We start from the raw sequence: 72,089 nt of genomic DNA on the forward strand, positions 1-72,089 counted from the left end.
AGTTGTTTTAGCTTGTTTCTCAAAACCACAAAATATGGTTTTGTGATTATGGTTTTTAGTTTCAATAACATGTAACTTCATCACCATCATCACCCACCGCCATCACCGTCAACCCCACCCCCGCCACCACAACCACCTTCACTGCCACCGTGGCCACCACTATCTCCAATCTCCACCGCCACCACCTTCACATGCATCTTCCACTTGTGACGCCGCCGTCTCAACTACCCTTCACCGCCATTACCACTGTCACCACCGCCTCTCACCATTGTCACCTGCGCCGCCACCACCTCCACCACCACAACCGCCACTATCACCGTTGTTAGGTAACATTGAAACTCTACCGCCGCTGCTATCGGGCCCCTCTATCATGTCGTCGCTATCAGCCATTGTCGTGAATTCACAAAGTTGACAATTGTTGTAACTATAGTGAATTTACAAAGTTCACAACAAGTTTTTTAAACTCAAAACCACAAAAAACACTGGATTTATAAAACAGAAAACTAGTTTTAATTTTCAAAAAATTTAAAACATAAACCAAAAACCACCTCAAACGGGGCCCTGTGGTATTCTTTTAACTTTCTGTTTTTCTTTTCAAATGTTATATTAGCACGTTCGGATACAGGTTTATTAGAGCTTATTTACTAAAAAAATACATTAAATAATCTTTAATAAGTGGTCTTTAATTTATAACCAAACAGGTATACCTGCTTGTGCTAATATGTTGTAAAACTTCACCATGTATTATCCATATATTCAAGTTTTTCTCGTTACCAATACCATGAGAGGCATATACACGGTTTGCATACAATTCTCCTGTTATGAGAGCTAGATGAAGGCAACATGTCTATAATGCGCCTTTAGTTAAAAATATTACATGTTGCCATGGATATAGGGTCTCTTTTTATTTCAGTTCCGTTGAGTTAAGGCTAATACAAGTCTCTTTTCTCTTTCACTTGAAGCCATTGGGATGTAAAGTGTCAACTCTCACATTTCAAAGCACATGAATGTGCTTTTGCCACAAAATCCAAACTCATACAGTCATACTTAATCATAGGAAGGCTCGAAGTATTTTAAGAGGTTGCTTATTATTAGATAAAGAATATAATTACTAAATAATGACATGATTTTGTCATAGAATATTCTACTAAGTGTTGTATGGGTTGTTTTGTTTACTGGCCATACATAGCCTGATTTGGATTCTTCTTTTATTTTTAATGGGCTTCTAATTAGATACATAAAACATCAATAACTTTATCTTCTGAATTACCAAAAGAAACATCAATAACTTTGAAAAAAAAAAATCTATTTTACTCTAATCCTCAATAATGGATCCAAAACATTATGCAACTTAGTATATGCTGATTTAGAAAGTAAAAAGGAACAGAAATTTTGGGAGAGAAGAGGGTTTTACACTTTAACTCTTGCACCAAATAATTGTGCAACTCGGTAAAATCCAATAGTTGAAATAGCTCATAAATATGCTTTGCTGTGAATTGGCTGCTGCGTGAGAGATCCATTTCTTTTTCACTAGCTCCAACCGAATGCATCAAAGAGGATATATTGGATGCACCCACTAGGTTGAGTAAATGTAGCCATAAACTGTATAGTAAGTTTGTACTCTTTCTGGAAGATTATTCATAGACACCACAAAGTATGTGTAGACACTCATTTCAGAAAATATATATATATATCCTTCTTGGGAGACAATCTTGTTCTAATCGGAAACATTTACATTATGGTAGGGCTAACTCTCCTAGAAGAGTTTTGCAATGCTCGAATTCGAGATTTTACTTATAATGAGAATTAGACATGTACCAACAAGCAAAACACTCACTGGGCTCGTGGCTTGCTTATCTTTCATTGTAAGCAACCATCCCCAAAACACCCTTTCAACCTGCTAGATTTATCCACGCAAATCAGAACCTACACAACATGTAAGATTACAAAATTATGCTTTAACACATTGTTTTTGGAAAAGCCTCAACAAACCTTAAGACCCATAGGCTGATAGGCTTGTAGCTTGACTTGCATTAAGCTGGATTCTATAAATTGAACAGAACATAATGTTACTGTGTCAGTCCGGAATGTCACAGAAATTTCAATATAAACTTGATGACTGTTAATTAAGGAGTTTTGCAATTGAAAAATTAAAGTTCCATCAAGAACACAAAAAATTGAAGAACCTTGACATTAACCTAAGAACAAAATTGAAATCCATGAAAAAGAATGATCACGTGTTTAAAGGGGAAAATAAATAAATATAGAAAAGTAACATGATTGTAGAAACCCTTAGCTATACCTCAGTTGAATGATAAAGAGTGTTAATGCATATATGAAGTGTTACTATTACCTCGTCATTGTTACAAGTATTTCTTGGTATGTCCTCTTCTTCCGATGGATTGTAATTTGAACTTGAATATTCTTCCACATTTGCTCCTGGGGATGATGAAATAACTCAAAAAGAAAAGACAAAAACAGATCACAGTATATTGTGTAGTAAAAAACACATCATATTAAAGTTTTCTTCTTTAAAAAGTTCAAGTTCCGGAAGAAAAAAATTCAATTTTGAAACTTGAGTTAATTATACCAAGTTAAATGCAATTCAGAATATCGAGTTCCAAAATTGAAATTTCTTAGCTTCTGAAACTTGAAAGAGTAAGTTTTTTCCATTAGGAGCTCCAGCTTCCATAAGAGAAAATTACAAGTTCCAGTTCTGGAAGCTGAATTTTCAATCTTAAAAACTTGAAGTTCCATAGTAGAAAAGTCTTTTAGCTTCAAGAGATAAATTCACTTCCAGAAGTGAAAGTGGATTTACTTATGGAATTCAAGATTTCGGAAATGAAAATTACACTTCCAAAATCTTAAAAAATTTCTATTCTGAACTTATATTGACATAAATACACTTCTGGAACTTCAAGTGCTGGAAATTTAAAATTTTGCTCCCAAAACTTCAACTTCCTAAAGTGTAACAAAAATTGTAAAATTTTACTCCCAAAGCTTCAATTTCACATATGTTAAATTCTCAATAGAAATCTCACCTATGGTGGATAGAGTGCCAAGATCACCGAAAAGATAGAAGACATGGAGTGAGAACCAGAAAAAGAATGGTTTAGGGTTTGCTAAAGGGTGTGTGTGTGTGTGTATTTTTAACTAAAAGAGATTTTTGTAATTAATTTTTTTTTTAAATGGGGTGTGTAAATAGGAGCTTAGGGAGGTGCAAAAATCTAACTCCCTATATTACATCATGATTTCCAAAACCCAAAATAGGCCACATTAGAAAAATAGGCTCAAAGAGAAAAATATATCATGTCGTACATTCAACTCATATTTTAATAACATGAAAATGCGTACACAACTTATGTCTAAATAAAGGAAAATTCGTAAAATTCTAACATTCACATCTTCAGATGCTCTTACAAACAACTTACCCTTAAGAAGTCTGTCAAAGTGAAAGATAAGCCTCCCCGCGCGGTATACATGAATGCAGTAAAGGAATGCAGCTAATGTGACTGCCAGAAACGATAACAGAATCAACTTCCAAAAGTCCTGAACAGACCACAAAACAGGATCAACACAATTATATACTGATTTTGTTAAGCATTAGATGCATAGCAATAACCAGTTTTTTAAAGTAGTTCATAATCTTTTAATCAGTAATACAGAAACTATAAAGAAATAAATCTTAGGCCAGAGTTAGTGGTGTAGAGAAACTAATGGAAATGGGCTACTAAATGCAACATGGTATGAATTTTTAACCTCAAGCACTAAGGCCAATGAAGAGGGAGATATAGGTCGTTTTATCCTTTTGCCGTACCTAAGCATACATGTATTTATGGAACACCTATCAATGAATAAGCAATAATTCACTGAGGTTAGAACTTTTTAATAGGGTCACTAAGGAAATGTAAAAACTCTGTTTCTCTGTGGTTAGAGACGCCTTTGTTAGATCAAACTTAGTGGTGGTGAAATTAGAGAATTCTCTTTCAAAAGTTGAAAAGGAAGTCTTATCAGTAGTGAAGTCCATTAAAGCATCAGATAAAAGTATAGTTTTAAAACTCACCCGTGGATCAGATATTATGATTCCCATAACATAGGCCAATAAATCCATCAAGGACTGCAGAGAATTCTGAACACCTCCAACAATCAAACGATCAGATTCTGGCACAAGGTTCTGTTTCAAAAAATTGAAAAAGATCAGACCAAGATGATTATGAAGAAAGAGAACTTTTATGATTGATCAGACATTTAAATCTAAATTTCACATTAGTTAAAAAAAATCTTTAGGAAACAACTGAAATGATTTCAGACAACAAGGGCTATTTCTTGCCTGCATTTGTTGAAGTACAGACAAGTCAAACATCCACAGTCCAAGCCGAGATATAGATACACTTCCCATCAAAATATAAGATGATAGAAGGCCATTTTTTATCCCTATTGCAGCTACACAGGGGAGAAGGCAAGCCCACTGCATGCAAAACATACATGAACAAGACAAAGATTCATAGGAGAACAACCGACATGATTAAGTATTATCTGTAACAGGTCACAAAGAAAGGAGATTAAAATTTGACTAGCAGTCATTAAGCCATTTTTTGGTTTATACCTGAGACCCGATCGACCAAAGTCCAGTTCTAATTGTCGGTATGCGAGACTGCAGCAAAGGATATAGAACTGTTGCAGCGATTCCAACTACAGCACTTATTCCTCGTGCCATTCCAATAACATATGCAGATATGCCTTTCCATTCTAATGTGGCTGTCATTAGAGTTCCAAAGCTGAAGCAAGCAATTGGAATTTCAATGGTGAGGCTTCATCCCCGACTGAAAGCAAATACATTTTTCTAAAGGAGTAAAGGGGTGTTTGAAACCAAATTTTCTGAATGACCTTGTCCAATACAGTATAATCAATAGACCTTGCTAACTTGGATTTCCAATTTGTTTATAAACTAAGAGCGAATTTCACAAAAAAATGGATGCACAATTGTAACAAATGACCAGCTTGCTAAGAATAGTTATTCTTAAAGAAAAGGATATGCTGGTCCTAGTGTGCCCGTGTAACTAGTGCAATTCCTTGACATATCACATAGAATAATACTGATACAGCTTCTAAAGAGGTAAAACTGAAAATATCAAAGAAACTCCTTTATAAATATGACATGTCTGACATCATTTTTGGCCCCTTTTGTTCACACTAGTGCCTGTGTAACTAGTGAAATTCTATGGATGTTTGTAATATTTCACCTGAGTACAGTGAAATATAGCAAAGCCAGAGCTAGTCCAGGTAGCACAACTTGTTGCTGTAAATAAACTCTCCATGCATCAATATAAGGGATCCTTGAAATCCACTCAGAAATTTTGTTCCAGCTTTCTCTATCTGCCAATTCAGTGTTACTATCAGTAACAGAAAGCAAGCTATCTCCCTCTGAAGTTGAATTCTTCATTTCTAGATCCCTTCGTGGAAATCTTGTCATCCTCCTCAGGCTACTTTGGCCCAAAGCTGGAATCCCCTTATACACCGAGATAAAAAGCCAATACTCTACCCAAACAGAGACAGTATTCCAGAGTGCTAGAGTTATAGCAGATGCTTCTAGGGATACAAAGCTTATTATAAACCCAGTTATAACAGGAGCAAGAAGTTTGCAGCTCAGATCAATGCGTCTGGTAACTGAATTCATCTTTGTCAGCAATTCCGGGGGTTGACCTTCGGATATAACTAACAACCTGTACAAATAAACTATATAAATACATTTTTTTCATGCTATCATTCATCTAGACATTTCACTTAATTCAGCTTTCTTCAACAAGTGATGCTATAAAACATCACCAGGGTCATTACATTTTGAAGAGAGGCAGTAAAAGCATTAAGCTTACTGTGAAATGCTATTTTCCCCTCATCGTCCATAATTGAACTACTAGAAACAAAGCAAAACTTATAGATAGACACAGCTAGTATTTACCTGACTTATAAACCTTGAGAGATTGTAGAGACGACATGATGGTGAAAAGTGAAAACTAAATCTTTGGTATCTATTTCATACAAGCAATAGAATATTCACTATACTTGCTTAATCAAATATAAATCTTTTTTCACTAAAGCCTCAAGAATATTACCATTCTCTTTCAATCAAGATGGTACCGGCAAGATTTGAAAGCACCCCAATGCCACCACAGACATTGGTTATAGAAACCAGCAATATGAAAGCTGAGAAACAAGTAAACTTCAAAGATGAGTAGACAAGTAAGGTAAACACAGTGGCCCCGGCAATAATGAAAGAGAGATTCTGTATCACCAACCACAGTTTCAAAACCTGCCAGTTAAACATGAAGATAGGATTGCTTCATAATTGGCAACTTTGTAATCAAATAATTATGAAGGAAATTGAAACAACTAAAGACACTTCTGTCAGACTACATTTTGTTATCTTTAAATTTTGTAGATGTCTAATTCTTTAAATAGTAAATGGAAAGATTTTGGCACTTCTAGCAGCACATTATGATAGAATCCTAGCAAATAAATTCTAGTAACAAGAATCAATTAGGATTTTAGCTAACAGTGAGATTTGCAACTAATGGGTTAGGCATGAAGCAAGACCATGTTCTGACCTAATATCTAGGTCCGTTAAGTCTTTCCACTTATATGTTTCTCCATTTTCTCATCACTGTCAATCAAATTGCCAATAGCCTGTCTATTCCAGACCTAACTTCAGGCCTGTAGAATAGAAAATGTCTCTTATCTTTTAATTTTGTTGTTGTATCAGACACAATGGAAATTTCTGGTTTCATTATCTACCTTTAACTTTTTATTTCAGTTAGTTAACCATCACTGTGCACAAGAAAAAGATAATCAGTCCAAAGATAACTCTGTATATTGTTCCTAAGTAACTGTTAATATGACAATAACAAATAGCAAATGTGTTACATAGTTTTACAGCTGATAAAATGGAAGTGCTAGCAATAAGACTAGGAATCACCTTCACATACGTTAACTTATCAACCCATGTTCCAATTATAGGACCAAACACTGCGGTGGAGGCAGATTCAACAGCACCATATATTGCTGCATAGAGCAATGAGTCTGGCCAGATATGGATCATATATAAACCAACAGAGAATTCCCACATTCTGCAAACAGAGAGTCCTCATTTAATTTCACAAGAAAAAAACAAATTAAAGCAGTAAATACTAAATAGTGTTACCCTTCACTGGTTCAACAATGATTTTGAAAATCTCAACCCAAAACACTGATCCTAACCACCTTACCTGCTGTGCAAGTAAATCATATCTACTGTGGTCAATATATCAACTTGGTAATAGATGTGTTAAATTATTATGTCAGGGTGGGTCATATTTTATATTCCAGTGATGACAAAGTTCTGAGCTCACAGGAAGACAATCATGCATTTCAATTCATTCCTTTTTGTGAAGAAATTAAACTGAAAAGAAAAAATTTATTGGCAGAAGGAGGGTTTTAGAAATGTTCTGACGGTGATCCCCGGTCACTATAGTTCTGATGGTGATCCCAGGTCCTTTGAGCGTGATTGCCCTGAACACATATACCTCTCAGTGCGCAGCTCACTGCGCACCAGAGCTAGATGGCTACTGTTCCGATAGCCAGATTCAATCACTTTCATACCTCTCGGCATCCATAACTAAATGTCAGACGATGTCCAATCCATAACTTGATCGCCTCATACCAATCAAACCCGTCACCGATCATGACCATCACCACCCTCGTATAGGCGACGATGTCCTCACTGTCGCACGGTCAATCACCAAACCGAGGATGTTTATGTCACTTCACCACATCACATCAAGTAACTATGGACCGGCAACCAAGACAAGGGCACGAAGCTAAAAAAATGTACTAAGCACTCATGACTACCTCAAACCACGCGAGTCAACCTCTATAAAGACAAAGTTTAAAGAGAACACAAGGTACACACTATCTACTCCATCATCTCACTTCCCCTTTTATCCCCATGTTCTCACTTGAGCGTCAGAGTGTTTCCGTAGGGTCCCCTCCCGAGCGTAGCAAACAACGGAGCACCATGGAAGTCACCTTTTCACCGTTCTTCCTCACTGGAGTTTCATTGTTCCTCTTCAATCAACACTCCCATGAGTGATTGACTGGATTTGTCCGATCAAGAAACAAAAGACACAAAAAGGGGGAGGGGGGGATCTCAAAAAATTTTGACAGTGAAATCAAACGAACCAAGGAGCAGATAGTGATATATCCACATTTTGATTTATTAGTTTAAAGCAATGGTGAGAAAGGAAAGAACAACCTGTTGCCCCATCTAGTTAAGAAGTGACCAATGTAAAGATAAGTGATGATTAGAGAAGATGGGATTTGTGGCAGTGGATCCCTCATTGTGACACTTTCTTCCATTACAAACTAAAGTAGCAAATTAGTGTAAAGGTGTAACCATTCACTGATTCCAACAAAGATTTTGTAAGCCATGTCTAATGTTGTCCATATCCCAACTTGGTAATAGCTAGGCATGTTAAATTAATATGTTAGGGTGAGTCATAATAACACCTAATGAGACATTTTATATCCCAATCAAGACAAATTTCTGGTTTTTTAGGAAGACAAACAAGCATTTCAATTCATCCAATTTTGTCAGGTAATTAAACTGAAAAGAGAGAACTTTACTGACAGAAGGATATTTTATAAATAAAAAACAAGAATCAAAATGTTAAAATGTCAAAATTTTGCATCAAATAAATCAGTGGGAGAAATGAAAGAAGAACCTGGCACCCCATCTAGTTAAGAAGTGGCCAATGTATAAATAAGTGATTAGAGAAGAAGGGGTTTCTAGCGGTGGCTCCTCCTTCATTGTGACCACGCTTTCTTCCATTACAGACTACTCTTCTTCTTCTTCTTCCCCTCACTCCTTTTGACTGTGACTCTGTGAGGGTCACAATGGTTACCTCAACCAAACAACATGCAATGCAAATTCTCTCATTAACGTGTCCACGATTATTATACTAATAGTCTGATTTTTTTTTTGTGACAAACACTTTATAGCGTTGTTGCCGGATAGAGACTAACGGAAAATTTTGCTGAAGTAAAATTGTTTGACAAAATTGGCGTGGTACTAATTAAAAGTTATAAAATAATATAATTAAGAGGACATATTTAAATGATTAATTTATATTTATATTATATTATGGATTTAATTTATATGTACTTCCAATTTCAAAAACAAAATTTATATTATATGCAAAGAGTTTTACACGATTATTTCATCATATTTTGCCATGTTTTTTTTAACATTTTTACTCTAAGTTATTTATGATGTGTCAAAATAATAAATATTGATTGAAGTAGTCATTGCATACGTATTTGATTAATTAGACACTAATGGATGGTTCGTTTAATTGGTACATGCTTGATTTCCTTTCAGCAAAATCTCGGGTTCGAGTCATCTGGAATTATGGATGGACAACATCCTCAGGCGGTTAGCCTCACCATGACGTGAATGTTCCCGACTCTAATAGAATTGTCTCTCATGGAGAATACATATAAGCACACAAAAAATGATTAATTAGACATGCTCTCACGGTGACCATGCTAAAACCCTAATAAAAGATTAAGTCTCGAAAGACTAGCCGTCGTATTAGTCTTCAAGTGAACATATCTAATTATAAGGGGTCATTTTTTTAATAGTGGGAAAAGTCTAACTCCAGCCCTAATCTAGTTAGGATTTGAGCTTATATGGAAACAACCCTCAGCCTACGTGGCTTCACTCGCCCAACTAGAGGCGAGCATCTAAGACGTAGATTGAATCCCCACTAACAAGTGTGTCACTCCTCCAACATGAGTTGAGTCGACCATAGGGTGGGTAAATCCTAAATAATGAGGTAATGAACCGCCTTGACTCTTCATTCATCGTACAGCCATCCCAAGCAACTATAACGTGAGTCTTTTCGGCACAATCCTTCTTCTAGCGGGCCCTAGCTCTAAAGGGTATGACTAGTTCACAAGTTTACTTGAAGGCTAAGTGTGTCTTATGGCTTCTAGACGCTCGACACCTTCATCGCGTAGGCGGGCATGACCAGTCCACAAGACATTGTGCTTGAAACATCAAGGTTCAATCTGTCATAATGGCTTGTAGACGCTCAGCTCCTTCGTCATATGGACGGATGGCCAGTCCAAGCACAATAATATTTCTATAATATTAATTCTAAAATAATATCATTTCCAATATTTTAATGTACAATTTACTGCCCAAAAAATTTGGATTGTATTTTTTATTAAATTAAATAAAATTATATACATCTTTTAGTTATTTAACATGTGTAAATATGTTCGGAAAATTGTGATTATCTCTTCCAACAAATGATTTTCTCAAGACTTGACCTTGTAACATCATCTTTATAGGGATCTATTTGTCTACCACCAGACAAGCAACTTTTGTATGAAATTCTAAATATTAATGATTTTAAAATAAGAGTAAAAAACAAAAAATGGTTAGTGATGAAGTTTCATTTTTTCTACACACTTTATTTTTGAACATAGTGCAGAAGTTTTATTAAAATGATAAAAAAATAATAAAGAAACATTTTTTATCCACATTATCTTAACAAAATTCAATCACTACCCCGTTTTCAATTTGTTTCAAAATATTTATTTGTTAGGTACTTAAATAATTTTGAAAAATATAAGTTTGTTTAATGAATTGAAGTATAAGTTTATTTATATTATACATTTAATTTTAAAAATGAAAATAATTAAAAATTCAATATTTTATTTATTAATTTGATAAATCATTTGAAATGAATTAAAATAGTAATTACTTTAAATCAGTATCTACAGATACAGATTGAGTGTCCCTGAAAGACAACTTAGTGGTAAGAGCTAGGAATATATTATGTCAAAAAAAAAAACTAGGAACATATGGGTTGGAGAGAGGATGGTTCAACGATCAATCCTTGAAGTGTGTAATTTATCTTTCCAATGTACCAACAAAATATATACAATGTGTAATTAAGAACAAGATGTCAAATGTAGAAATAATAATCATACAAATAAATACGTTTTTTATATCAGAAAGATAAATTACAACTTCAAGGACTTGACCTCTCGACCTTCTCCTTCCCAACTCATAAGTCCCTTAACTCTTACCAATTTTATTTTGGTACATCGGAAAGATAAATTGCACCCTTCAGGGCTTGGACTCTGGACCTCCCCCACCCAATCCATATGTCCCCTAATGCTTACCACTTGAGCTATCATTCATAGACTAACTCTTACCCTCTGAGCTATCTTTCGAAAACATACAAATAAACACTTTTATATCATTTTACATTTTTCAACTAGTTCAACTACTAATATGGAAACTTGACGTGGAATTGACATGAAAATATTTCTCCACATTACATACCTTGAAAAATTTTCAGTACCTACAATGAAATTTCTTCTTTCCAATAATAGCATTTAAAAAATGAAAAAGGTTAAAAACCTAGTAATTCCTTTAAAAAAATTAACTTAGTAATTAAACCTTTCAAGTACTACCTCTGATTCTATTTATAAGAATCAAAGAGAAGAAAAATTTTATTCACTTTTATACTAAGAACTAAATAAAAGTTTGTGCTATATTATTTATTTTTTTCCAATGATGCCCTTATTAATTCTAACTAGTAAAATGTGTTTCATTAATTGTTTTCTCTCCTTCCTACAATTCTGCCTTGTTCTCAAATTAGAACAAGGGGTAATTTTAGAAGTTTTTTTTAATTTAGGACAAGTTTAATGTATTTTAACTACATTTCTTAAATTATGTGAATTTTTTTTTCTTATAAATAACACCAGAGATATGATGTAGTATTAGGCTATTAGCTTATCAATAGTAATTAAATATTTTAAAAATACAAGTCTTTTCATTCAACTATGACATTTCCTTGGCGCTGCAACTTGCTGTTGGACGCTCATCCGTGGCCTTTCGAAGTGGCTTGGCGTCGGCTCTCTCATGATCACGATGATTGGATTCGTAGCAGTCAAGAGGTTGATCTTTTGCTGTGTAACGCATGGTCTCCTCCTCCAACCAACATGGTGAAGTGCAATTCTGATGGGAGTTTCTGTGATAGTAATCAGCGGATTGGTGGCGGTGGAATTATCAGGGATCACCTTGGCCGTTGGGTGGTGGGCTGCTACTCCGGGGAGGCTGGAGATAGTGCGTTCAGAGCAGAAGCCGTGGCGATGCGAGATGTTCTCCAGTTAGCCTGGGAGAAGGGGTTTAGGCGAGTGATCTGTGATGTTGATTGTGCAGAGCTGGCCTCCATAATAACAGATGAAGCAGCTTCTCAAAGACATGCAGAGTTTCTTGTGCTTGGTTCTATTCGTCAGCTTCTAGCACGAGAGTGGAACGTCAGGATCAATTGTGTGCATCGAGAGAGCAATATTGTAGCAGACTACCTTGCCAGGAGAGGTGCAGCAGCAAGATCTTCTGGGGCTTGGGTCATTGAGTCTCCTGACCCGGATGTTGAGTACCTTCTCTTGAAGGACTCGTTGTCCATTCTTTAGTTAGTTTTCTTTGTCTTTGTTAATTTTCCGATGTATCAAAAAAAAACTATGACATTTCCTCTTCCATAAAATTGATTACATTTTAAATACTTTTGACCTTTCCTGTAAAGCAAGTGCTTTACCCGGTAATATGTTGCAGACATCAACAATTGTAAACTTTTTTATAATAAAATTGATTTTGTCATAGTTGGCATTATATTATGTTAGAATAAACCAGCAATTGGTGTCTAAACTAGTATCCGTAATCGAACACAAAAGGGGGCTATTGATAAATTTATAAAAATCGACAAGAAAAATAAATTTAAAATATAGGTTAGTGCTCTTTGGATGAAAGAGTAATGTAGAAAAAGATGAAGAGGGAAATGAATAAGGATCCATCATCGTCATCTTTCAGGAGTTTTATCCTCTTTAGCGGGGTAATAGAGGCACCATAATTTTTAGGAGTCAGCTCTTTTTGTTTTTTCTTTTCAATATTTTCTATCCAATAAAAAGTTAACAAAAAGTATGATACTCATTTGCGTGAAAGATGGAGCCTAATCCCAAAAAGAAAAAAATGAAAACATAGGAGGATTTTTTTTTTAAGAGAATTCTATTGAAAATAAGATAAGCTTGGGAACATGCTCACCCAAGTGAGCTTGAAATACAAGAAGGAAAGCACAAACAGAAACAGCAAAAAAAATCTAAAAACAAAGTAGATTAGACTAAACAAGTACATAGAGAGGAAAAAAACAAAATAACATATAAAGCTAACATGAACTCTCTGATAGGGGCAGCTTCATCTAACAAATAGTCATTTCTTCTTTCATATCATATGTCGTATCGTATCATCGCGGTAAGCTTATTGATAAACATCTTCGTGTACTAGCGGCTCCATCTAACAAATAGCTCTCTCCTCCCGGAATCAAACTCGCTAAGTTCACCTAGATCGCTACCCCACTAACGGTTGCGGGGCTCTATCGCTGATTCCTAAAAATAGTTCATCAACCATTTTAAGTCTCGTCAACAATCTCAAAATCAACTTTTCAATACTCGTCAAAACTCTTTAAAACAACACTATTAATATCACATAATTCTAACTCAATCCATTGTAAATTCCTTGCTCATATCAAATTATAAAGCATGCTCAAAATTAATTAAATTATAAAGCATGCTCAAAATTAATCAAATTCACAACTTGTCTCCAAATGATAGTTCAAGTGGTAAGAGTTAGGGACATAAGGGTTGGGTGGGATGAAGGTGAATGGTCTAGGATTCGAACCCTGAGGATAACTAGTTTACTAACATTACTAACAACTAACATTTGCCTATAAAAAAAACACAACTTAAAAGAAATTCAAGAATGATAGTCAAATGTATGTTTCCTAACTATATGTGATAGTGATTGAAAACCACTCACTATAAGCTTAAAGTTCTACTGACCGGTACATCTAAAAATAAAAGAACTTGATTCTAATATATAGTTTTGGTCTCTCTTTTGCTTCACAATACTAGCAATGTACTAGCAATGTGAGACTTCTCCAATAACCTATTTTTGACCTCCTTCTTTATTTAACATATTGGGTGATGTGAGACTTGCTCCACCATTACAATCAACCCCAACAACCAGGTCACGTTCTGAAACTCAAATATGTTACCAGACCCGACAAAACCGACGTTATGATTTTGATCGACGTTATGATTTTGATGGACTCGGACCATGTCGAGTTAAAGGACTGAGTTGGGTCCTGTTCCCCCTAGTAAGGGATATAGAAATGATAATGAGTTGAGTCTTGATATGGTACTATAGTACTCATTCTCCTATTGGAATTTTTAGAAAGTACTCATACTTGTTTCATGCTCGCATTGATGATAGCAACTCAATGATCATCTTCATTTCGTCTGGATACCTATATGTCTGTAAGTGTACATCTTGATATAATAGCCTTATACTTGAATTGCAATTTTGAGATGTTCCTATCAGAAAACTCCTATTACCCGTGATGGTTTTGACACCAAATTCATCAACTATTCACATAATTTATTTCCATTTGCTACATCTTTTCTTTTTAAAGGATGCTACATCTTATTAATATTCATTCAAGTAATGATAGAATTGGATCAAATTGATTCAGACACAGGTTGTTGTAACAAGCCTGCCGCATTTCCTTTATACGTTGATAAAATTAATTTTCTCTATGAAGGTAAGGTGAAACAGGAGGGTACTTTCGAGAAACTCATTGAATAATTATAATCATTTCCATTTGTCACTGGTTTTGGATTATTCAACTAAACACTCAAAGTAGGCTAATCTTGAAATTTTGCTGGCATCTGTGCTTGTTGAAGGGCAATAGCCCTTTTCTTTTTGAAGGATGCTACATCTGTGTTTGTTTTAGCATTCATAAAAGAAAAATGTGAAAGTTAAAACACATTGGAATCAGCAATTTGTTATTCCAAGAAACAAAATGTGATTAATTTGTGCCTGGATGAAAGACTAAACATACTCACGACTGTTGAGTTGTAGCAATCACCAGAGCACTCTGTACCAAGAAAGCCGGTTGCGTTTGTTCTCCCCTCAACCATGGGGTTACAAAGTCCAAACCTTCATGCTGCAGTTGTTACTTAGAATGGGGTGGTAACTGACAAGGGAGGAGAAGGGGAATGAAGAGTGTCGAGGGGAGTGAACGGAAGTGAACTTCTAAAGTTTACTAGGGACAACAATAAAAATACACAACACATGAAATTCATGAGAAGCACTTAATGTTCCTCATAGACATCCGTAACAAACATCAATACTTCTATTGTAAAAACAAGAAAAATGAAAAACATACTTTGACCCAAAACTACCATACTAAATTACCAGACCAGGATAAATTATACAAAATTACTTGTCAATCGGAGTATGCAGCTTTTATTCACTTATACAAACACCAATCTAGATAACAGAAGCAGGTCTTTTGTCATCTGTTGAGATATGTAGATAAAATAAATAGGGAATAAATATATTTAGTATATTTTATCTTTTATTAGGATAGATCTTTTCCTTATTTAGCTATCCCTAAACTCTTGTATATATATATGTACTCAGCTTCATGGAATAATCAATCAGAATATTTCATTCAAGTTGGTACCAGAGCTTTCTGATTCAAGTCTCCCTCTGGTTTACTAGTTTAGTTTAGGGTTTCAGCCATCGTAGGCTAACCCTTATTTTTACCAGTTAGAATTCCGGAAGCAACCACCGGCCGCCACCACTGCTGTTGGCTGCTGCTACCATAGTCCGCTGCTGCCACCACTGTGTCGTGATTAGCCGCCACCGCCAGCCGCTGCCGTCGCCGCCGGTCGCCGCTGACAATTTTTCTGGGTTTGCTTGTTTTTATTCCAGGATTCCTCTTCTGTGGTTCGTTTCTGTGTTTGAGGTCTCTTGTTTCTGTTTTTTGGCCTGTTCCAGTCAGTGAGCCTTTCGTTTGAAGTGTGTTTGGATTTGTTTGGTTGCGGTTGTTTTCCCTGTCTCTGTTTGTTCTTTTTCTTCATGGAGGATTTGCTGAAGGATAAGTCTCCCAAGGGTGAGAAGAAGAGTCTCATCTCATTTGCTTTTTCTGGGACTCCTGTTATCACTTCTGAGAAGTTGAATGAGGCAAATTATCTAGATTGGTCCAATGCTGTTGAGATCTGGTTTTTGGGTCAAGGTTTGTCCGAGCACCTTACTAAAAAGTGTGCTGATATTGATGCTTCTGAGAAGAAGGAATGGGAGAAGGCTGATTATCAACTTGTTTCTTTATTATACCAGGCAATTGAACCTAGACTGATTGTTCACTTTCGTCCCTACAAAACATGTTATGATGTGTGGAAAAAGGTACAGGACATCTATGCTAATGATATTCATCGGTTGTATGATTCAGTACGTAATTTGGCAAATCTCCAGATGACTGATCTTAATTTGCCGTCTTACCTGAATAAGGCACAATCTACCATTGTGGAGCTGAAGTCAATGCTGGTTAATGACGATTTGAAGAAGGTGCTGGAGAAACTTGACAATATGTTCATGGTGTTTGTTTTGCATGGTCTCCATAAGGATCTGGAATCTGTTCGAAACCAGACCCTTACTAATCCCAATATTCCTACAGCGGAGGAGCTTATTAATCGTTTACTTCGTGTTCCTTCATCTGCCACTTCAGCTAGACTTGAATCTCATACAGCCTCTGATTCCTCTGCTCTCATATCAAATTCTTTTGAGTCAGGGGGTCGAGGTCGTGGTCGTAAAGGTGGTGGACGTGGAAGAGGAGGTAGAGGAAATCTCCATTGTTCTTACTGTAAGAGGGATGGACACACACAGGATCGTTGTTACTCTCTAGTTGGGTTTCCAGACAAAACTGCTAATGTCGCACAGTCTATGGAGTCCAAGGTTGAATCTGATGGTGCAAAGAACCACTCATTCTCAGCTGATGAGTACAAGGAATATCTCCAGCTGAAGGGCGCTCAACGATCATCTTCGTCAGCAACTGTTGCTCAAACCGGTAATTCTACAGTTTGTTACTCTCATTCTACACCTGTTGGATCCTGGGTTTTGGATTCCGGTGCCTCAGATCATCTCACTGGTAATCCTTCCTTTTTCTCTAACTTATCTTCACCCAAAACTACACACCATGTTACCCTTGCAAATGGCTCGAAAGTACAAGCCACCGGTGTTGGGCGGACATCTCCTCTTCCTACACTACCTTTGAGTTCTGTTCTATTAGTTCCGGGATGTGCTTTTAATCTTATTTCTATCAGTAAATTAACCAAATCATTAGGTTGTGCCATAACTTTTACCTCTGATTCCTTCTTTATACAGGACCGGAGTACGGGACGGATGATTGGAGCAGGATCTGAATCACATGGTCTCTATTATCTACAACAACCATCTTCTGCAATTTGTGCGGCTGCTGCTGAGTCTCCGAGTTTACTTCATCGTCGTCTGGGACATCCGAGTTTGGACAAATTAAAGAAGATGGTGCCTTACTTGTCGCAGTTAGAGTCTTTGGAATGCGAGTCATGTCAGCTTGGGAAGCATGTTAGGTCGTCTTTTCCTAGTAGTGTCAATAAAAGGGCCCTACATCCATTTGATGTCATTCATTCTGATGTTTGGGGTCCAAGTCGTGTTTCTTCTATCTTAGGATATAGGTATTATGTCAGTTTTATTGATGATTTCTCCAGGTGTACTTGGATATTTTTAATGAAAGATAGATCTGAGTTGTTTAGTATCTTTCAAAATTTTTGTCATGAAATTGAAACTCAATTTGATAAGAAAATTCGTGTTCTGCGAAGTGATAATGCTAAAGAGTATTTTTCTGATTCCTTTAACTCTTTTATGAAGTCCCATGACATTATACATCAGTCTAGTTGTCCACATACACCCCAACAAAATGGGGTAGCTGAGAGAAAACATAGACATATTGTGGATACGGCTCGTACTTTATTGATCAATGCTAATGCACCTTTAAAGTTTTGGGGTGAAGCTGTTTTGACTGCAGGATATTTGATAAATCGAATGCCATCATCTGTTTTGGGTAATCAGATTCCTCATTCCATGTTGTATCCTAGGGAATCTTCATTTTGTGTTCTGCCTCGTGTCTTTGGTTGTACTTGCTTTGTTCATGATCTTTCACCAGGTCGTGATAAGATGTCTGCTCGGGCTGTCAAATGTGTCTTTTTAGGTTACTCTCGTGTTCAAAAAGGGTATAAGTGTTACTCTCCATCCACACATAAGTTCTACACTTCTGCAGATGTCACGTTCTTTGAAGATACACCTTACTTTGTTACAACTGGTCAACAATCTGATCTAGATATCTTTCCTGTGGTTTTACCTGTTCCTCAAGTGTCTATGTCACCATCTTCGGTCGTTACTCCTCAAGCAGACACTTCCACTCCATCAGCGCCAGCTCCTGATATGTCTCGTTATCGCATTACTTATGAGCGTCGCCCACGACGTACTGTAACGGATGAGCCCCACGACTCAGTTTCTGCAGGAAATGAGACATGTGATTTGGTTCCTCATCCAGCCTCCTCTCCTGCTTCGGATCCTGTTGACTTGCCCATTGCCCTTCGGAAAGGTAGTCGTTCTACTCGTAATCCCCATCCTATTTATAATTTTCTCTCATATCATCGCTTGTCCCCTGCATACTACGCTTTTGTTTCTACCATATCTTCCATTATTGTACCTAAGACTATACAGGAGGCCCTATCTCACAAAGGTTGGCGTCAAGCGATGATTGACGAGATGACAGCTTTAGAGTCTAATAATACATGGGAGCTTGTTCCTCTTCCTGCAGGGAAATCTATTGTTGGGTGTCGTTGGGTCTTTAATGTTAAAGTAGGCCCTGATGGACATATTGATCGATTGAAGGCTCGTCTTGTTGCCAAAGGGTACACTCAGGTTTATGGCTTGGATTATAGTGATACTTTTTCACCAGTTGCAAAGATGACATCTGTCCGTTTATTTTTGGCCATGGCTGCTATGCGACATTGGCCCTTGTTTCAGCTGGATATTAAAAATGCTTTCTTACATGGTGATTTGGAAGAAGAGATCTATATGGAGCAACCACCGGGGTTTATTGCTCAGGGGGAGTCAGGACTAGTTTGTAAATTGCAAAAGTCTCTGTATGGTCTGAAACAATCACCCCGAGCTTGGTTTGGCCGTTTCAGCAATGTTATTCAGCAGTTTGGGTTAGTTCGTTGTGAAGCGGATCACTCAGTCTTCTTTAGGTGTTCATCCTCAAAGACGTTCATTTATCTTGTTGTCTATGTGGATGATATTGTAATCACCGGTGATGACCAAGAGGGCATACAAGCTCTTAAGCAGCACCTGTTTCAGCATTTTCAGACTAAGGATCTTGGATCTTTGCATTACTTTCTTGGGATTGAGGTAGCTCAGTCAAAGTCTGGCATTGCTATTTGTCAAAGAAAGTATGCGCTTGATATTTTGGAAGAAACAGGCCTTCTTAACTGCAAGCCTGCGGATACTCCTATGGACCCTAATGTGAAGCTTCTGCCTAACCAGGGGGAGCCTTATTCTGATCCAGGAAGATATAGGAGGTTAGTAGGAAAGTTGAATTATCTCACAATGACCAGGCCTGATATATCATTCTCTGTTAGTGTTGTCAGTCAGTTTTTAAACTCTCCTTGTAAGAGTCATTGGCAGGCTGTTATTCGGATACTTCAATACATAAAAGGGTCGCCTGGAAAAGGTCTTGTTTATACTGATAGAGGTCATACTAGTATTACTGGATATTCAGATGCGGATTGGGCAGGTGATGCAGGTGATAGGAGATCCACCTCTGGTTATTGTGTTTTTATTGGTGGAAATCTCATCTCTTGGAAGAGTAAGAAACAAAGTGTTGTTGCTAGATCAAGCACCGAAGCTGAGTATCGTGCTATGACTCATACTACGTGTGAGCTCTTGTGGTTGAAGCACTTACTTCAGGAGTTGAAGTTTTGTGCGATTACTCCTATGAACTTAGTATGTGACAATCAGTCAGCTTTACATCTTTCTTCTAATCCGGTTTTTCATGAACGAACAAAACATATAGAAGTTGATTGTCATTTTATTAGGGAGAAGATTCTTTGTGGTACTATCAAGACTTCTTCTGTTTGCTCTCAAGATCAGCTGGCTGATATTTTTACCAAGCCTTTACGAGGCCCCCGGATAAAATATATATGTGACAAACTGGATGCATACGATTTATATGCTCCAACTTGAGGGGGAGTGTTGAGATATGTAGATAAAATAAATAGGGAATAAATATATTTAGTATATTTTATCTTTTATTAGGATAGATCTTTTCCTTATTTAGCTATCCCTAAACTCTTGTATATATATATGTACTCAGCTTCATGGAATAATCAATCAGAATATTTCATTCAAGTTCATCTATGACCAATTTTATTTACCACTGCAAGTTTCCAATGTAACTTGCTCATATATGAGAAGAACTACTAAAGAAAAGTGGATTATGGAACAAAGGTTACTGATAGAAACTGTACACTGAAATGATTTTACTCACGTTTGTATTTATATGTATTAACACTGATGGACTACATGATAAATGGGACAATTATCCCCAAACGCTAAATTACAGAATTACAAAATTGGAAACTCATGACTAAAAATAAATAAAAAATATGATAACACAATATATATGCACTTATATGAACAGGAGGTATGGGGCTAATTCTCGATAGGTTGATCGACGGGTACAGCGCTTGCACGCTGAGCCTGAGCTGTCTCAAATGATGTGAGTTTCACCTCCGAAACCGCATGCTCGTACAGTAGTACCAATGTTCATTTGTATATGTGTGAAGAAAAAGGACAAAGAGGAGCTATTCAGAGAACCATGTATGAACACTAGGATAAAGAACCTTGCATTGAGAATTCCTAATCATTACTGGGGAGAATGGCTTTTTAGACCCGGTTCAAGACAGAACCAGAATATACAAACGTCCACCAGCTGAGATCACTTCTCATTGTAAATTCAAGAATCACTCCAACTATCATCATCATCTTCATCACTTCCAGCTAAAGCCTATTTCAATAATTGACATATTAGTTGAGCCAGAAGAAAAAGGACGGTAAGAGGAGTAGACGACAATTGTAGTAACAAGAACTGAGAAAAGAGAGCATGAGACCTGGCGAATTGCATTTGCTTTCTCCAAGATGGCAGCTACCCTCAAATTTGTTTTCGGACCATGAATGCTAGGTCGTGTCGCCACAGCAGGCTTCAAGTTGAAGGACTGAGAGAACCAACAAGTATTTTTAAATCAACTGAAGCATTGAATATAAAAAGGGTACGATCAGCAGAAAGAAACAAGGTGGAAGCTCTAACCTTTGTTCTTATCTGCTCTAACAATGAATCTCTTTCATCTAGCTTTGGAGCTATTTGAGGCATAACCCGTTCAGTAGCTCTCCTAAGCTGCAGTGGTTCAGAGATAAAGTGTTATGCACAAATTAACGCCTCAAACAGAGATTCAATGTCCTATAAGAACTAGAAGCTGACTCACCTTGCTTTTGTCATGAGCAGCAACAGCATCAATTAGAGGACTCCGAGGACGGGGAAGCTTATTCTTCGGTTTTCCATTTGTCCTTTCACTATCAAAATCTGATGTGTCTAAGGACGATACCATTTCCCCCTCAAAGGGCAGGAAACTCTGATTAAGCTCCATACTTCCCATGTTTGGTGCTGACATGAGTGACATACACGGACGTCCTTCTTCCCCTTCCACGCTACTCATAGGCTGATGAAGTGTTTTAACTTCTGAACTAGTCTCCGTCACTAATTGATTAGAAAGCTGAGTCAGTTCATCTTGAGGAGAGATGGAATCATGTCCAGAAACAGCACATCCAGCAGAGTGTGTAGGAGGGCATGCCTTAGAATTTTGTAGCATTATTCCCTCAGAAGCAACGTGTTGAGGCCTGTCCACAGATATCACATCACTTATAGACTGTGAAACTGTTTTATCATCTGAACTGGAGTCCATCATTAACTCACTTGGAGATTGAATCAGTTTTTCTTGAGGAGAGATGGACTCATATCCAGAAACAGAACATTCAGCAAGGGGTATTGGAGGGCATGGGTTTGAATTATCTACCGTTTCTCCATAAGAAGCAATAATTTGACTCTCTTGAGGCGAACCCCTAGATACCACATTACCTATAGACTGCTGAAGTGTTTTATCATCTGAACTAGTCTCTCTCATTAATTGACTTGGAGGTTGAATTGGTTTCTCATGTGGAGCGGTGGAATCATGACCGGATACAGCATATGCAGCAGGCAGTATTGGGGAGTACAGGTTTGATGTGTGGATCATTTCTCCCTCAGAAGCAACAGTGTAGCCATGTGAAGGCATGCCGGTAGATACCACAGGTAATGTCAAGAAGGGGTTCTGAATTTGGTTTCTGTCCAGCACTACGTAATTATATTGACCTTTTGCATCATTAACCATGAGAGGAAGTTGTAAAGGTACAGCAACAGGATTCCCTGAAACATCCACAGAAGGATGTTGGAGCTTATCATTTTCTACAGCCATCACAGGAAAAAATGGAGTCTGATACAGCAAGGTACTCTCAGGAGACGGCAAACTAAATTGAGTATTCATATCAGGTTTAATTGGCTGCATTGGTTGGACTGAAGCCTGACTTGGTTCTAATTCTCTCTGTAAATCCAGGGAGTCATGTTGAAACTTCCCCATTCTCCATTGCATTGGTGGTAACGGGGGCATAGGGGGCATCTGATCCAGATTGTTTTCAGTTGCCTTATCTGGTATGGAATAAAATGATGATGGCTCATCTTCATGGATTTCAGAAACAGATTCAGAAGTAGCACGAGTGTCTTCTTGCTCCAATTGATATATCTGCATCTTCTGATATTGAGATTTCTCAGAGGTGAAGTTTTCGTCATTTCTGATCAGAAATTTTGCATTCTGTTCACCAACTTGAGATTGTGAGAACGGTTCTAAGTCAGTCAGAGAATCCAGCTGGTTATGAGAAGGTGATGAGACGCTATCTCTGCCATTCTGTAAAAGACCATTCTGGCCACAAAATATAGGTCCTGACAGATGAGTGTCTAACCCTGAATATTCAGGCGCCATTTTTGCATCATCAACAAAATCACTGTGTTGGAGTTTCTCCCTTGGAGATGACTTTTGAATATCATCACATATTCCTGAATCTGAAAGATCACCGGGAACCAGATTGTTTGAGTTCAATGGTGCATCAGGAGAAGCAATTTCTAGATGACCCACTGTCTTCGTTCCATCTAGTTCTGTCAAAGATTCCCTAGCAACTGCATCATTGACATCAATCTCTTTCTTATGTGGATCAGCAAAATCAGAAATAGACTCTTCTACTGTTTGGGATTCAATTTCCATCTGATAAGAATTTGACGAACCTAACACTGGCTCTTGCGAATTTGAAAAACTCGTTGATGGAGCAGAAATCAGACCTGAAGCAGGACAAGCACCAACGCCCGAGTCATTTTCATCAGTATCAACAGAAGGAACTGAATATACAGCCTGATCTTCTGACTGAACAATTTCGGTAACCACACCATTTACGATCACATGATTGTCAACAGATGGACACTTAAAACAACCATCACCATCAACTGGATCAACATCGCGGGTGGATCCATTTATTTCATCACTACGCCCCATTTTTGGCATCTCTTCAAAATTTGATTGCAGACCAGAATTTGAAACTTCCAGTTCTGCTGAGCCTGGTACATCCTGTGGATTATTGCAAGTCAAATCAGAAAATGGCTCTCTAGTAAAGCAACTCACTTGAGGAACCTCGACAGCAGGAGATAAATCTTCCAAATCAGCTTGGTGTGCCATAATAGAACCCTCATCTTTTGAGCCTTGACAATCAAGCGCCACAGTGATACTTGAATCCATGTCTAATTCTTCCATGGACGGGCAAATAGGATCATCTCCTTGTGAACTAATATCTCTACAAACCGAAATTTTAGAAGAATTTTCTTCAGGAGATTGTGCTTGGAGAATTTTGATTACAGAATCATCACAATGTTCATCTCCATGAGCTAATGCTAAATCATTGGAAACTTGTAATGAATCATCAGAATGAATAACAGGATCATCATAACCATCCAATTTGCCTGATGAAATTTTATCAGGAGAATCCACAGCGAAATCATCATCTTCTATTGGGGAGAGAGAAACAGGTTCAGAAGCAATAGATTCAACATGTGCATTTTTGTCCGCATCATTCTCTAATCTTGAATTAAGTTCAATAGGGTCAGGTGAAGTTTCATCTGATTGGGTCCCTGCAGGTAGGACCACAGGTGAGGCAGGTCCAAGATCAGAAGACAACACTAGTCCTGAAGTTATCAGATCAGATGAGGCCCGCACAGAATCAGATATCTCTCCTTCTTGAGTATGTGTATTATCATGCATGACAAATATCCCACAATCTGTGTTTTGAAACTCAGCAATTTGGGGAAATTGGATGGATTTTGTATCATCAATCTCCGGTTCACAATTATTTGTTTTTGTGAACATAGGTTCTGATTGTACATTTTCGACCACAGTGCTTGATGAATCAAAGTGAGGGAAATATGACCTGTCTTTTTTGAATGAAATATTTTCTTCTGATGAAGAGGAGTTTCTAATAGATCGAGAATCTGAAAAGTGAGCTTGCAGTTCTATATGCTCTTCTCGCTCTCTTCTGAATGAGCCATTATTGTCTGATATAGAGGAGGATCCAGTTGAGTGAGAATCTGATGACTGAGCTTGCACTTCTATATGTTCTTCATTTCTATCTTGTTTGAATGAACTAATGTCATCTGATGTTGAGGAGTCTCCAAATGATTGAGAATCTGAAAGTCGAGCTTGCAGTTGTTGTTCTTTATCATTGATATCTACTATCTTTTGAATATTCAAGAATTTTTTCTTGGGTTTATACTCATTGTCGGTGTCCAATTCTGACTCCATGGTAGTTAATGCATCCAAGTAATTGTCAACTTCACTAGTCACGTCATCAGAATGGTACCCATCTAAGCTGCCTTCTATCTTCTTACGTTCACTGATTGCCATTTTTACCTCATCAGGCAACTTGAGATGAATATAAGACATTTCATCTGCTGCCACACCAGCTGGTTCTTTCACCTTTACAATATCTCTATTTGTCTCACCACCCACTTTTGAAAATGGTTTTAGTTCTAATTCAAGTTTTTCCTGTTCATTAGGTGATGAACGGTTATTTTCATTTCTCAATGACTTCTTTACAGGATTAAAGCTACTGATTTCAAGAATTTTAATCCTCGCTTCAGTAGTATCATCCGAAGTCGGTTCCACAGGCAGCGGAAAGATAGAAGTTTCACAGATCATCTTATGATCAGGTGAGGGAGTTTCCAGAAATTTCTCCATGTAACTTTTCCCAGCTTTTGCGTCAACTGTAGGTCCATTAAATTGTCTTTTCTTCAACTTCACTAGACGTGCAGGATTGCTATAACCATTCTCAATACGCTCCTCAAGAAGCAGCTGGTGTAATCTGCAATAATAAAAATTAAAAATGAGCCAATCAACATTTAAAGACCTAACCGGAAGAGTATATTAAGCACCACATTGAAGTTATTGAAGCTTACTTTGAATGTGTTGGTACAACATTAGGGGCTTCACCATCCCTCAACCGTGCTCCTTTCTTCTGCTGGAAATGAAAGAAATAATTAAGACAGTAAGTATTTGATTTTTATGGTATGAAACAGTTTTCCTGTGGTATAAACATGGTTGTCAAACTATCGAGCTAACTTGCAGAATCATGAGTTTGCAACTCTAGGTAAGAAAAAAGAGTTGACTATGACTCTTTTCTTGATAGAATCAGGTAAACTCTAGTAGACTATTCAAACTCAACATAAAATCTTGAGTCCACAACTCAGTCAACAAGTCCACTTTTTGGATCAAAATTTTCCCCGAAACATCCATGACTCGGTTATCCCCTTCAATCACTATTCTGCATCAACTTAGAACACAGTGCAAACCAATCTTGTTCAATTTTGCAAATTGTGACCACTGACCAGCAATATAGGTCATGACTCTCGAAAAAAGTTGCACATTCCAATCCTTTTTTGCAACTTGTTTTGTTATCAATGCTATCTGCAAACTTCAATATCACTTATGAATATGATTTATGTGTTCTGTTCAACAAATTGTATTCTGCTGTGGAAAAAAATACATTTATATGTAACACAATAATACGGAAGATGTAAATCATGTGACATTATTATTAGCACTTAATATGTAAATAGTATCCAGGTGCTGGAAGCCTGGAACACAAATTTTCCAAATAATTCTTCCACCAAATTTGTGAGCATACTACAAATAATAACGTCACAATACTTATATCTTTATTATTGTGTTACATTACATATAGATGCATTTTTTAAATTATTTGCATGATGATTCGTTTTGCTGGTTTTTCCTTCATTGTGACATGCTTTGAAATGTTGGGGACTTGGGATTTTGTCAGCGTATTAAGCTTCCCAAATGTATAGTATATAATATTGTGTAATATAAAACCATATTATGTACATAATTCTGTTTTTTGAGTACTATTTTCTATGTTCGGTTTCTTAAAAATTATTTTAACATTAGGTAAACTCTTACGAGGTGAAGAGTTGAGTGTATGGAAGCTTTCACAAGTTTAAGAAGACTCTCGAGTTTGACAACCTTCATATGTATCCATCAAAGAACCACATAATTCACATCATTCTATTTCAATTATAATTTACAAATTTGTAGCAAGATCCCAGCCAAATAATAAACACCAAACCAATCAGGATCTTGCACTTAAAACAGTTCTCCAGCTAAAAAGTAGGTCAATGAATGGTAGAAATATTGTAAATTTAGTACCTTGAATTTACGAATTCTCTTTTCCCTGTGGACATCTACTGTAGCCCTAACAGATGAAGCTGGTTCCACTTTAAAGAATGATGGATCGGTATAACGTTTCAGACAAGCCCCAGCGCCAGCCACATCAAACCTTCAGAGAAGCCAAAATAAAATATCTTCAAACCATAACAAAATAATCTTTTTCTATATATGTTGAAATCAATTATGCCTGATTAATCAGGTGAACATACTTATCCAGAAGGAATAGTCTCGGGGGACCACGACATTCTTCATATGAATCCATTATCAGTCGAGGAAAGTTTCCACGAGTAACAAGGTTTTGTTCAGACCGAAGATTAGGATGCCAATCAATCCCTAGAATGCAATAAGCAAGAAAATATGGTTAAAGTAGAGAAGGGAGTGCAGCTACACTTAAAGTTACAACTTTAACCAAAATTTCAGCATTTTACAAGATTAACAGCATTAAAATCATGACGACAAACCCAAATAATATACAAAAGAACTCTGTGATGACTAATCTAACCTCCATTAGTGAAGAATGATGAATGATGAGTTTGAGAGAAAAAAGCTTTCTCAAGTGAAGGAACTTCAGCCTCAAGCTGTTTAACACGAGACATAAGACCATGGCCTCTTGCAGCAGTAGCCATCACTTCTTCATGTAAATCATGGAAGATCTCAGCAGCAAACCTAACCAAAACAAAATACTTATATGCTTAGAACTTACGAGTACCAAGTGACTGTAAAAAATCTAATCTAGAAAGTTAAATGTTGATGCTGGGATGAAAGTTGCCTGCGCTACAAGTAGCAGGAAACAACTTCAGATATCCCAGTGCAGCTGGAACTTTTCTAAATAGAACTAACTTCATATAACCCAATACAAAATGCCACAACCATCACAACTCCGGCAAGAGATATAAATTTTCCACCTAGAATTATTTGAACCAAATTGACAAGATTAAGCCTCCAAGGGTTAGTTCAGGCGGTGGTTGAGGAGGTTGGGCATATAGCAGATCATAAGTTAAGATTAAACCTTAATAGAGACTCCAACACTAATAGTTTAATTCAACTCAGCTATAAAATGTTCTACAAAATTGCTTTTTCTACTAACAAATGCTAAACAAAAATTACACTTCCATTAGTCAGATCACATTGAAAAGCCAACAACTATAGCTTCCAAAACCTATGAGGAACATCGATAGCTCAAGATTTATAGTCAACGATTAGTCAACCAAATTCAGACAAATCCAATCTCAGCAAACAGAGCAACAAGTAGAAACTATCCACAAAGTTTCACCCAAAATCACCATTTCTACACAATTTGAACCATTCTGTACACTACAACAGCTCATTTTGCCTTCTTATTTATCTACTTCCCCCCTTCAAAACTCTACCTAAAAAAGCACCAAATTAGGAAGCAAAATTGAGTATTCAAATTATGACCAATTAACCATAACAAAAAAACACAGAATTAAGCATCTGAATTTTCCTCCAATTCAGAACAAACGGAAACCGAGTCCAAAAAGCGTGAAAACCTTGCCTAATTAAGCTCACACCAACACAAAACTCAGATTATTTCCTTTCTGAAACTAAGCAGCACCACATCAGAATCACACAATGAAAATACTCAAAAAAGAGAGAGCTAGAAGAAGAAGAAGAAGAGGAAGAGGAAACTAACTCGGCAAGGTCACCGAGCTGGCGCAGGAGTCCAACGAGACCAGCCATGGCGACGCCTTCAAGAAGAGCTTCAGGATCATCTTTGTCGGCGGCACGGTAGAGCTCGGGATCCGCCAAGCCATACTCGTTCCGTATCAGGTACTTCGAGAGCGGCATTCTTCTTCTTCGAAATCAGCGATTCACAAACCCTACTTTCTTCTGCAATCCTCTTGACTCCTTCAGTTTCACCTCTTCTTCGATCTTCGTTCTTCTTCCGGCGACGACGACGACTCTGTAGCTTCCTCCGCGTTCCACCATGGAAGAGAGAGAAACAGAGGAGGAGAGAGAGAGAGAGAGTTTTTGTTTTTTTTTTATTTGGAAATTATTTGGGGTAATGAAATGTGAAATGAATGAAGATACGGTGGTGGTGGTGGTGGGTGTGAGCGACAGTCACAGACGTGAAGACAGTGAAGAATGCTACTAGACAGCAACACATCAGAGGGGTATTTATTAATCTTTCACCGAACCGAGTTGGATTCTTTTTTCTTTTTCGGGTGGGAGTGGGAGGTCCATCATAATTAATTGGAAATCAAAAATGTTGGCCACAACATCTAGGGCTCGTTTGGCACGCCGTATTAGGCATAATAGTATAAGCTTATACAATACATTATAAATTTATCCATTGTTTGGTGATGATATTGTATTATATAAGCTTATCCATCAAAGTCCCCTTATACGTTAAAATGATGTATTATTTAATCCATCATGTGAGTGATGGATAAGGCATGATAAGGTTGTGACGTATAAGTCACCATCACCACCACCCTCCATTGCTGCCAACTTACACCACCATTGGCACCACCACCGCCACCACCCGATCACCGCCGCCGCCGCCACCACCGCCCTACCGTCACCACTGGTGTTGCCGCCACCACCACCACCGCCGCCCTACCACCACCACCACCACAACTCTGTCGCCACCACCGCCATAATCGCCGCCACCACTCTATTGCCACCACCGACACTACAACCACCACCAACCTATCTCCACTGTCACCACCACCGCCACCAACACCAACATACCACCATTGCCACCACCACCACCAACCTACCACCACTTCCATCATCACCGCCACCACCATTATAATCACCTCCATATTTGATTTTTATTATATATCACTATTCAATACTTCATTAAACATAAAATTGCATTAATTTAAACGATATGGTAAATTATACACAGTATGGCCAAACGCTGGATAGTATAAGAAAGTTATCAGGGCTTATACTATCAGGCCTAATACTATCAGGTCTTATACTATCAGGCCTTATACTATACATCGCACCAAACGGGCCCCTAATAAATGTAATGTAATTTTTGATATTTTTAGTCACAAATACGGGTGCAATCTAAAGATACTTCAATTAATGCAATAAAAATTTAGAAAAATATATCAAAGTATTTTTTTTGATAATAATATATCAAAGTATTTAAGATTGATTAATGTGAAAACTTTAAGAATTAATTGATTAAATATCTATTTCAAAAGTCATTAATATTGATAATTTTAATTAGTTGAATATCTAGTTAAAAAAATACTATTAAAACAAATTTAATTTATATTAAATATGGAAGTTTATACTATGTGGCTTCATGTAATAAAATTAAAGATTGAGTACTTCAACTTATTCCCTCTATAACAGTGCAAGAAGGGGTTGTTTAAGGGTGAAAAAATAGTGTTGGTTCAGATGCCAACAATAATTTTGACTTGTTAGCATTTGCTTGTCCATAATAAAACAAACGCTGAATTTTAGCGTCGACCTCGATGCTGAAGATAAATTTGGCTCTTTAGTGTTAGCTTACCTGACATCAAGTTGATGAAAACCATAATAAAACTATCGTTTAATTTTAGCATCAATTCATACGGAAGCTAAAGTCATCGTCCAAAGAAGCGCTAGCCCACCATCAACTAGTGATAGTTGTCGGGCGACGCTTTGTTCGCTAGCTAATTTAGCATCGGTTATGACTGATATCAATGTCACCTAGGTACAACCATTTTCATGGATGTGAAAGTTAGCATTAGCCAAGCCGATGTTGATCAACATTTATTTTTCCGCTCGAGTTTCGTTATGAGCCTTTCTTTTCCTCACATTCCTCAAACCCTTTCACTCACTCTATCTCTCTACTACCCTTCATCCTCCTCATTTTCCCCTCGCCCTTCACACTACTTTGATGCCCTTCTCCCTCACCCTCCTCCAACGCTATGAGTCACCCTTCTCTCCTCATTTCCCATTGTCACACTCATTATCTCCCTTGACCCTCCCTTATCTTATGTCACCCTCACCCTCCTCTGGTGACCTTCACCCTCCCTCCGGCGAAGCTGCCTTTTTTGTCTTTCCATCCTCCTCTCCACATTCACTCTCTCTCTTGGGAATCTCCATCTCCCTTAGCCACCAAATCTACCTCCTTCTATCGCTACCCCATAGGCCACACCCATGCACGCTGCCACCCCACTTTCACTATATATCACGCGCGATTGTCGCGAGGTACCCAGTTTTGTCACTTACGTTCGCTCCTTGTTGCGTTTCAAATACGCACACGCAAATAAGAGTAAGCACATTCTATCGCAAAAGTAATATAGGAATTGAATTCTCGATTATTGAACCCAAAAGACCAAGTAACGTCTAATTATAGAGGGAAACTCATTTGCCAAGGTGGAACGAAGGACGCAATCTTATCTTTGGACAACAACACAACGTGTTCCAAAAGAGAAATGCACCTGCACTATTTCGTTAAATTTTTCAATTTCTGAGTTTTACATTATATGGTAAGATTATTTCATTTTCTTACAATTTTTTCTTACTTAGCAGTGGTGGCCCAGAGCGACACTAGAGCGTGAAGGTTAGAGTCAATTTATACAAATGATATTAACAAAAGGACAGTAGCGTCGATCATTGTAGCACGTGTATAGTGTCGATTGTGTGACCGATAAAACACGTTAGCTTTGAGCCTTTTAACATCAATCACGATACTGACATTACGCTGACGCTAAATCAGTTGTACCGTCATATTTTAACTTGATAGCATCGGCCAAATGCTGATATTATTCATCATTTTTCTTGTAAGTATAATTATAAGACTCGTTAAATACATATTTGGTGTCTCTTTATATAAGACCTTCTATTAAATTTTCAAAAAATTTATTACTCCTTTACACATATACCCTTGTATTTATTAACTTTTAAAATTCTAAATTTTAATTATCACTACTAATTAATTCTCTTTAACACTACATAAAACATTAATTAATTATCTAAAAAATTCTTATAATTAAGAACATAATATCATAATATTGAATTTGGAGATTAATTTCGATGCACTGACAGTGTAAAAAGTTTTACACAGTCATTTAATCACAATTTTTCATTTTCTATTTTAAAAATTATTAAACTTAAAATTAATTATAAGCTATCAAAATAGAGAAATGTGATTGAACGATTGTGCAACCCTTTGGCACATGGTAGATTCTCACCAGTTATTTTTCCTCTGAATAACATTTATGCAATGACACAAAAAACACTGCCAGATATATTAGAGGGCGAATTCTTGAAAAATAATAGAATATTTTATTTTAGATTATGCATAAAATTTAAGAGTTTATTAATGTTATAATTTGACTAAATATATTTATTTAATGTGAGTTATATGAGATAGTGACCGAGTTTAAAAAAAAGTTATATGAAAGAAAGAAAATGATAATTATTGGTCAACTAATTGGTGAGTATTATGATAGATGAAATCATGAAAATAAGAGGTGATAATTGAGCGATATAATATTAAATGAGGGCATGAATAAAAAAGAATGAAAATAAAATGATTTGAATTTATAAAACAATAATAGTCTTGAAAAAAAATGAAAAACTAAAGCTAACAATAGTTTTGGAATTGATGGAGTAATTTTCATAATTTTTCAAAAATCAATTGTTCTTTTCTTTTTTGTCAAATTACATTGGCAACTCAAATCACATAACTTGATATTATGTTGGATAAAATTCAGCGACTTAAGTCAACTAAATAATGAAAAACCAAAACTCAATGGGTTGCATGGTATATGTATATACCAATAATGCAATGCATGTGAAAGATACATTCATTCTCTTCGTTGTCTACTTTTATTTGTACAAAAGGTCCACAGAGAAAGTGTGTGTCTAAAAGATAATTTAGAAAAGAATATATGTCCAACAATATTTTTAAAAGAATTTGTTATATTTTGAATTAGACAAAACATCAATGTTAGTTTAACAGCCCAGAAAAAAAAAGCATAAACTGTATAAAAAGCACGACTATTTGTCACGATGCTTCCCTCTAAATCATTAAGAATGAGTTGGCTGTAAGCATAAATACATAAATTACTTGTGACCCATTTATTTAAAAGTTGGTAACATGTCCTTTATAAAAATATTTCAAAAGAATTAACTTTAGAAAAATTTATTTTAGTAAAATAATTTTTGCTTGAGGATGATATTGTAAAAGTAAATTTAAAGGAGATGTCATTATGAAATATAGTAAGAGAAAATTATTTTTGGGAGGTGTTAAATAAGTAAATTCTTTTAGTATATTGTCTAAGGTGAACTATGTAATTTTTGGTCTTTTACGGGTGAAAGACCGTTTTTACCATTTGAAATTGCAAAGTTATCCTAAAATTATAAATTAAAAGGGTTAAAAACTATAACCGTCCCTGAACTTTGAGCGAGTTTTGAAAACCGTCCCTCGCCGAAAAATTATCTGAAAACCATCCTCAGACTTCTAAAAACAAATTTGACCTGTCCCTCCGGCAGCCTCAGGTCTGGCAATCGCTGACTTGGCTGTCCACGTCAATTAATGAGACCCGACATTGAATTCTTTCATATAATCGTCCCTGTACTTTGAGCGAGTTTTGAAAATAATTTCAACCTATCCCTCCGGCCGCTTCAGGTCCGGCCAGTTCCTTACGTGGCTGTCCACGTTAATTAATGAGGATTACGTGTCTTTTTTTTAAATTAAAATATGTCATAATTATCTGAATTAACACAATTAACCCTAAATCCCCAAATTAACCCTAAATCCCTATTTTCCCCCCTAATTAACTCTAAACAACAAAATCAACATCTGATCCCTTCTGTTTGAGCTTCTGTCTGAAACCCATCCCTCTCCTTTGCATTCACCATCATCGTTCGAACCCTTCGAAGAACTGGGGAAGGTGATTCGAAGAACTGAGAACGAAGTAGGCGACAAAGAACACGAAGAATACCGAGGCTGCGACGAAGAACTGGGAAGGAAGCTTGTGAGGTTTGTTCTCAATCCTTCTCGTTTAATCGTTGAAAGTTAGGGTTTTTGTTGTTAAGAGGATGTTGAATACGAATTGCGAGCAGCATGTGTTGTTGTTGTTAGTTTTGCGAGTTGAGTGTGTTGTTGTTGTTGGTTTCTATTTTGGAGTTGAATCGGATTATTTCTACCTTGTTTCTATTTTAGGGTTTCGTTTGTTCGAATTGACAGTGTGCGATTTGTGTTTAGTGATGCTTGAAACTTGAAATTTTCTTGAAATTATGCATGCTTGTTCATGTCCATGTGTTTCTTGTTCATGACCTGTGTTGTTATGCATTTTGTAGGATGAGTTGAAATTATTTTCAATAGTCTAAGAATGGTTTTCAGATAATTTTTCGGCGAGGGATGGTTTTCAAAACTCGCACAAAGTGCAGGGACGATTATATGTTTTAACCCAATTGACGTAGACAGCCACGTAAGGATCGGAGCTGGCCGGACCTGAGGCGGCCGGAGGGATGGGTTGAAATTATTTTCAATAGTCTGAGGATGGTTTTCAGATAATTTTCCGGCGAGTGACAGTTTTCAAAACTCGCTCAAAGTACAGGGACGATTATAGATTTTAACCCAAATTAAAATACCAACTATGTTATTGATGTTATCTTCTCATTTAACCAATTTGCCCTCTACTTCACCAATTCGCCCAACACCACTTTTTCCCTTCCTCCACCAGTTGCAGCCGCTGCATCGAAACCTTACCGAATGTAGAAAAAAATTACATGAGGCCAAGATTTCCAGAACCTTGCCTCGATGTGTGTGACTCCCTTCCCCTTTCATGTCCCCCCTCCCATTTCCATTTCCAAAACCCATATACTTTTTTCCACTTCATGAGACGACGACAACTCTTCCTCTATCTCCTCCATGGCTCATGTTCGAATATGATCCACACACAGGTAGATCCATGCCCAACATCGCCATATCCGCACACAAGACATTTTTTTCTTTTTTTCTCAAATGTTCACTACCATATATCGCAGGTAATTTTCATATTTCATGGGTGAAAGACCTATTACTATCTTTCACCCTAGAAGGCACCACTTCTTTTTTCATTCATATTTTTTTCTTGGGAATTAAAATTAAATTAAAACACAAAATAGAAATAGAAACTATTTAGTTTCAAGTTAATATTGATATTAAATTTAAAAGTATTTTTGACCAAACGCTTTCTGCACTTTATTTGTTTGAAGTGAAATAATACAAAGAGTGTATGGTGTGATGGAGTTAGCCGAGAAATAGCACTTTCAACTTCATGTGGTGTTATCCGACGAGAGAGAGAGAGAGAGAGAGAGAGAGAGAGAGAGAGAGAGAGAGAGAGAGAGAGAGAGAGAGAGAGAGAGAGAGAGAGAGAGAGAGAGAGAGAGAGAGAGAGAGAGAGAGAGAGAGAGAGAGAGAGAGAGAGAGAGAGAGAGAGAGAGAGAGAGAGAGAGAGAGAGAGAGAGAGAGAGAGAGAGAGAGAGAGAGAGAGAGAGAGAGAGAGAGAGAGAGAGAGAGAGTTTTAGTGGTGGGCCCCTACAATTTTGCAATGTTCTCTAACATGACAAGAAAACTAGCAATCGTCCAAAATTTTTATACTTCCCATCTTGCCCATCTCATTAATTTGAATAATGGTATAATTAGTTATTATTTAGGGATAAAAATGTCTTTTAATATAAAATTAACTTTCTATTTTCTCTTTTTCTATTCAACTAAATGAAATGAGAGAACTAGCTATTTCATTCTTTGTCATTCTCTTTCTATTATACCAAATAGTCTACAAAATCTATTCTCTTCATCACATATTTCTCTAAACTAATCTTCTCTCTTCTATTTTTCTCTCCAAAATCGAACATAGTATAAAAATTGTAAACGTAGTTATGTTTTGTAAATCTAACACCTCAAAAAATTATCCCAATACAAATTTGGTGGAAATTTAAGAAGAAAAAAAAAGAAGAAGAAAAGAACAACCAAGAAATAAGAAAAATTATCAGCCTTGACTGTTTTAAACTGCTTCTTAAGCACTTCATACGACTTCACAAGTTGCTTGGTCTTCCACCTCACCCTCTTGTTCTCAAACCATGTAACGATTTGTTCGGGCTGCATGCCTAAGGTCTTGGCTAGCTTCATTTTCCCGTCGGCTCATCTTATTCTCAAGCTCAAAGCTCCTCTCCCAAGGGCCTTCATCTGCTCTAGCTGCCCAGTGGTGGAACGTCTTGGAGAATCGACATGGCTTGGAGGTGGGCGATGTGGTAGAGGGTGGAGCACGAGTTGGAGGATAGTTAGGGTGTGGTTGGAAGGAGAGGCAGTGGGAGGGTTTCCAGTGGCGAAGATTGGAGAGAATAGTTCAATTGGGCGGTAGTGGGGCTCGTTTCGTGGAGTTGAGAGTGAGCGCGAAAGTGAGAAGGAGTTATAGTTTCAGAGAGTTCACGGATGAATATTAGCGACAAACGAACTGACCTAACTTATGAGTCCATTAAATGAACTAGATCAATTTCAAATCAATGTTAGTTGGTCATTGACTTTGAAATTCTGGTTCTCGCACAGGACAGATGTCGAACGCGATGTTGGGACAATCGGTTCGACAATTGCACAACAGTACATAAATTAAATCAACGAAAAAAAAACACAGGGAATTGTTAACCTAGTTCGGTGCAACATTATTGGATCAAGCGCTTACCACTACGCCAAAAGCAATTGCTGTTAGTGAGGGTGCAACTTTATTTCCTTATAGCACAGAGTCCTCAAGGGGCTGCGATGTTAAGCGCCATGGGGTGGGATGTTAAGCCCATCGAATCCTAAGGGTGACGCTGGATTAATAAATCCAACAATCTCCCCCCCAGTGTTAGCCGGGGGATTCGAACCCATGACCTTGCTCTGATACCACTTATTGGATCAAGCGCTTACCACTACGCCAAAAGCAATTGCTGTTAGTGAGGGTGCAACTTTATTTCCTTATAGCACAGAGTCCTCAAGGGGCTGCGATGTTAAGCGCCATGGGGTGGGATGTTAAGCCCATCGAATCCAAAGGGTGACGCTGGATTAATAAATCCAACAAACATCACCTACATCTGGAGGATACCAATCCAGGAGTCAATTCACTATCAAATAATAGCTCTCAGGTCACATGAAAGTCCCTCCTATACCTAAGTACTCCCCCTTAATATAGAGCCTCTTCAATGTCTACCACTATTACATAAGTGAATCTAGCTTAGCCCTTCTCCTCTAAGCTATGAGGAAACTTCCCCTAACTCCTAATGATCACTGCCACAGTGACCGATCCCTTACAAGAGATTGAAAGATAGATCTCATGATCAAACAACAATTTGAAGAGATTACAACTCAACTAAACAAACCAACTCTAAGCCATATGATTATCAATGGAGGCAGTAGAGAGGTGTACAAAATAACAGAACAAGGACTCACAAAACAAAACCCTAAAAACCCAATCCTTGGGTGCCCAAGGCACACTTTGCAACTAGGGTTAAGCCTCCTTAAATAGTCATTCTTCAGGTCTTGATCTTCAATGGGCTTGCGCGAAAATAGAGTCCACAAAACAGATCTGGAACAAATCTTTTAAACCAGTAACAAATCTTATCAAATAAGATTTGAACAAAAGATAACAACTTTCACAATTTAAACCAAATCAAATCCTCTTCAAAAGATTTGATTCCACTATAATATATTCCAGATAGCATAGAGAAGCTTATTCAATAACCCTAACTTGATTATCACGAAATCCATCCAAAGCTTCTAGAAAAATCAGCCAAACACACAGCAGATCCGCAGGGACAAATGTCACAGCACGATGTTACAACATCTGGTCCCACATCTTGGCACACACATACATTAGCTAAAATGCAGACAACATAAAAAAAGGAACAACAGACTTTAGCTTCGGTGAACAAACACTAATTTGGCTAGTGAATTCACCCTCAGCTGAGACCGACACTAATGAACGACGAGTCAACGCTGATTAAGTGGAGCACAATTGAACTTCAACTCTTTGTGCCTGTTGAACTGATGCTAACGATCAAATCGGTACCAAGGCTAACACTAAATTTTGTCCCTAAAATAGACATTTCTTGTAGTAATCAACTTGTCTCACTTAACCCACCAGTAAATGGGCTAATGGAGGGACGAGTTAGGAATATCCGACGTATCCATCCGAACATCCTTTCTAAAAAAAAATACAATTCTAAATATTTTTTGTGAGTCTCTATACCTGTAGGTAAAACTTCTAACCCTTCCTAAAAGATAACATTCCAATATCATATTATTAACTTTTTTATTTATCTCGTGGGTCAATCCACATTTAAACGCAGTGAGTTAGGTATTCCAACCCCCTTTCAGTGATGAGTTATTCTATTCCACCTTAGTTAAGATGGGTTGAAAGTGGGTTCGGCCGATTGAACCCTTTTACCACCCCTAAGTTCTCTCCTTTGATGAGACTCCATTCGCTTCTACTAGTATTTTTTTGATGCAACACTTCTACTAGTATTACCTGCACATGAGTTGGGAGAGGATCCTCTTATATAAAAAAAATTCATGTTGAAATTTTTGTGTTTATTTTTCTCTGTATATGTATTAAATAGTTTTTTTTTTTTTCATGTTAAAATTTGAGAAAATTTATATAAGAGAGGATATATCTCGTATAAGTGAGAGTATAATTTTGTTGTTAACTCAACATTTTCGGAGACTAGTGTAATGCAGAATGGTGCTAGGCCAATTCGATACACGTGAACTGAGGGCATCAATCAGACAGTGAAAAAGCATGCCACCAAATCATCTAGACAGATTCACGGTTGATGTAACTGTGCACTGATTATAATTATGTTTTTGGATGTACCTCATCCTCAATAATCCACAACCACAAAAACAACCCGCAGCACATAACTCAGAAGCTTCCAAGTGATTTCTGAAAAATATTTTTACTTCCTTTAAAGATTCTTTGGTTCATATTAAACTTTCCGAAATCACATAGAAAGCACACGGTACGATTTTGGCATCTATATCCGAATTTCCAAAAGTTCCTTTTAGTTTCGAACACCATAAGTGGACCAACCCTGCCTTTTTTTTAACTAACCAATCTTCTCAAATCTTAAAACTGTTATGGTTCTAACAACACAAAAGAATAATTGAAGCATTATTGCAGTTGTGGTTAAGCGGAACATGACAAGATTTCATATTGAAAATATTCAAGGAGGTTCGAATCCTTAGTACTCATCTTCTTTAAGATGAGATAAATGTAAATCTATTGGAAGTAATCTTTACAATTTGCTCTTTGAACTGTGGAGACACTATTTTCTCACTCTAAGTTTTCTTTAAAAAAAAAGAGTAGTTGAGCCTATATTTATGATTTTGATGTTTTCACTTTTGTTGGACCCCCAACTTCACATGTCACTCAGGTTAGGCATTATTTTTTCCTCTAACTTGAAGCCTCAATGTTAGGTCTATTCTTGTTTTTTCCTTAGTTCCTTTCTGGCACATGGGAGAAAAGTAAAAAATAGATGCATATTATGTTATGTTTACCATCTATAGAAGATGTAAATGACACAAATACCATAAGACAATTAGGCACGTACACTCCCCTGAATAAATGAAAAGATACATTTATTCATGAATTTTAATTATACTTATATACAAAAAAGTTATTAATATACTTCAAACAGAACTTTTATAGAATTATACAAATCTAAGTGAATATTAGTACTTGAGTATGAATTATATCTGTATAAGGTTAGCCTAGAAAAAAGTAAAGATATTATCGGTAATATTTCTTGGAAAAGTCACGACATTCATTCAACATGTGCAAATTGTGGTTGTTTATAATTGTCATAAACTCATAATCTGCATTGTATTTTTTATTTTAATAAATGTCGGTTTGAGAAAACTACAGTAACAATCATAAAATTTAGGTGTTTTTTTGACGGAGATTAAAAACTTTCATCGTACATTATTTTTTTACCCATTACGTTTGACTATAGTTTCAAAACCACTACTAAACGCTTATATCGATCAAACTATGTGGTGTGAGTGTCTATGTATAAGGATTCATTGATGTATAACACTTACTGCTTACGTGAAACTGAACTGTTTATTCAACAACTTAGTCTGAAGAGGCTATAAAGGTTGGGATAGAGACTTGGATTGGAAGCTTTTGATGTAGGGCTTAAATGTTAAACCTAATAATAAACAACATAAATTAGTTTGTTTTGAGTAAAGTGCAAGAGTCAGCCTACTAATTTATAATTCATAATCTTTTGGCGTACTCTATCAAATTATTCGGCCTTCAAATATAATTTAAGATTATCCTTATTCACGAGACAGGGAACCTCTGTGCCAATTGGCATTTTGATATCAAATTTAGCACAAAAATGCAACATAATCAAGAAAATAATGCATCAATTGGACCACCCAGTTTGGCTTTGTATCAAAACATTTTTTATAAAGGAATTATGTATGCTTTTATTGACACACAACGTGTGAAATCAGAAAAGAAAGGAAAGTGCCTCATTGATTATTCAGCAAGCAGCTAATGCCAGATATGTAATGGGGTTTGTTTCACACAAACCAATAAATTTCATTTCTTCAAGAAAGTCAAAAGTTATAACATGAAAAATGATTTGTAGACATACAAATAGTACATATATCTAATTGACATCTAAAGTGAGAAAAAAAAATAAAGATAAATAACTGATGTGATATGTGATAAAAGAAATAAAAAAAAATGAAGTGTTTATTGAATATCCGCACTAGTATATTTATATACTTGAGTACTATCACCGTTATAAAAAATTTGATCTTCAAGATGGCTTGTATGACCATGTATATAAGAGGTTACAATTAATGAGTAAACTTGGCTTGAAAGTTTCTGGCCTTGATAATGGAATTACCTATTTTAGTTCCCATCAAGATCTAGATCAAGTTCAGCATTTTTTTTGAGATCATGATTTCAGTCAATAACATTAGTAGTGACTAATTTCTCATCATGGATGTTCTGATCACTAAATAATAAATTGTTGGTCACCAAATGTGCTTCATTTCTATGAGCAATGTTCAAACTCTAACCTTATAATTAAAATATATATGAGGTGAGCAACCATCACGTTACGCCTCCATTATATTGATTGGTTAATGTTTTAATGTGGTAGTGGAATTCCATTTGTCACTTTTTTTATTGTGAAGCTAAGTCTCTGTTTTTGGTTTGTAACTAACTCTGGTTCCTGGTAGATAGTTTGCAAGTGGATTCGGTTAGAGAGAAACTGCCACCCTCTTTGGTTGTTTTGTGTGTCCCACTTATCATAGGTTGGTGACCTTCAACATGGTTTTTTCACCTGCCAAGGACTGAGTTTGGGGATTTCTGGACCCACCAAATGAACTATTTTTTGTTCTGTATTATGTTAGAAGCATAATTATAAGAACTAGACTGATTGGGTCCATCGGATTTAGAAAAGTAGTTATCAGATTCAACTAAACCTTGTTGTGTAACAGGTAACAACATACACGATTTTTCACTTCTTCATGATAGACTGTAGTTGAATAAACTTGGCTAACATTTTGATTGAGATGTAAGTGCCTACAAGGTGAACCTTTTAAAAATTAGTCCACCGGTGCACCTAAAATTATTTTTGGTGATTCATAATATATTAAAAATATGTAAAAAGAAATATCCAACACTTTGCTCCTTATTATCCCCAACCCATCGCCCACCCTCCCTACAAACTCATTGAACAATAAGAACTCTTCATCTCTTCACTTAACACCCTAAATCCTCAATCCTTCACATTTTTCCCAAATTTCAAACATGCATCTAAGAGACAGAGGCGAGGATTGAAATCGCAACCCAGAAGCTTCGAATTGCAACCTAGTTCTTCAAATCACAATTCAATATCTTCGAATAACATCCTAGAAGGTTCAAATCTTACACCAGAAGCTTCAAATCTCACGATTTAGGTTTTTCTGATTTACATTTTCTTCGTGCTCATGTTCTCTGGTCTTTGTTCTCCCAAGGGTTTCTTCAGATCTTCACTTCCATATCCATGTTCTCTGTTCTTTAGATCTTCAAACAGCACAAGGATTTCTCTATGCCAATGCTCACCGTGCATAAATCAGCCAAGTCGAGGAAGAAGGAAACGTAGTTTCGTGCCGTGAGGAAGCGCCCATGGGCCGATTCCCAACGGAGATCAAAGATCCGTGTAAGAAAGCCAACGTCTAGCTCGGGACTTCGATTCCTCCGAGGACGCGTCCCGTGCTTAAGACACCATTGCTCGCTCCTTTCCATGCCTAAGGCCAAGACCAACTTCCCCACCCCAACGAAATCATCGATATCGTAAACATATATCTCCTAGACCCCCTCTCCCATGGCTTTTCCAAGTTCGACCCGGTCTATCCCACCACCAGTGGCATGAGCATCATCGTCAAGTGTGTTCCGCAGGGTGAAAATGGGCTGATTTCATGGGGTTTTTTGGCTAGTTGGGTTCTGGGTTTAGTTTGTCCTGGGTTATGGGTATTTAACATTAGGGATCTTTTAGTTTCTGGTTTCGAGATCTTTTGGTGGTGGTGTCGAAGTGAGGGGGGAAGTGGGGAGAGGTTCTGGAACTAGAACTCGCCGGAGCTGAGAGGTCAAGGGGTGACGATGGTGACATGGCCAGCGCTGGTCAGGTGGACGACGGTGGGTTGGGGAAGATGAAGAATATGGTGGGTTGGGGAAGATGAAGAGGGGTTATAAATTTACATTTTTATCATAATCCAATTCTAACCATCCAATTAAAGAATATTTCAAGATTCTAAGATCTAACGACATATGATAGTGGTGCACCGGTGGACCAAGAAAATAAGTGTCCACCTTAGTGGGCATCGAGATCTAATGTAGTGTTTTGTTTGGTGTCACAATCAATCGATCAGTGAAATTTTGACATGTCAACTAAAAAATAAATGCATGTATTATTTATAATCTTATGAGTGATTATTAAGGTTTTTTAGTACATCGGAAAAATAAATTGCACCCTCCAGGGATTGAACCCTGGACCTCCCCCACCCAACTTATGCTCATAGCTCTTACTACTAGAGCTATCATTCAGTGACAAAGTGATTTTTAATTAACATAACATAATTTCATTGGTAAAAAATAAAATGAGACATCATTTCAAAATAGAGGATATTAATCTGGTTCTAATGGCTTCTTCGTTAAATTGATGAATACACAATTGTGATTGCGGTTGTTCCTTGATATTAGGTAAAATTATGGATAAATGTGATTCCGGTGACCAGATCAAAATCCTTTGCGGTGTTGCAATTCCCTTACAAATAAACTTTTGTCATTCAATAAAAAAATCACGAATATGATATTTTATGATTTTTTTTTTTACATTGGAAAGATAAATTGCACCTGCCAGAAATCGATCATTGAACTTCCACCTACCCAACCCATATATCTCTAGCTCCTACCACTTGAGCTATCATACGAGGACGATATTTATGACTTTACATACATGCATGTCTGCTTTTTAAATTTTAAATGACATTACACAATTTTATTGGTAAAAAATAAAAATAACACAAAACAAGGATAGAAAATTGGTGAATTTTGTGGTACTTAGACTTTTTGAGTGTAGTACCTCGTGTAATTTTAAGTTATAATTTTATTATTTTGTTAAAAAAAGATAGAGGATTTATTGTTGCAAGTTTAAAAAAAGTTCATTGACCAAATGAATTGATAACATATTATTCTTATGTTTTTTATGTTATTCAATGCACGATTTTAAAACTAGGGTTTTAAGTTTAACGCAAGCTCTGGAGATCATCTAAGTTCCTTGTCAAGATCCTCTTTCTCCATGTCTCACCGATTTTGAACCTTACAAATCTTCCTCCATGCTCTTCCTCTAAGTTCAAATTGTATTTTTTCTATTAATTTATATCATTTTAGGTACCGCACCTTAATCTGACTTAAGGTATAGAAAATTTCTATCGGTCATGACCATTTGATTGCGGCCAATTGAAAATTCTTAATAGATTAGTTATAATTATGATTAGGGACAACTCTTCAAAACTATGGCTCCCATTCAGTATATAGCTCTTTTTTTTGGACATACAACCAGACCAATCAAAATAGAAATTAAATAAGATCACAATCAGGGGATAGTCCGCGCGATAACTGATCACGCTGAGAAGGAATATAAACAAGTCTAGTTATATATATGCAGTTTGATTGTTGCAAGGGAAACACCAAACATGCCATAACTACACAGAAAGAAAATGACCAGTACTGAAAAATTTCTGTTAATAATTTTAAAACTTGGGAGGTAAATAATTATTCCTAACAACTCAATTGATTCTTTATTTGCACTCTAGGCTACCTCTTCAAAAATGAAAGCAGTAATCAATCAAAATATGAGAAGTTATCATAACTAACTAAAAGTACATAAGAGTCAGTCCAAAATGATAGAAGTACATAATCTAATCTAATTCTAATATAAAAACTACAAGTAATGTAATAGAAGTGGGTGAATCAGTCCGAAAAGAAGGGATGTTAGAAAATCTCTTGTCAAATAAGGTTTTTGTTTTGTCTTAGCATATTTATCTTTTATAAAAGAGTCAATCATATTCGAGTCTGAAATATTATCCTATAATATTACAAGAGTCAATTGTGTTTAAATCGATCATGTACCTTTGAAATCAACCACAATCCGCAAGTCGGGCAAAAAAGTATCTTAGTTGTAGAAAATAATCGACAATTTTTGACCCTAACAAGATTTAGAGAATCATTTATTTTTGTTTAGACATTTTTATTTTTGTAAAAAGTGAATTGTTTGACCTAAAAGCCCCAATTCCAGGCCCGTATTATTAACATGTGGCCCATATAAATATATTTTTTGAAACTAACATGTGGCCCATATAAATATGAACTAAATAAATGTGGGCAAGGCTCACTAGGATCTCTTGACCAAAAACATAAAAAAGCTCACCAAGATATCTTGACCATTTAAAAGGTAGCCTCGCATTGACAAAAAAAAAAAAGTAGTCTCGCTAAGGTTTTTTGTCAAACCGTTGGACAATTGACTGTAAAACAAAAAGCAAAACAATTATTTGTTTTGTTACATCGCATAAATTGCATTCGCTAGAAATTGATCTTGGATACCCCAACCCAATCTATATGTGCCCTAACTTTTACCAATTAAGTTATCATTTGAAAAAAAAACAAAAAAAATATTGTTCTAGGCGTTTATTATTATTATTATTATTATTATTATTATTATTATTATTATTATTATTATTATTATTATTATTAGTTAATAAAAATAATTGTATCTGTACAGAAATCAAGCTGAGGCGCATGTTAGGAATGTGCCTGACGTTCTTCAAGTGCAACTTGCATCCAATATTAGTTTCTACCCAAATATCTCAAATGTCAGCAACCTTACTTACCTGTTGCTTACCCATCTTTACTTGCCCAAAATCTCCAATAGTGTAGGATATAAAATACACACGATTATGAGTAACATGAAATGAGGCAGAAAAATTAACAACCCATTCATAATCTTGGCATGTGAGTTAACAAAATCATCATCATAAATAATAGGCTTAAAAGCATTTCTTGCCCCAGATGTTTTGCGTTTGTGCAACTGACACCCTTCATCTATTTTTGTCTATGTTTGTACCCTCAATGATACTAAAAAGTGCAGCGAGTACCCCTCCGTCAGTTTGACGTTAAAAAATTAACGGAAGGGGCTCACGTGGCTTTTTTTTCATTTTTTGGAACTGCCACGTGGAAATTACGTTTGAAATTGGAAAAAAGGGGGTGAGTGAGATTCAAACTCAGGCCCTTTATGTGGCAAAACCAACACTTAACCACTTGAGCTACATACATAATTAATATATACTGCAAAAACATTTAATTTATATCATATCCTTCATCATCATTAATTTCATATCCTCTTCTCCTTCCTTCTCCTTCTCCATCAGAACATAGAAATTAACATAAAACAAAATTAAACAACCTAACCTTCATCTTCTTCTCCTCCTCCCTCAACCTTCATCTTTTTCCTCCCAACCCAACCTTCAAAATCAAAAACTCAACACCATTGAAGCCCCACCACCACATCCCCTCTCACCCGAATCAATTATTAAAGTTCAATTTTACCAACATTGAACATCAACCACCGCCCTGAAAATCAAGTATCTTTAAAAACTAAAAGGGATGAGAGCAATTTTTTTAATTTGATAACAGTAGCAATTTTTAAAGTCCCTAATAAAATCCCTTATTTCTTTCCAACAATTTCCCCAATCTGGTGATTAAATCAATTCTGCCACACCCCCAATTCGTTGAAGACCGAAATAGAAGACCCAGAAGAAGAAGAAGAAAAATCCAAACTTTTCAGATTTGAGCATGACCCAGATTCGAACCTGATCCGAGTTCTGCTCCCATGAACAGAAACATAAGCTTGAACACAATTTTAACTTGCCTTTGTCGCGAGAGGGTTACCATAACAGAAGCATGCACGACGAGAAGCACAAACAGAAACCGACAACGGCGAGTTGCAAAAACTGAAACATGCATGACGAGATGCAAAAATCGATTAGCTTCCTCACGGGAATGATGGCAGCTTGCTTCGTGCAAGTGGGTGGAGAGAGTGGGAGAACAGTGACGAGGAGAAGGGATTTGGCTTGGAGTTGCTTGCATCTGGGTAGATTTTATTGAATGTGTTTATGTGTTTTGCTTTTCCCTCTTTTTGAGTTGTGATGAGAATATAGTTGTTGTAGAATGGAGGAGAAGAATTGAAAAATTTATGGGTTTGATTGCTATCTGGGTAGATATGAAATTGATGATGATCTGGGTATAGGTTTAGAGAGAGTAAATGATATAAATAAAATTGTGTTGCTAAATATAATAATTTATCATGTAGTTCAACTGGTTAAGTGTTGGTTTTGCTACTCAAAGGGCCTGGGTTCGAATCTCACTCGCCCCGAGTACACTTTTTAGTATCATTGAGGGTACAAACATAGACGAAAATAGATGGGGGGTGTCAGTTGCACAAACATGAAACATCAGGGGCAAGAAATGCTTTTAAGCCTAAATAATAACAACTTCACCATCATATACAACTGCAGTAGTGTCTTTGTCTTCTTTCGTATCATTACCTCTTTCCCTTGATTTAGCTCTTTTAAGAAACCTGCACTCATTTTGCATATGTCTCATTCTATTACAATGGAAGCACTTGATGTCTTTTCTAGTCCTTGAACTTCTTCTTGACTTGCTCCGGTTAGGTGATTTGTGAATTTTTTTTATTTCTATGTTGGCTTCTCCTCCATGACTCAACAACCAAAGCTTCTGTGAGTCGATGAACTAGACATATTGTGTTTCTTTATCCTGGTTTCTTCATTCATAAGAGCTTCTTTTACAGTACTAAGACTCATTTTTCCATAAGTGGAGTTACTAAAAGATACCACCAATGTTTTCGAACTGTCAGGCAATGAACTAAGCAATAACAATGCAAGTAGCTCATCAAATAAATCAATCTCTATAGTAGTCAACTGATTCAAAATATTCTAAAAACTACTCATATGCTCAGTAATTGAAGAACCATTCTTGTACTCCAGATTTACCAGTCTCTGAAACAAGAATGAAAATGTAGGAATACGACACTTTTCTTAAATCAGTTTTCCATTGAAATTCATAAATTACTCACATTTATCTCTCATTACTACTCATATTTATCTCTTATTTACCAATGTACTTTATTTTATCTAAACAACACATTTTTAAACTTACTTTTGTATATAATTTTCATACAAAAAATAAATCTTCTATCTTCATCTTAATAACCAAACAGACCCCACATGACACATGTGCAAATCAATTGATATAATCGATACTTTCTATAAGAAAAAGAAATACATAGTTAGTTTGAGTATAATAAATCCTAAATAACTTATAAATTTGTCAAAATTGAAAGTCAGATTAAATAAAAATTTAATAAATGTCTTTGTCTTCTCAAAAATAAATAGAAAATATAACATGATAACTGATAAAGAATATAATAGTGATCAATGATGTTATTATTTAGATGTATAAATGAACAAAATCGTCAAACTAGACATTATAGTTACGCTTACCTTAGTGATAAGTCATGTTTTAAAATCTTTAGTGTAGGATGTCCTATTTCTATTCACTACATTTGTCCTTTTTTATACATTTTTGGTACAAAAGTGAATTTAAATATTGGGTAAGAGAGATTCAAAACTAGGACAAGTAGAGGAATAATTGAAGTACAGCCATGTGTTTCGTGATACATATTACCCTATTCTCTATATTAATTAACTTGACTACAAAGGCCATAACAAAATATACATAATATTGGGATAAAAAATGAAAATATATGGGAGATTGTGGTTCCGGTGGGCCACTCCAGTCCCTCCTCCCATGAGTATAAGTTTATTCTAACAGAGTCATTTCCTAAAGCCAAGATAGCCCTACATGCATGCAGTTATTTACCCAGATTTTTGGTAAACAGTAAGAAGTTTGAATCTTAATGAAAATTTTGGATTTAGATCCTCTTTTGAGTTCTTTAGCCGAAATTATTGTGCCCAAATTTGAGTTTAAAATCATAAATTGAAGAAAATGAAGTTGTTGGAAAATAAAGGATATAAATCAAGCAAGAACAAAGGACAAATTGGGATTGAAATTGCATAAATTTAGAAGTGGTTTCGCATAACATATACTCAAGAATTATCAATTTGCTATTAGTCACTTTTGCTTGAACTTTGAGAACTTTAGAGAATAATTCAAGCAAAAATTTGTGAACCTTGAACCAAGTTTTAATTTTTCTATTTATAGACAAAGCACTCAAACTGACAAGGTTGAAAAATCTCAAACTTACATGTGTCCTAATTGACCTAAACAACTTCCACACATCTTGCTAGTCTTCAACCGCTCCAAGCCGGTAGTCAAAATTCGGTTGTAATTGCCTTGAAATTCCAGTTGAAACATCTATTTGAAATAAGAAACCTTCCCAAGCTATTATTTCATTTCGACTAAAACCCCCTTCCATTGTTGAGTCGAAAACACATTAAAAACCAATCCAACAAAAAACTAAGCCTTCAACCCATTTTATCCATGTAACACCCGACTAGTGAAAACTTCCAAGTTAACAACGACATAATCCTGTAGAGCTAGATATTCTCGTATGTAAGTCTTAAAAACAAAATGCTAAAACAAATGAAGGTTTCGTTCGTGGTGCTTTGTAGTTTTATATTTTAGTTTTAAAAATTTGTTGTTGACTTTGTAAATTTACAATAGTAATAACCGAAGTAAAATACACTCACCCTCTCAAGGTTTATCAAAATAATACTCCACATCATTCTTCTCTAAAATATACACTCAACTCCACGCTTTCAACTTTTGCTGCGAAATATTAAAATCTGTCACAAAATTCGAATAATAAAGATAAGATTAGTGACATTTTTCATAAAGGAATAATTTTTATTGCAAAAGTCGGTGCCCACTAGGGTGGGTAACCTTCAAATTGGTCTACCGGTGCACCGATGGTTATATTGGTAATTTACAAAAGCTAAAAAAAATTAAATCCTAAAAAGAAACCCTCAGTCACGCTCACGCATCTCTCTCAATCTTCCTCACGTTTCTTCTTCTTCTGGCAGCAACCATGGAGGAGGCCGCCACCACCATCATCTTCTCCCCTATTTTCCGACGAAACCCCACCAACCTCCTCCTCCTCTGCCATCGTCGACTTCGCCGCTGTCATCTTCAAATCCTTCAGTTTCTAGTTTTGTTTATGAACCAAGATCTGTTACAAACCCATATAGATCCAACCTTTTATGAGAAAAAAGACAAGCAATTACAGAAAACGGTGGATCTGGATCTGAGATGGATCAGAGATGCATGTGGAAATCTGGATCTTTGTCGGTGGTCACAGCATCAGGTTCACCACCAATGTTTCCTCCGAGTCGCAACCCAGCGACTCGCGAGTCAAATCGGCGAGTTTGGGAGTCAAATCTGGATCTTTGAGGGAGAAAGTTGATGAAGCAAAGACTCACCTAAAGTCTGCATTTGGAAGGAAAAATGTTTGGGTTTTGCAATTGAGGAAAAAAAATCCATGTGAGGAAACATGGTTGTTCCTACCTACGATGGCCGCAGATACGCTCATCCTACCTACAATGGTCGTGTTTGAATTGATTAAGGGTTCTTGCTCTTTTTCATTTTTTGGGCGTGTTTGAATTGATTAAGAGTTCTCATGTTTTGTGCTATGCTTGAATAATGGTCTATCAAGAATTCTGATTTGTTGTACTGTAATTGCAAGTGAATTGTGTAGCGGACTTGTTCAATGATTTGATCTGCATGTTTACCGAAAATTCTTGATGTCATTGGTTATGGGTTAAATTGCTATTGTTATTTCACTTGTTGAAGATTTGGTATGGTGTTGTGTTTGGCGTTGAATGATTTGGGAGGAAGGATTTAGAAATATGGGAGGGGACTGCTGATGTTGTTGCTGGGTTTTTCGGCGAGCCATTGATCTGCAGAGTGTGTGAAAATGGCTGGAGGTGCCGCCGGTGGTTTTCTGACTCGAGCAGCGGCGACCAGAGATAAGGGTAGGCTTAGAAGCCACCGACATTGCCTTTCAAAACCAGAGACTCAGAGAGAAGAAGATGGGGACTGACTTAGGGGTTGTCAATTACATTTTTATCCTTTTATCCCTCATCTAATCCTAGCCATTCAATTAAGGAATATTCCAATATTCTTATATCTAACGGCTTGTAAGGCTGGTGCACCGATGGACCAGTTTGAAAGTTGCCCACCCTAGTGGGCACCGCAAAAGTCATCATTATCACTATTTAAATCACTATTTCAACGACACATTTTTTTTTCATCTCCAAAATTCATCACTACTACATGCAAAGTTTAGCAAGTATTTAAACCATCGGCAAATTTTAGAGATGAAAATATAATCTGTCGCTAAAATAGACAGATTTAAATTAGTGACGACTTTTGCGAAAAAAAAATAAACCTCCATAGAATTATTGAATTCTATCTTTATTACTCGAATTTTGCGACATATTTTCATATTCCGTCACAAAAGTTGAAAGTGATAAGGTAAAGAATATAATGTAAATAAAAATGCGATGCAGTGTCGTTTTGACTTATCTTTAGAGGATAAGTGTATTTTACCGTTAACGCACTAAACGTATAATGCTAATTAATGAGTTTTTTTTTTTCGTTCACCAGAGTTTGAACTTTGAACTCTTCATACCACTTGTTGAAACCCACTTGTATATAAATAAAATAATGTATGAATTAATATTTTGCTTTTAGAAAAAAATGTATGAATTAATATTAGAGTAAAATACACTCACCCCCCTCAAAGTTTGTGAGAATAACACTTAACTCCATTCTTATCCAAAATATACACTCCACCCCAATAATAATCTCATAATTACACTTAGCTCAATTCTTCTCTGAAATCTTCACTACACCCCACCCCTTTAACACCATCCAAAAGATGCTAACGGAATATTCCTTTAACTCAAATTAATTAATTAAAATATAAATGATAAATAAATTACATTATCCTCTAACCAAATAATAATTGTACTATAATTTTGTAAATATTCTAAATATTTATAAAATATTTTAAATACCTCCAAATAAAAAATAATAATTAAACTTGATGTTTATTATGGTCAAAATATTTCTCTCTCTAATATAACTCAAATTTAAATATGGAGTATTTCAGTCAAAATATTTATCAAATGATGAGTTCTTAATACCTATGTATAACCTTAAACAACTTATATTTTAGAACTTAAAATGCCATGTGCTTAAGTGCTCATACAACCTAATAACTAAGGTAATCACATATCGTCATAACACAATTATACTTTGAAAGTTTAGTAAACTTATTGACAAATTTTTTTAGTAAACTTAGTGGTAAAATTTTTGAGTTTTGATGGTTCTGACATTGAGTTAAGTTTTGCTAAATTTGTGATGGAAAATGTTGTTGCCTTGAAGAGGATGATTTCAAACTTAGCTGGAAGCTACGTAACTCAGATCCAGAAGAAGTAAAACAGAAGTTGTTCTCGTTTAAGAAATGTTCTAGTTCTATGAATTTGGAATTACACCAAGAAGGCCAGAACATGCTTTATTGTAAATCATTTGTGCTGCCCTCCAAATAACAAGGATTTGTTTACTTGAATGAGCAATGATTATCTCGTGCTACTTTTTTTTTTTAAAAAAATGTATATTTATTATTTAGTTAGAAGATAATGTAATGTATTTATATTTAAATTAATTAATTTTGAGTTAAAAGAATATTCCGTTAGCATCTTTTGGATGGTGTTAAAGGGGGTGGGGTGGAGTGTAGAATTTAGAGAAGAATTGAGTTAAGTGTAATTGTGAGATTATTATTGGGGTGGAGTGCATATTTTGGATAAGAATGGAGCTAAGTGTTATTCTCACAAATCTTGAGGGTGGTGAGTGTATTTTACTCTTAATATTAATACTAGAACCAAAAACGAATTTGGGATGAGCGCAGCCCCGGAGTCAATTGGACTCAAAATCCTCTCCTATAAGTAGCCGTATTTGACATTTTAGCAGCACTTGTTCTCTTCTTCTTCCTTCGTTTCTCTCCCTTTTCCTCTCACCGTTGCTTCGCTCTCACCACCGAGAGACACAACACAACACACAGCCATGACCATGGTAACCGCCGAAGTAGAGAAACCCCTTCAAGTACTTCCCATTCTCTCAAGAGACACCACTTTCACATCTCTATCAAGAAGGTACTAATTTCAACACACAAATTCATTTTCCTGCATTTTTCACAAATCACACAGATGCAGCTCAAATGCTCGATCCATGTTTTGACTCTGAAAGAAGTTTCATTGTTCTTTCTCTGATCTCTGTTTTCATTTTTCCAGGTTGGAAGGTAAAGTCGCCATTGTAACTGGCGGGGCCAGAGGAATAGGTGAAGCAACGGTGAGAGTTTTCGTGAAGCATGGCGCAAAGGTAGTAATCGCCGATGTCGAGGACACACTCGGAACCATGCTTGCAGAGACATTAGCTCCTTCAGCTACTTACGTCCACTGCGATGTAAGCATTGAAGAAGACATTGAAAATCTGGTGAGTTCGACAATCTCTCGCTATGGACAGTTAGACATCATGTTCAACAATGCCGGTGTTCTCGGGAACCAGTCCAAGAACAAGAGCATTGTGAATTTCGACCCTGAAGAGTTTGATAAAGTGATGCGCGTGAACGTGAAGGGAACGGCGCTTGGAATGAAGCACGCGGCGAGGGTGATGATTCCGAGGGGTGTTGGGTGTATAATCTCCACCGCGAGTGTGGCTGGGCTTATGGGTGGGCTTGGGCCGCACGCTTACACGGCCTCGAAGCATGCCATTGTTGGGCTCACGAAGAACGTGTCTTGTGAGTTGGGTAGGTATGGGATTAGGGTGAATTGCATTTCTCCATTTGGGGTCGCCACGTCGATGCTTGTCAACGCGTGGCGAACGAGCGGTGGTGGTGGTGGTGACGACGATAAATGTGGCGATGACGATGATGATAGCTTCAATTTTGGGAATTTTGGGTTGCCACTTCAAGAGGAAGTGGAGAAAATGGAGGAGTTTGTGAGGGGGTTGGCAAACTTGAAAGGAACAACTTTAAAGGCTAAACATGTTGCTGAGGCCGCTCTTTATCTTGCTAGTGATGAATCCAAGTATGTTAGCGGTCATAATCTTGTTGTGGATGGTGGAGTCACCTCTTCAATAAATTGTGTTGGCTTGTAATTTTAATGTTAGTTTTGTTTTAATCTTCTTCTTGTTGTTGTATTTCTAACTAACTAGTGCTCGTAGGGTCCTAGGTTAAGAAACATTGATCAATTAAGATCATGTAATCTCTTATTTGTCTTTAGGTTAGTGGTGGAATTAGTGGTGAACAAATATTTTTCCTTGTAATATAGTTTCTCAATCATTCTTGCAGTTCTATTCTTTTATAAAACAATCTCAATTTTAATTTCAAATCTTGATTCATGACATTCAAAGAAAACATAAATTTGTAGTAGTTTTTAACCGTACACATCTGTGTATGTTTTTTTAAAAAAGCACCCAACATAATTATCACGATTTAAAACCGCCACAAATTTTATCAATATTTTTTAAAATACGTACAACTTTAGCGGTTCCAAACCACCTTTTAGAAACCGCCGTGAAAACTCGTGTTAGAACTTAGAAGTATGTTATTATACTACTACTATGAAGTACTTCAATTATATTAAATTTTGGGCTTACTGAAATAAAAATAAAAAACTACTACTATGTATGTTTAGTTGTTTACAAGTTAAAAGAAAAATTGTTTAGTTGTTTACACATCATTTTCTAAAGTAAAAAATAGAGTAAAGTACACTCACCTCCCTTAAGGTTTGTTATAATTACACTCCACCCCATTCTTATCTAAAATCTACACTCCACCCATTTTATATAGAGGCATATTTAGTGACGAAAAATATTCTTCATTAATAATTAGTTATTATTTAAATTGTTAATCAATAATTTCAAAAAATATTTTCAATATAATCCAATAAATTTAAAAATGAAAACATCACAGTCCTTCTCATTCTCTCAATCGCGTTCTTCTTCCGTAAATTCACAATGCAAATTCTGCAATAGCACACCTGACCGGTTGACAAACCATATCTCGAACATAGTGAAACATGCTTGTGTTTTCATATTTGGTAATAATTCAATTTTAATCAAAATAATCTCTTTATACTTCCAATTTTTAAAATTGGATCGTAGACCCAAAAAACAACACAAATTGATGAAGAAAATAGAGAAACAAAATTAAGAAATATGAAGTGGATCAGAGGTTATTAGAACCCAACGATGCAGTGGAGCACCATTTTTAACAAAATCCAACAACATCTTAAACCAACAGAGCGTTCGCTCACAACTTAAAGGGGTGAAGTTCACAAGAAGTAGTTGAACAAGTGGCTTTGGGGATGTGCGATTCACATTCTGGGGTTCAGGTCGCAACAAAACTTTTAGGCATGGTGGTGCCATGGGGTTTCACATTCTGGGACGGTGGTCGCCGTGTTAAAGGGAGCAAAGGCTTGGTGGTGACCGTTTGTGATGAGAAATATGATTTGGAGATAGATGAGACGTGGACTTAACATACAGAGTTGATGGTTTTTTAAATTTAATTCAGTAAAATTATTTTCATAAATTAATATATGATAGTGTATATGCATTAAATTTATTTAAATTTTAACTAATTAGTAATTATTTTTTATTAGTGACGAATTTGTTTTCGTTACTAAATTTTGCCTTTATAAAAAATGGGGTGGATTGTAGATTTTAAAAAAGAATGGGGTGGAGTGTCATTTTTGCAAACCTTGAGGGGGGTGAGTATATTTTACTCTAAAAAAATAAGATAAATAGTAGGATATGATCATGGTACTGTCTAAAAATAGAATTATTATATTTTATAATCAATCCACTTAATTGCATAAAATAAATAAGGTTCAACCTACTAAAAACACCTCTGTTGTCTTACATCAAGAAAGATCCGTACTACTTACTTTGATCGGATAATAGCGTACTGTGTACATCAGTAATTAGGTGGTGTGACCCAACACCGAAGAAGCAGTTGTAGCCGACAATTAAATTAGCTAGGAAAATAAGCGATGACATGTTTTAGCCAATAATTACTAGCTAATTGAAAGCTATTTACAGCTTTGTTTGCTTTAGAGGAAATAAAAGTAAATCACAGAAAACACAGAAATTGAGAAATGAATTTGGACTAAGGTGCCGTCTAAATTCATTTCTCGAATTCCATGTTTCCTTTTCTTCACTTTTTTCTCTCCTTTTAACCAAGCAAAGTCCCAAGATAATGGTGTACCAGTTTTTCACAATGTAAAATAAAAAAACCTTAATTTAAACCTCCATAAAATACTCAGAGGAAAAATATGTTTCATCAACAGTATTATTAGAGTATTAAATATCACTTACAATATTAATTATAATACTTTCTTGTCCACTTAGGATTCAAAGAGAGTATTATAATTAATATTATTTTTCTTCATATAATGCCATTAAGAAAGGAATAAATAAAGAGAAATACATTTTAAAGAATAAAATAGAAAAATAAAATATGTAATATATTTGAAAAAATTAAAAAAAATTAGGCTTAAAAGCACATTTGGTCCCCCACGAATATCAATTGTGCAGAATGAGTCCTTAAACTAATTTTTTAGCAAGCTGAGTCCCCCACGTTTACGCTGTTAGTGACAGTTGGTCCTTATAGCATATTCCGTCCAAAAACTAACAATTTGGAGGACCAAAAGTGCACTTAAAAAAAAATAGAAAATCAGCTGTTCTTCCATTTTTTCCAGAAACCACATGATAATCATCTTCTTCCTCTTCATCTTCATCATCTTTAAAACTAAAACCCAGAAAAATAAAAAGAGAGAGTGAGCACCAGAAATTCCAACGCACACAAACACTCTCTAAGCAACAAAGTATAAAATTAATTTCCATTCACCAAAATCTCACTCTCAGGATCCGCAAGAATGCCAAGCTTTCCCCTCTTCTCTTCCAATCCAGGTTCCTCGCTCTTCCAATCTCTTCTCTTTTTCTTCTCCCTTATTTCCCCTCCTCTCATATCTAACGAAAAACTCGATAAACCCTTTCCTCTATTAGGTTCCCCCCCCCCCCCCCTTTTTAGGGTTCTCGTTCTCCCTCTTCCACACACGCACCAAATCCTCCTCCTCCTCCCATCTCCCAAAGTAGGTTAATAAAGCTCCGTCATTTATCCTCACTGTTTATTTTCCTCCACCGTAGTTCGAAGGCGACGACAGCGGCAACACCAGTTCGCAGGCATGGTGGGCGGAAGATGAAACGGAGACGGTGGCGAGGAGGAGGCAAAATTTCTTCGTATTTGGGTTATTGAATTTTGTATTTGGGGGGGGGGGGGGTTGTGAAATCATTAAGATGCAGCTAATTTGGGAGTTTCATCTTTAATGGTAGTGCGTTGTGCACAGTGGTGGGGGTGGGGTGAAAGAGAGGAAATTCTCATGGACAAAGAGAGTAAGTGCGTGAGGGGTTGTGATTGTGTTGTGGGTCTGATGAATATTGAGGAATGAAAGGGGAATGAGTATACGGAAAGGGAAGAGGGAAAGACAGAGGAATTGAAGAAGCCTTGTGTTGTTAGGAGAAAAGAAATGGCAGAATGTAAGTGCATGAGAGGTTTGAGTATGGTGGTTTTATTTTGTGGATTTTCTAGGTTGGGTTTATTATGTGGCACATAGTTCTGGGTTGTTAGGTTTGAAGATGATGAAGATGAAGAGGAAGAAGATGAATATCATGTGATTTCTGGAAAAAAAAATGAAGAACAACTGATTTCCCATTTTTTTATTAATTTTTTTTGTTTAATTGCATTTTTGGTCCCCCAAATCGTTAGTTTTTTGACGGAAAATGGTATAAGGACCAACTGTCACTAACGGTGTAAAAGTGGGGGACTCAGCTTGCTAAAAAATTAGTTTAAGGACTCATTCTGCACAATTGATATTCGTAGGGGACCAAATGTGCTTTTAAACAAAAAAAAATTATTGCCTATCTTAATACGTGTTTCTTCTCATTCTCAACGGTTATTTTAAAATGATGAGAGTTGCACAATAATTATTTATTTGGTTATGTCGATGACAAAGGTATTAATTCTCTCAACTTTCGATAATAGTTGAATCCAGATATAATTGATTCAAATCTTCATGGTCACCAGCTGGCTGATCTGGGTTTTTAGCTAGTTTCACAAAGGTCAATTGTCTCCCTTAATTTAATTTTTCTAGGGTCGTGGTCCAGGGTCTTGGCAAATGGCAAGTGGTTTATCAGTGTCAGTTTATTTCAAAATTTAATTAACACTTAACCAGAAAGCATTCATTAGCTAGCCACCCACTTCCCCACCTTTGACGTTCATTCAATTTGCACACTGGCTTTGAATAAGAACTAATTCCCAAGATTTGGAGTGAGTGACCATATATGCATCAATCTCAGCAAATTATACTAAAAAAATGCAACTAGAATATAATTATGCACGTAATATTCCCAAGATTTATATATATGTCGAGAGAGAAGATACTCATAGATTGTACTAAACTGTTTAGAAAAAGAAACATATACTCCCTCCGGTCCTATTTATAAGCAATAAAAAAAAAATTCACATAGTTTAAGAAATGTAGTTAAACTAGATAAAATACATTAAATTTGTCTTGAATTAAAATAAACTTCCAAAATTACCCTTTATTATTAGTATTGGAAAGTGGGAAAGAGAGAGAATAATTAATGAGACACATTTTACAAGTTAGAATTAATAAGGGCATCATTGGAAAAAAATAATTAATATAGCTCAAACTTTTATTTTGTTCTTATAAAAAGGACCAAAATTTTTCTTCTCTTTCATGCTTATAAATAGGACCGGAGGGAGTATATTAAAAAATGAAGTTAATTTTATTAATTTTTAGGAAATTGTTACTATCCTATTGTATTATTCTCATAAGAGCATTATTTGAAAAAACATCAATTAGCACTAATTTAAAACTCTAAGTGGGCAGTGATCTCTTTGCTGTTTTCTATTTGTTTGATGCACTGTGTTTATTTGAGTCTCAATGTCGAGTTGAGCTCTATTTTTGTTGGGTTAGTGTGACGTTAGCCACACCTAAGTCCCCGATAAATGCTCTTCTCGTAGGTTTTTAGGTGTTTATTCGCTGGGTAGAAGTCTTAGGACTTCCTATATGTTGCATTGTGGACTATTCACACGTTGTGTGTTTTCTATACTATCAACTTTATATTATATATATATATATTCTGTTTTCTAAAAAAAAAACTCTACGTGGGCAACACATTTTTCGTCATGATTAATAAGGAACAAATGTAGTATTAAGTAGAAGTTCTTAATATGAGCTTATTTAATAAGTATGTATGGGTACTCATATCATAGGTAGTTCTTCTATTCAGGTCATACTCTCATGCTATCATGAAAAGTTTTCACGTCTATCTTTCTCTTAAAATGTATTAAATATATGTGAGACTCTTTAAATATTTATGAAGAGAAAGGTAGAAACAATATTTCCACTTGACGTACATGTCATGGCACATGAAATTATCCAAATCCCTTCTATGTATGAATAAAATGTTATTTGGTTTCAATTTAATCAAAATGAGTTTAAAACAAAATCAAAATGTGTTAGAGATAATGAAACATAATATTGGGCATCTATATAACCCATGTATGTTGATGCAGTTAGTAAGGCCAGATCATTTTATCTTGAAGGTTGTGTGTTCGATTGGCGATGCTATGATCATGGAGGCATGCATTGGCCCGTGATGGTGACTAGAACCGAATTCATCAAATATTTTAAAAAAATAAACTCAGTATTTAAAATAATAATTTAAAATTATTCATGTGACTCGTACTCATTAGCTTGAGAGTGAAGGAATATTATATTATTGTCATTTTATCTCTAATTCAATCCTAAGTACATGTCTAAAGGATATTTCTAAATTTCAAGATCTAACATTATTTAATAGTGGTCACTAGTGGAAAAAAAAAGAGTCACTCTAATCTTTGCCCATTAAATTGGACTCTATATATATATATGGGAATTGTTATTCAGACCCCCCACCCCTATTTAGACCCCCAAAAATATGGGAAATGTCTAAAATACCCTTAATGAAAAAAATTGAAAAATACCCCTCCCTCCATCCTCACCTTCTTCCTAATGCTTTGTTGAACCCCCCCCCCCCTCACCCCCCTCTCACCACATACTCTTTCTTCTTCCAAACTCACTCTCTACTTCCCACATTGTTGCCAGCCACCGCCTCCACCACCCACGCCACTGCCGCCGTCGTCCTCACCCAACATTACGGCAATGTGTTTATCATGGTATGTATGACACCGACAAACATTACGAAAAAGTACTACAAGCCTTGCATCTTGCCCCAAATGAGTTTGCAACGGAGGAGAAGTGGTTATCCGTGCCGGATATGAACCACATTGTTGCTACGATGTACCAGGTTGTGTTCGTGACCTTGTCGAATCGGGGGGCGCCACCTACTTCCCTCTCACCGGTCTAGTGCTACATCCGTCAGAGCACCAGATTATATGTTTACTCCTTGTCAACAACAACCACTGGGTGAAGGTACTGATCAATATTACATTTAGTATGGATTTACCTTACATTACATGAACTTTATGAGATACTTAACAATATAATTGATCATTATGTAGGTGCTTATTTCAACTGACTTTCCTTTGCCAACGGTTAATCCACAATGGATTTATCATTGTACTGTTGAAGCTCGTGGTTGGCAGCTACCATACCTGGATCGCATGACCCTATTCAACAAACTCTCCCGAGAGGCAAACATGCATAAGGTCGATGGAGGAATCATAAATCTCGCTGAAGATTAGTTTGCAAATTTTCATATTAGTTGTAATGTATCAATGACAGATTATAATGTAAGAATTAACTTCAAGTTTATTAATGTATTAATGACAGATGTAATTAGTTTATGTTTCTGTTGTGTTAAAGTTTATGTTTCTATTGGAGTTCATGTTTCTGTCAAGTTTCTGCAAAAACTCGCACTACGGAACTGCGTCAACCACGCACGCTCAGGGTGCGATGGTAACGCCTTTGAAAAGAGCGACTTATATCACGCACTTTGTAACTGCGCGACTAACGCACTTCACTAAGGGCGCATATGTGCCTCTCCTATGTATAGTCAGACACTGGGACATCAACTCTGACCCTAATTAATCGCACCTTCAACATGCGCCTGCAACGCATATTTAAGGAGCGTCTACGTCGCTCAGTGGGCAGGTGCGAGAGAAACGCACTACAATGGTGCGTTCGAAATGGGTAATTTCGGGATTCAAAAATTTCCTTCGGTCTAAATAGGGGTGGAGGGGTCTGAATAACAATTCCCTATATATATATATATATATAACTTTTTTTTTGTTTACAAGACTCTTAGGGTGTTAATAACCGAACCAATCTAATAAAAACCGAAAAAACTAATTCAAATAAACCGAAATTGAATGGAGTGAAAAAAAAACTGAAATATATTGTTTTCGCATCTTTGGTTTAAATATTAGTTTTTACCTTAATATAAACCACTTTTGGCATTACTGACGTGATGCAACATTAACATAAAATTATGTATTTATTGTGTTTTTGAATAATCCAATACAAACCGATAAAATTTGGATCGGATTAGTTCGGATTTAAAAAAATGAAAAACTAATTAAATAATAAAGTGACAAAATCGAAGAGATTGAATCGAATCAAATTTTACGTCAAAATCAAAAGAATTCCACTGTGAGAAGATCCATCATATTTTTTTCAATACCATCAATAATTACGTACCTAAACTTTCTATTAAATTGGACTTTGTACTTGAGAAGATCCATCTTTGTATCTAGCTAGGCTGTCATGGTGATGACTTTGATACTTTACAAAGGTTGTGTGATTGACTATATATTATTCTCATACCATGTAAATTAAAGTCATTGGTGCTTGACAAGGAGGTTAGTAAGTAGTATATATATATATGAAGGAAAAGTGGCTGGATCGAGGACAGCCAGGAAATCGTGGCAGGGAATTGTGGCCTTTTAAAAAAGTAATTAACAAGTTGAAGATGTTGTTTATTATATTTTGGTCAAAGAAGTTCAAGATCTTGGTGCAAGCTAGTACTGATCCCGTATCTTGTTTTGGACCACTCTGCCTGCAGAGACATGCATGCATGAACTTCAGATTAGCTGCTAAACATATACTCCTTTGCGAGTACTTGTATAAATTGCTATTTGCTACAGATTCGCTTATAATTAATTACTTTGTTAACATTGTCAATTTAATTTTCTACAATACGAATATTTTTTACTCCTTTTTTTTAACTAAACAACTTAGAGAACTTTTTTTTGAAATAATTCATTGAGAACTTAATGCATATTTGAATGAGTAATTTAATTATTATAATAATTATTTTTTCATGTATTATATGTGTCGTCCATGAGAGGTAGTACTAGAGTAATGAAATAGCGGTTATATGGCCGCTACAACTCTAGCATAGCGGACATTCACCTCGTCGCAATCATTTGTCACAACGTCGTGGAAAATGAGATAAGTGCAATGACGGTCGTGATAGAGAATAGTAGCGCTATGTTGGTCACAAACATAGAGAAAATACACATTTTTAGGGTTTTTTAAAATCGAAACCGCTTGGAGAATGAGTCTCCACTTCAAATAATTATTCCAAATGGATGTTCTTTTATTTCCTATCAGATTTCATGACCAAGGAATTTTGCTGCACCTGATCTTCAGTTACGCACAAGTGAGAAACTCTGAAAACCTCTTGTGTTTTCACTCCTATCTTCCTCCTTTGACATTGACCTTCTAGGCCCATCGGCTTCAGCGACACTTAGTGTAACACCCTGATTTTCAGAGGTCACAATTATGACTTAACAGTAAATTAAACATTTATCTTTCGAAAACATAAAAATCAAAACTTGCAATCAAACCTTAGACTCTTCCAGAGTCTGCACAACCCCAAAGATCTTCTCTATCTCTTGCAACCAAAGGTCTTCCTTCTCATGGATCAGTTTTCCCCAAGAACCTTGGTGGTTCATGACACCATAGGTCTGTGAGTCTCCCCTAGACAATGCAAGGGCTTACTCCCTCAACTGTTGATGCGCGATGCGTTCATCCTTGCGGTATTCCGCTGAGAGGTTGCGTTAACCTGAGCAACAACATTAAAGAGTTCATAAATTTTTATCGAGTTTTCATTCTAAAAACCTCAACATTCCTACCTACTCAAATTAAGAAACCACACACACACACAAGGAGAGTTTAGGGGTTCTATTGTCACATTAACCCTATTTAGGAAGAGTTTATCAAGTTCCTAAACTCCCCATGTTATGTTTCCTCCATGGAAGCTTTGCCCTTGCTCTCATTCATCCTCCTCCTCCTTCATCTTCTTCCAAAATCTTACAATTGTCAGCGGCGGTGAATATCCCAAGCTCCACACATTTTCTTGACGATATGAACGGTGAGAATGAGGATCTATGTGTCTCAAATCTTGTGTCCAATTTTGAGCTCGATCCAATGATGAACGAATCCTTAAAAAAAATATTGCGGCTTCTATGTTTATGGATGAAAATGGCTTCTCCTCTTCTTATTTCTCTTTCTTTCTTTCTATTCTTCTAAATCCTAAATGAGGCGGCTAAACCTCTCTTTATCTTCCTTTTATATTCTTTTTCCTTCTTCTCTTAATTGCACATAAACCCTTCCTCTACACTTCTCTATATTATATTTCATTTCCAATACTTTTCAAAACTAAGACTTAACCCTTTTTCTCCCAATAAATATTTATCTATTAAATATTCCATCACCTCGTGACTTCTAATTAAATATTAAAGCACTCATAATCACTTAGACTTAAAAATCAGGGTGTTACACTAATCATATCATACCTTTATCCAACTCTTTAGCTTACCATTCTCTTATCATATCTTGTTCATCAAACGAACCCAAATCTTTTGACAACAATGAAATAAAATATAAGGATATTTATGCAAGCATTGATAATAGGTGGAATTGCCAACTTCATCACCCATTATATGCAGCTGGCCACTTTCTAAACCCGAAATTCTTCTATAGCGATCCTGAAACGGAGTTTGATTAATTATGAGGTGATAATTGAGGTGTTATGTATCGATAGGTTGTTGCCTAGTGATGAGGTTCAGAGAAAGATATTTGTGGAGCTGCAAATTTACAAAGATGTTGGTGGCATGTTTGAACACAAAACTTCCATTAAGAAAAAGAATTAGTGTTATGTACTTTCACCGTTCATATTCTATTCTATCATTATTTTATCTACCTCATACACAAGATATGGTAAGAGTTTATCCTGCTCTTATGATATAATGTCCTTATCCAACTGTCTTATTATATTCTTCTTTATTCTATCTTGACCACCAAACGAGAGTTAACTTACTATTTTAGTGAATAAAACCTGGAACATTGTCAAAACTATTTGCTTATGAGGCTTAAAATCATGAAGGTAGTTTGAAGATTACGTTCAATGTTCCGATCGAGCATGGAAAATTTACTTGCTTAGAATTCTTGAAAACCTAGGATTATAAATTCTCAAATATATGTTGGGATTTTTCAAATCCAAGAAAACACTACTCAGAACTTGAAAAACTGATATTGTGTTTCAACCATACAAACCTAGTATTATCCATGGATTTACATTCCAGATTTTAAAATCCAATAACATTTGTATTGTGTTTACATTCCAGGCCAAGAATAACAGTTTTAAAATCATTATTCAAAATTTAATTATGGTGTTTAAACCCAATAAATGTTCCTAGAACAACAACTCGCACAATACCCAGCATCATAATCTTTGGCTGTCTATTTCTTACATCCTTTTACGTACCGAGTTTTCCAAACCTTCTTAATTGAGCAAAAACTATGTTATGAGAGTTTAGAACTGGGTAATGTGTTTTTAGCTTATATATAGTCTTTAATGTAACTTGAGCAACTTCCAAAAACATTATCGAATATATAGTCTTTAATGTAATTGTTACATGACCCAATGACTCAGTATTACTGGTTATGGACTGTGACAAAGTGACTCTCCATGAGAGGGATGAAGTCTCTGATTCTTAACCTTTTGGGGGTAACTGTGTGCTCCATACGAGGACATGGCGGAGGAAGCTGGTTACAGGTCTAGGTGAGTTGCTCAGTCCGTTGATGATGGTTTGGGGGGAGGTAAACATAAGATGTCTCGTGCGACTCCACGAACCAGCGTCAACGAAGGGGAAGAGGGGGCTCTTCGGAAAGACAACGTGATCCTACAAGCGAGGCAGCGATGGACGAACCTTTGGATAACTCTATTGTTGTGGTAGTAACCAACATGGTGGGGGGCCAACAGGTGCTGATTGTAGGTATTGTGGTTAATTCGTAATAGTAAGTGGAAGAAGTTCACCAATAATTCTGGAAAAGGTATCACTATCTCTGGGGATGCTTTGGTTCTGAACAATGTTTTGACGGGTGCTTCAAACGACGATTTTAGGGTGTTGTCTCCTCATCTTAAGGAGTGGTCTATCTCTTCTTCTCCGACAAAGGTTGCATGGAAACCCCAACTCTCCCAATGAAAATCCTATCGTGGAGCTGTCGTGGGCTTAAGAACCCAAGGGTAGTGCAAACTTTTTATCAGCTCATCCACTCTGAAGATCCCAAGTTTTTTTTTTTTATGGAGACACACATGCTTAGGTGTGTTACCTTTGAGACTTATTGCCAAGTGTTGTTTAATGCTTGGCAGAAACACGAGCTTGATATTTCTTGTGTTGCTTCCATTTTACAGATCGTAAGAGTTTACTGTGTTACTTTATAGTTTGTTAGGAGGTCTTGTAATCAAGCGGCTGATTTTATTTCAAAATTGGCTTATGATTATATGGATATTATTTGGCTGGAGGATGTACCTCCAACCTTGTTACTTATAGGGAGTTGAATTTGGCACCCCAGGGATCTGACACCCTAGGCATTTTTTTAAAATGCCAGAACTACCCTTCGGAACTTTAAGTTCCGAAGTACTAATATGAAAGTGAAAGGTTTGAGTCCCCGTGTTCTGTTTAATACTGATATGCTTCAGAACCTTAACTTTCGAAGATCTTTGGAACTTCAAGTTCCGAAGTTAAACGTGCATGTTTTACTGATATGTTTCGAAACTTTAACTTCCGAAACTCTTCGAAAATTCATTTTCCAAAGTTAAACACGTGGGGACATTTTCGTATTTTCCCACTTTAAAGTGGAATGGCAAATTTAATAGATGTAGTTCCAAATTCAATCCTCTTACTTATACTCAGAGAGATGCATTGGGCGTCGTCCCGAATGCTTTTACTTAATATAATTTCGTTTCATTTAAAAAAAGTGAAGCAACATCTATTAAAATAGCCAAACGTAGCCATGTTAGTATAACATCAAGAACTAAATTTGAGATTTTTTTTAAAAAAAAATTGAGATTAAATTATAATGATTCAAATATGAGGGAACTGAATTCAGATGATAGTTTAACATTCAAATGATCTTTTTCTCCTTCTGTTGGGCATTTCTGTAGTTGGGCGAGCTGCCCAATTGAATTACTGTTTACACTTCCTTTCAAAAGAAACCTTCAAATGGTATTTCTTGCGGGATCGTCTTCATTTGCTATGTTTTTTTTCTTCATTTTCTAGATCGTTGATTCTTGTTTTTGTAATTGGCTTTTCAAGTTTTGTTGAAAATCTTGGACACAAATAGAATTACAATTAGGGCTAATAACACTGTCACTCTCTTTCTAAAACTCACATGTTAAAATTCATGTAGGTCTCATGAAATTGAGATTAGAGTCCATACCATTAGTGAACCGTAGATAAATTTTAATCAATCAAAAAGAGAATGTTCAAAAGAATGTCGTTAGCATTTCTAGAATGCTAAGACGATCACTTTAATACTCTTCAACATAAAACCATATTATTGAAGTCTAGGCAATTGAAGTTAAAATATATATGATGTATAAACTCAAACAAATTTAATTTAGAGCACTGATAGGATGATTGTTTTCTAATATTTTCATAATTAGTTTTGGAAAATATATGTTGTAAGCTACACATAAACTTCTTCCAAAATTTATTTTTACTATCGTCGTAAATGAATTTTTAAATATGCATTCTCGAAATATGTGTTTATACTTTTATTAGAGAGGGATTCATTGACAATTCAACATTGATTCATATTAATCTTAATATCACAAAATTGTATTTCTCCCTTTATAGAAAATGATGTATATGTTTCCCGTAGGCAATAAGGCATACAAGAAACCAAACACACTTACTAATAGATATTTATTAAAGGGATAATCCTCTAATTGGTCCTTGTGGTTGTGTGGCCGTCTGAAATTAGTCCCTCCCGTAAAATCTAAGTCCTCGCGTTTGAAAAATGTGTGTAAATTAGTCCCTCCGGCGAGGACCTGCTACACACACTTTTTCAAACGCGAGGACTTAGATTTTACGGGAGGGACTAATTTCAGACGGCCACACAACCACAGGGACCAATTAGAGGATTAACCCTTTATTAAAAGTCAACAATGTGCATAAATATATAATAAAAGTGAGTACAAATGTATAAAAAAAAAGAGACAAGATTAAGGTTGTGATAAAATTAAAGGAACCTAAAAAAAACAAAAAACTGTTAATTATGTTTTTTTTCTGAACTAAAACAAATTATTGTTTTCAATGTTTACATCCTTAATTTAGCGTGTGTGATTTTAGTCATTTAAACCATTTGACTGATGATGTGTCATATTGACATGTAGATTTTTAGTGACGTGAATTTTATGAAGGATTATTACCAATAATTCTTTTTGAAATGCATTACCAATAATTCTTACGTGGAGAAGGACTAAAATCCAAAAAATTAAACATTCATCATCTCATATCATCTTTATCCTTCATCATATATGTTCATCATGAACCTAAATATTCATCAGGCATCCAAACATGTTTTAAAATTCGGGTGAAACTCAAACCCAAAGAAATCGAGTTTCGCCCGAAATTTCGAGTTGGGTTTGGGTCGATTCCCGCAGATGTGGGTTTTCTTGTCATCTCTATCTGTCACTGATATTGAGAAACCCGAACCCATAATCGACAATTCCTACTCCTTCCTGCTCTCACTTTCCCGCACCTCTCCTTGATTCAAACCCCACAAACAACAACACCAATTCGATGGTTCTCATTTGGGGGACTTTTTTACCACCATAGTGTAGTTTTGAAACATATTTACCATTATAGTGTATATTTTTTATTTATTTACCAAACTAGTGTAAATCGCCACTTAGAGTGGCGATACATATATATATTTTTTTGTTTTTTTTAAGAAGTCGCCACTGTTAGTGGCGACACTTTAAATTTCTAATATTTTTTTTAGAAATTGCCCGCGACACCTTATTTTTTTATTTTTTTTAGTGACGGAAAAAATCCGTCACAAAATCCTGGTATATGATTTAAAAGAATTAGTGACAGAACATGGATTGAAAAACTATCCGTCACAAAAAAGATATTTCATCGCTAACCCTTTTGCGACGGTAGAATCCCTTCTCAAATTTCCGTCGCTAATTTATTTAATATTGTTCTCTTGGATTTTGGGACGTAATAGACTTCGTCATAAATAAAATTCATCATTAAGTCCTTTGCGACGGAATATTTCTTTCTCAATATTTTGTCACTGATTGCTTTCAATTAAGGCTTTTGTGACGGATTTATTTCCGTCACTAAAATAGAAAGTCAAAAAAATAAAAAAAAATTAGGTGTCGCCACTAGTACTAGCGATTTCTTAAAAATATAATAATAATTTAAAGTGTCGCCACGGTAAGTGGCGATTTCTTAAAAAAAACAAAACAAAAAAATATATGTATCGCCACTTTAAGTGGCGATTTACACTAGTTTGGTAAATAAAAAAAAATGTATACTATAATGGTAAATATGTTCCAAAACTACACTATGGTGGTAAAAAAGTCCATTTGGGGGCCAAGCATAAGGTTGGGTAAGGAAGAAGTAATGGGGAAGGAGAGAGTGACGATTACTGGTTTCATGGTAGATGTGGGATGGCCGAAAAAGAGGAGGTGGTAGAAGGAGGAAGGAAGGAGAGATGGTGGCTAGGGTTGCTTGGGGTTGGGAATTAAGAAGATGTGTGTTGAAAAGAGAGAAAGAGAATTATGTTTTTTTTTTCTGGGAAAAGAGGGATATTCATGTCTTTTTCTTTGTGAATTTTTACTTTTGAATTTTGATTTTGGTTCCTTGATATTTCACGAGACCACGTGAGCATTTAAAATTTGTAAAAAATTACACTTCAGAAAAAATCTACTCACAAACACTAAATGTCATCAGTCAAACGGATTAAAGGACTAAAACCACACTCATAAATAGAGTATATATATATTAACAGAGTATATATCCTTCAGACCATCACCGAAGAGTAGATGCATTTATTGAGGAGGATCGATATCATATCTGTTAGGAAGAGTGTATTTAGTGACAATAGGATGGTGTTTGCTCGATCAATTCTGATATAAAGGCATAGTGCAGGAAAAGTAGCAAAGAGAGTGGACAGAGAGCCAATGGCTGAGCAGACATGCAGGCTAACAACACGTCAGGACTGTACATGCTAGCTGCTGTCTCTGACCCATTCTCCCACAACTTTTATCTTCCTCTCACTGCCGCAACATGCTTCTTCTCATACCATTCCATCACTTCCTAGTGCCAACAATACAAATTTAATTTGTTCCCATTTCTATTTTGTTTCTTTCCCCCAGCTCATTGAAGCCATGGAGGAAGAAATGTGCTCAGAGGAGGAAGCCATGACAGGTAATATCATCTCCATCCATGAAATTAATTTGTCAATGTTTTCAGATGTAGAGTATTGTTACTCTTTATTGGAGGCCATTCCTCAGCCAGGTCCCACATGGTCTACAACTGCACCTTGTGTGTTGGCTAATCCACCATCATATTCATCAGCACCACCCATTGAAGGCTCTTCAGAATTAGAGTGGGGATCAGAGAACCAAGCATCCTCATATACTTGGTGGCTAGGATTTCTTCAAAGTTTAGATGAAAAATTGAATCTCCCACCATATGGGGGAAAAAAGAATGCTGGGATGGAGAATGCTAAGCTGCTTAGCCTTGAACCTTCTTTTGTAGATGATTGGTTGATGATTCCAACATTGGAGAAGGATTTGGAAGATATGGTAGTGATACCTTGAGAGTTTGTGTTTGGATGCTTAAGATAACACACCACCTCTGTTTTGTATTATTCTTTTGTGTTATGTTCATTCCCTATTTTTATCTGTCACCTTCAACAGTTTCCCATGTGTCGTTGGAAAATTTATTGTCCAGGGCTCATTTCTCTTTCCAATTCAGACAAGTAGAGTAGATTTTTTTTACTGACAATATTATGAAAATATTAGTCGTTAATAAATTAGTACAAATTATCTTTTATCATGGTTCGAACTCTGGTCTTTCACCTACAATTACTCTTAACTCAATCATGTGAGCTACCCACCCCACCCTCAGACAAGTAGATCGATAAGTGCATGTCTGTAAATTTTTCTACATTTGATTTTGAAGTCAAAATAAGTTCTACATAGAAACTTCTGTAAATAGCTTTTGGTCACATAATTGATTCGAGAATGAAGAATTTGATCCAAATATGATATAACTTTGCCATGGGCTGCTATAAATATTTTTTGGACGATGTATATTTTTTTGACAATATATATGCATGGAAGCTATAATAAAAAAAGCTGATCCTATTTTTGGTCAAGAAAATATCAAAGAGAAAGGCTGCTGCTCCCATATGATGCAAGAGTTTCAGATATGTTGGGCCTAGATCGAGTTTCAGCTTTGTGGTTTTCCTTGCCGTTGGGCCTGGGGACCTTCACTTTCACATAAAAAATGAAAAAGCTTAGATATTGCATTAAATACGAAACAATTGATCTCATATTGGGACTTAAGGCGAAAATTTTAAAATGTTTTTTCTTTTGATAAGTATCTTCATTGAAATTCTATCTATTGTTGTGTCAGTATTATCTATATGTGATTGTACTATCACGTTTTTACCTATTTAACTTGCTTCTACATCATTTTAAAACAAATTTATCAAAAGCGTCACATTAAGATTCAATTAGTTTTTCAAATTTTTTTTTTATTTTTTCCATCCAAATTCGTACTTTTATTTGGTATTTTCTCTTATAAATAATAGGAATAAAAAAATATAAATAAAATAATGAAGAAATATGAATAAAATAATACTGTAGAAAAATTAAAGATTTATGAACAATAGAATTTGGAACGTAAGGAATGAAATGGTGAGAGATTTTGCAACACTTTGATATCAAATATTTCCTTTTATTATATATTTCAAGGTAAAAAAAATGAAAACAAATTTTTGAGAGAAGAAACAATGATTGAAGAGAAAACTTGCACAATACTATAAATATATAATTCATAAAAAAATTAACTAACAATTATGAGTAAATACAAACTAAGTCTCAGTAGTATATATATTTTTTTTGGTAAGGGGCCTTAGGATGGTATGGGGCCTTAGGCAACAGCCTTGATGGCCTTGCCTACTCCACGGCCCTGCATACGTTTGACCTAAAATAAATTGACTGTTTAAAAAAATTGACTGTTTAAAAAATGAAGTGTGTATATATCATTATTGGTGAATTTTACTACATTTAAAATATTTAAGGTATAAATAAAATTTTGGTTCATCCCCGAATGATAGCTCAAGTGGTAAGAGTTAGGGGACATGAGAGAAGTTCATGAATAAATCTTTGATGGGTACAATTTATCTTTCCGATGTAATAAAATAAAAAATAAAAAATTTGGTTCACATTCTATTATTTCCAACTTGATTTTAGGTCCGTAGCGCAAAAGCATAACTAAAAGGCGAGAATGTCTGCTAGGGTTTTGTTCCAAGTCAAACAGCGGTGCACCCTAGGCGATTTCTTCCGACGGCAGCGCACACCTTTGCTTCTTCCAATCATTGGAGCGGTGTGGTCTCTGTGTGGGTGACCAGGAACGAATTGCACGTACCTCTCTTTCTGGGAGTTTCACGTTGGTATCTTTTCTTCTGTTATTTCACGTTGGTGCTTTCCTTGACTGTTTGGGTTGCTATTTTTGAATACCTTGTGCGTGTCTCTACTGTTACGTATCATGGACAACATTGAATTCGATGGTGATGAGAATGAGGTCTTGGATGTTGGAGAGATTATGGAGGACCCTCAGGCAGCGGAGGATGTTTGGCTTGCGGGCAAGGTGCTGGCTCATCATTCTATCAGTGCTATTATGTTCAAGGATGTGATGCAAGAGTTGTGGGTGTCTCGGGGTTGTGTGGAGATCCGCCATGCTGGTGTGAATCTCTTCACTTTCAGGTTCTCTTATACCAAGAACAGAGATCTGGTGATTCAATCTGGACCATGGTTCTTTGATCGGTATATGATCTCACTCAATATCTTTGACGCCAGAGGTGATCCGGCGATGGTGACTTTGACACGAGTACCCTTCTGGATCCAAGTCTATCACTTATCAACGGCTGGCGGCAC

General features: G+C 36.1%; 3 protein-coding genes across 12 annotated transcripts; 1 reads left to right on the forward strand and 2 right to left on the reverse strand.

Moving 5' to 3' along the window:
• Window positions 1-1,329: 1,329 nt before the first annotated feature.
• LOC130749002 (solute carrier family 40 member 1-like) lies at window positions 1,330-8,884 on the reverse strand. Of its 9 annotated transcripts, none has more exons than XM_057602256.1 (11): window positions 8,757-8,878; window positions 6,974-7,124; window positions 6,114-6,310; window positions 5,244-5,723; window positions 4,607-4,778; window positions 4,331-4,468; window positions 4,064-4,174; window positions 3,432-3,549; window positions 2,354-2,439; window positions 1,993-2,045; window positions 1,330-1,897 (listed from the first exon to the last, which is right to left on the reverse strand). In XM_057602256.1, exons 1-10 carry the CDS (start codon window positions 8,861-8,863, stop codon window positions 2,034-2,036), a joined length of 1,572 nt encoding a protein of 523 aa, XP_057458239.1. In that variant the 5' UTR covers window positions 8,864-8,878; the 3' UTR covers window positions 1,330-1,897; window positions 1,993-2,033. The 9 variants fall into 9 exon arrangements, with proteins under 9 accessions (XP_057458239.1, XP_057458240.1, XP_057458237.1 ...); XM_057602257.1 differs by having other exon boundaries at window positions 1,330-1,900; XM_057602254.1 differs by lacking the exon at window positions 1,993-2,045 and having other exon boundaries at window positions 1,330-1,926; window positions 8,757-8,880.
• Window positions 8,885-20,508: 11,624 nt separating this feature from the next.
• LOC130749001 (protein SCAR2-like) lies at window positions 20,509-29,041 on the reverse strand. 2 transcript variants are annotated; one of them, XM_057602253.1, is made up of 9 exons: window positions 28,577-29,041; window positions 27,425-27,588; window positions 27,132-27,255; window positions 26,902-27,031; window positions 25,638-25,696; window positions 21,538-25,543; window positions 21,363-21,449; window positions 21,166-21,270; window positions 20,509-21,062 (listed from the first exon to the last, which is right to left on the reverse strand). In XM_057602253.1, the coding sequence occupies exons 1-9, from the start codon at window positions 28,729-28,731 to the stop codon at window positions 21,012-21,014; spliced, it is 4,881 nt and encodes a 1,626-aa protein (XP_057458236.1). In that variant the 5' UTR covers window positions 28,732-29,041; the 3' UTR covers window positions 20,509-21,011. The 2 variants fall into 2 exon arrangements, with proteins under 2 accessions (XP_057458236.1, XP_057458235.1); XM_057602252.1 differs by having other exon boundaries at window positions 25,638-25,699.
• A 23,393-nt stretch (window positions 29,042-52,434) lies between these two features.
• On the forward strand, window positions 52,435-53,914 carry LOC130749590 (short-chain dehydrogenase reductase 2a). Its single transcript, XM_057602969.1, has 2 exons — window positions 52,435-52,678; window positions 52,817-53,914. The coding sequence occupies exons 1-2, from the start codon at window positions 52,590-52,592 to the stop codon at window positions 53,679-53,681; spliced, it is 954 nt and encodes a 317-aa protein (XP_057458952.1). The 5' UTR covers window positions 52,435-52,589; the 3' UTR covers window positions 53,682-53,914.
• The last annotated feature ends 18,175 nt before the right edge of the window (window positions 53,915-72,089 follow it).

This window comes from Lotus japonicus, chromosome 3 (genome assembly GCF_012489685.1).
Source record: "Lotus japonicus ecotype B-129 chromosome 3, LjGifu_v1.2".
Classification (NCBI taxonomy): domain Eukaryota; kingdom Viridiplantae; phylum Streptophyta; class Magnoliopsida; order Fabales; family Fabaceae; genus Lotus; species Lotus japonicus.

Bases quoted from the DNA above. Each gene is read 5' to 3' on its own strand.
- LOC130749002 (XM_057602254.1), bottom strand. From the start codon at position 8,863: ATGGAAGAAAGCGTGGTCACAATGAAGGAGGAGCCACCGCTAGAAACC. The intron at 7,125-8,756 runs GTTCTTCTTTCA...CTCTGTTTGCAG, and splicing joins TTAACTAGATGGGGTGCCAG to AATGTGGGAATTCTCTGTTG. The intron at 1,927-2,353 runs GTAATAGTAACA...CATGTTGTGTAG, and splicing joins ATACTTGTAACAATGACGAG to GTTCTGATTTGCGTGGATAA.
- LOC130749001 (XM_057602252.1), bottom strand. From the start codon at position 28,731: ATGCCGCTCTCGAAGTACCTGATACGGAACGAGTATGGCTTGGCGGAT. The intron at 21,450-21,537 runs GTGAGTCAGCTT...GAACCACTGCAG, and splicing joins CTGCTCATGACAAAAGCAAG to CTTAGGAGAGCTACTGAACG. The intron at 21,063-21,165 runs GTCTCATGCTCT...TTATTGAAATAG, and splicing joins AAGCAAATGCAATTCGCCAG to GCTTTAGCTGGAAGTGATGA.
- LOC130749590 (XM_057602969.1), top strand. From the start codon at position 52,590: ATGACCATGGTAACCGCCGAAGTAGAGAAACCCCTTCAAGTACTTCCC. The intron at 52,679-52,816 runs GTACTAATTTCA...TCATTTTTCCAG, and splicing joins TTCACATCTCTATCAAGAAG to GTTGGAAGGTAAAGTCGCCA.